General features: G+C 35.7%; 4 protein-coding genes across 4 annotated transcripts; 2 read left to right on the plus strand and 2 right to left on the minus strand.

Moving 5' to 3' along the window:
- Positions 1-1,943: 1,943 nt before the first annotated feature.
- On the minus strand, positions 1,944-27,984 carry LOC149781508 (uncharacterized). The gene is made up of 4 exons (XM_089935595.1): positions 27,161-27,984; positions 8,908-8,989; positions 4,133-4,206; positions 1,944-3,268 (listed from the first exon to the last, which is right to left on the minus strand). Exons 1-4 carry the CDS (start codon positions 27,245-27,247, stop codon positions 3,203-3,205), a joined length of 309 nt encoding a protein of 102 aa, XP_089791721.1. The 5' UTR covers positions 27,248-27,984; the 3' UTR covers positions 1,944-3,202.
- On the minus strand, positions 24,689-26,975 carry LOC149781509 (uncharacterized). The gene has a single exon (XM_089935593.1). It carries the CDS (start codon positions 26,644-26,646, stop codon positions 25,858-25,860), a length of 789 nt encoding a protein of 262 aa, XP_089791719.1. The 5' UTR covers positions 26,647-26,975; the 3' UTR covers positions 24,689-25,857.
- A 5,413-nt stretch (positions 27,985-33,397) lies between the features above and the next one.
- LOC149781510 (uncharacterized) lies at positions 33,398-34,903 on the plus strand. The gene is made up of 5 exons (XM_089934979.1): positions 33,398-33,485; positions 33,716-33,801; positions 34,083-34,231; positions 34,384-34,512; positions 34,741-34,903. Exons 3-5 carry the CDS (start codon positions 34,104-34,106, stop codon positions 34,901-34,903), a joined length of 420 nt encoding a protein of 139 aa, XP_089791105.1. The 5' UTR covers positions 33,398-33,485; positions 33,716-33,801; positions 34,083-34,103.
- Positions 34,904-35,479: 576 nt separating this feature from the next.
- Positions 35,480-37,775, plus strand: LOC149781511 (uncharacterized). Its single transcript, XM_089935592.1, has 4 exons — positions 35,480-35,763; positions 36,079-36,357; positions 36,616-36,792; positions 37,050-37,775. The coding sequence occupies exons 1-4, from the start codon at positions 35,704-35,706 to the stop codon at positions 37,560-37,562; spliced, it is 1,029 nt and encodes a 342-aa protein (XP_089791718.1). The 5' UTR covers positions 35,480-35,703; the 3' UTR covers positions 37,563-37,775.
- Positions 37,776-72,089: the final 34,314 nt, after the last annotated feature.

A 72,089-nucleotide genomic window follows, 5' to 3' on the forward strand; every position in this document is an offset into this window, starting at 1 on the left:
TAATAATGTTGAAAACTAATCTTTCGGCTTGTTTAATGTATTGATCAATATAATTAACAATATAAATTCATTTTTTAACTTTGACTTTGCATGGTTTTATGAGGCTTTGCGAAGCTTTGTCGGGCTTTGTCAGGCTTTATGTGGTTTTGTCCGGCTTAGAAGTATTTGGTAGACCCTGTAACCCGTCATGTTCGTCCTGATTTCCGGAAGAGTTCAATTTTCCACAGCACTGAGTCTTTTGGGAACCGTCGAGTGCCGGTATGACTAAAATACACGATACAAACATGGACCGCAAGGAAAATAAATAAGCAATGGAAATAAAGTTTTGTTTTTAATATTTAACTGATAAAAATCCAAAGAAGTTTTTAAGCATCAGATGTGTACATATCTGTTTCCACTGCGAATTTGAAAATAGAATTAATTTTCAAAATGGACGCTAATGATTGTAAGAAGCGTGTACGCTAAATAAGCGATCAGGTTGAAATACACCGGAACTGTGTGAAGTTACAAATTTATTCTCGAAATATTGATATCCCATTTAAGTATTAGTATTAAGAATATTATTATTATTAGTAAACACATATTCCATCCCTTAATCTCATAATTTTTTTTGGTTTACTCGATCTGGGCAATACCACCATGGTCGATCATCTCCTATATAACGATAACTAAAAATAATAAGAAGTGGGGAAATCACAATTCTCCATCACCACCTGCAAGTGGTGGAAATCACAGATCTCCACCACCTCCTGGCAGTGGGGGAAATCAAATAAAATATCTCCACCACCTCCTGACAGTGGGGAAATCATATATCTCCACCACCTCCTGACAGCGGGGGAAATCACAGATCTTCACCACCTCCTGCATGTGGGGGAAATCAAATATCTCCACCACCTCCAGACAGTGGTAGTCATCACAGGCACTAGGTCCAGGGGGAAACTAAATATAACACCCTCCGTGTTAATTGGAGAGGATGTTATTAACTGTTTCCTCTTGAATCAAATACATGTGGTGTCCAGGTCTACTTTATTTGTATATCATACATTCTATGTCACTGTTTTCTGATCATTAAAAGAAACAACTGCTTTTTCATTTTTTCTTCTTCTATTACTTTCAACTTCATGGACTCTTGTTTGTCCACATGCTTTTAAATTTGGACGATGTAATTGTTTTGGTCAAATACACGAAGCCACCTCATAATATACCTTTTTGAGTTTTCACCCTCATATAGACTCCCAACAAAATGTGAAAATATAGCATGCATGCCATGACTGACTTTCATTCGTGGCTTTTAAAAGGGTTGATTTAATGATTATGGATTTTTCAACTTGTTTATTACTCACTTTTGTGTTGTCACTTTTATGCGTTTAATTCTGTGTCCATCAGATTAATCGGCAAGTAAATATTGTACAATGTAGTGATGTCCTATAGGAAAATGATAAAATGATTTTCGAGATGGTGGTCATATTGGATAGCAGATCATAACCATGATTATTTTGGACCAAAGAGACATCATAAGAAGTCTTCTGCTGAAAAACAACAACATGTCAACCTCTCATTTCAGGATTACTTCAATCAGACTATCCAGATTGCTATTATATGCCAATATTGGATGTCAGAGTGGCACCATTTTCATTTAGGACAAACTAGATCATGTAATGAATGTGTGAAGTTCATGGCAACCCTCTTTGTAGTTTAGGAGTTGTAGCAAAACCAGGAAGTTGGATGGCAATGGCATACAAAGTGGCATGACTCAAGACGTTGGATGGTAATTGCATACAAAGTGGTATGACTCAAGAAGTTGGTTGGCAATGGTATACAAACTGGCATGACTCAAGAAGCTAACTGACTTAAAATATACAACTTGGCGGTGTGTTATGGACTGAAAGATGGAATAGAGTAACGTATGCAGCGACAAAATTTGTGACAGAAAAAAAATGAAAGAGGAGAAAATATGCCTTTATTGCATCTTGTTATTTGAATTTTTATTTTTTTCAACAAGTAACACAACATGAAACAGATAAATAAAAAAGATTTCTAACAGATTTTACTGGCATCAAATCTTAATGAGATCATTTAGATGAATATTCTAAATAGAAAAACTAAATATTGTCAAACATTTTAAGCACCGATTTATTATTATAATGATATCATTTAGATAAATAATTTAAATAAAAAACTAAATAATGTGGACATTTTTCAAGCACAGTACTTTTTACTAGATTCATTTGAAGCATATAGCTACAACTGTTGCAAATGGTTCACTTGAAAACATTATACATTTTTTGGTATAAATGTAAAGCCTTCTGTAATGTAATTGAATAAAAAATCACAATGATAGCTATTTGAGTAACATACGTACTAACTGAACTACGTCTTTATTACTGCAATATTACAGTTCAATTTATTGCACACTGAGCCTACAAATCAAATAAAACAAAGATGTACATATTACAGATGTACATACTGATATAATAAGGAAGGCTTAAGCTTTTTTAAATAATAATTCATAAGGCTTACGAATGAATTATTTGACATGAAAAATTCAGACCACCCCATATTCATGTAATGAACTCTGATTTTGTGTACATTATAATCAGGTCGATATGAGTATATTTCCAGTGACAGCTGATTTATAATTAGCCAATGACAATGTTCTACAAGCAGTCCATTATGAGAACAATGACAATGTTCGACAAGCAGTCCATTATGAGAACAATGACAATGTTCGACAAGCAGTCCATTATGAGAACAATGACAATGTTCGACAAGCAGTCCATTATGAGAACAATGAAGAGTTCTTATTTTTAAGTCAGCAGCCAATCCTAACTGTTTTATAGCTAAAGATTTATAACACAGTTTTCAAAAGTAAAGCACAAAACGTATTTTGGTTCATCAAAAATTAAGAATAATTTGAAAATTTGACTTGTACACAATGAAATTAAATCGTAGCTTGCGGTCAACAACCATGCCGTACTGCTTGTAATAAACTTATCAAGAAACCAGTTATAAAAACTGAAGCTTATGATGACATAAACTGTAAGCTGCCAAATCACACAGATTACTCAAAGACATTTGGGCATTAATTTATGTGTGATGTTGCAACTGATAGTTTATACCACAATAAACCCAGAAGAAAACAATATTAAACTTTTAAGTCTCTTAAATTAAATTTGATAATATACACAAATATATCTGCTCTTTAAGAATTGTTGGTTCCCATGCACTGGTAATGAATCCGGAAGTCTCCGCATTGATCTGAAACATTCTGAAAAGATATACAAATTCGGATAAATCACCAACTAACTCATATACATCAGGATTAATAATAATAAGTACACACATATTTGGAAACATTTTAAAGTCTTGTATTGTTTGAAAAACATCTGTGTTATAAACGAAATGGCAAATGTGAATTGGACACTATTTGAACATAAAAATTAAGTGATATCAATATTAGTTTATGGAGCTGACATATTCTCATTAAACATCATGAATTCATTAAGACACAGCTATATAAATTTGAAAATTACATTGTCAGTTACTATCGATTTAGGATGTTGATTCACGCTGAAGATTCCCATAAATACTCCAACTTAAAACTTAGATAAGAAGTCAATAAACCATTGCTGATTAGTTGATGCAGACTGTTGAAATTTGGTGAAATAAATCTTGATCTCATTCAGCCCTCATGTTCAGCAGTCGTGTTTGAAGCTTGAGTATTCATGCATAATGCAAAATCTTAAACTGACGGTATCAACAATGGAATGATCGTGCACGCATGATCAAAAGAATAGTATAAGATGCTATAATCAAAAGCTTATGTGAATCAATGCGTGTATTTGTCTTACAAAACATGAGCAAATAAACTAAATAAACGTTAATCTCATACACAAAATCATGAACTTGCGCGTCAAATTTTGCCAATATTTGAAACATAAGACTAAACATTTGAACATTCAATATAATGCTTGTTAGATGTTTGAATTTAATTATATGTAGTGTCAATTAATGCATTTATTAATATCAACAGAGAATCAACCAATTAGCTAATTAATTAATTAAAATAATTTTTGAAACATTAACCACCTCCACCCCATGCCAAATACATTAAACGCACATCCCAACTTACCCACTGGAACCTATTTTCTTTACCTGGAGGCATTTTACATCCACAGTGTATGCGCAATTCTTTAATGGTGCTGTCTAAAAGAAATAGAGAAAAAGTAAATTGTTCCACTTCTGCACTGTCTGTGACATAACTCACAAAATAAAAGTAACCATTTAACAAATTATAGAAAATAATTTCTTGTTTCACTGGTAGTAAACAAACCATTTCTCATGGCTGTTTGTTAAGGTAAAAGTTGTGTAATGTTCATTTAGTATCATTAAGTCACGTGATGGTCGGGTAAAATAGTATGAACCGTTCCGGTGGCCTAGTGGTAAGATGATTAGATTTTCAGGCTATTATAGCAGCGTTCCAGTTTCTATTACACGTTTTAAAAATATTTTGTTATTTGACTTTTCTCCACAATTCCTTGTTAGCATAGTGAAGCAAAATGTTCTTTAGGTAAGACCAATGAAATCGCATATATGTGTGAATGGATATGAATGTAAACGATCTTGGTAGATTTTCATGTCGTTGTAGCAATTAATGAAGTTGGCACAAAGAATTGCTGGTTTTTGTGATTTGAAATTTTGTTGTTCGCATTTTTGATGTGCTGCAAATATTCGTCTTTCAGTCGATTTTGGCAAGTGCAAGAAGAATGACTGTCCATAATCCGTTAAGGGAATTGGATGAATCACTTATAGGCCTTTATCCACCTGGAAGCAAGCTATTATATTACAGTTTATTTCTTACTTGAACAAACATATAACAATTAATACTTATATAAATTCCACCATGTATTACATACGTGATTGCTATTATACAAGTTAATGCATGGAAACTCAAACTGCTAAGCAATGGAAGACTTTAAGTGGTATTCCTGAATACCATATTATAATTTAGGAAAACAAGAATTTATGTTTAAATTTGCTTTGCAATTATGACGGCTGTAGAAGTGGCTGTTGAGTAATATTCCCTAAATAAAATATAGATATCTGTTGAAATAAAAATGTAGAGAAAATCTAATTAGTAAAGTTAAATAACACTACTCATTAGGGCCAAATTTGACACTGAGTGTATACACGAATATAATTTATTAAATGAAGTAATTAAATAGGGCAGCTGCCTGATATAAATACCTGGCAAATGGATGTGTTTAGGTTAGAATGGCTGATTGTTCAAAATTGTATTATTTTTCATTGCGGTTGAGGTATGATATTGCGTTTAAGGATTTTGAAATCCACTTGGAGGCCGTCATTGATGTTGAATGGATGCTGGTTGGAAAAACTATGTTAGCTTTATGATGTAACTACATAACCATTAACATTAATATCCAATTCAATATCGTTTTGTTGGATCATAAACGTTTTCTCTTTTTTATATAAAACCTCAGTTGTGTGTTTCGTTATTAACTCTGTGAAAATGATAAGAGATTTTATTAGTTTTTGTAATTTTGATTTTAGGTCCTTTTTGTTATTAGCCCCACTAATTCAAGTCTGACATATTTCTCGGCATTGCTGTTCGAATGTTAGTACTCTTTCATAAGGTATTTTGTTTATACGTTTTACATTTGTTTATAATTGTTCTCATTGCTCAGCCATGAATTAAAGGTTTATGGATAGGAGTTTGATAACCATAGCTGTACTATTTAGATTGCATTGGATGACAACACTGGAGGTGAAAACATCTATTTCAGATGCATCTCACTATTCCTCTTGCTTTAAGATCATACAGTTCTGATGTCAGAAAATGTCTCAAAATTGATCAAAGAAAATATTGGGGAAAGTATTTTAACCTGTCATTGACAATAAATATTGTGTTGTAATCACCCACAATTCTTGCTTAAAGAATGCTGGTTGCTATCAAATTTAAAGAATCCTGTTTGCTATCAAATTTAAAGACTGCTGGTTGCTATCACATTTAAAGGTTTACACAGATCAAGATACTTTGTCACATACTTATGGATTTCAATTTGTTGAATGCATATTCAAATTATATATTGATTGAATTTATATATTGTCCAGAATCGCACGGACATGTTGGAAAGTAATGCTGGGAATCAAGGTGTGTGCATTATTTAAGTTTTTTTTATTTACAGTTCTCTCTCAAAAATATGGTACTCTCTCTCTCTCTCTCTCTCTCTCGCCTGCCCCAAATTATTTGTTAATAGGTAACAGCTGCTAGTGCCATTTTTATAAGTCTTTGGTATTACCAGGCCCGGGTTCAAACCCGCGACCTCCCGCACACAAGGCGGACGCTCTAACCGCTAGACCACCGGAGCGGTAGGAGAAAATAAATAAACACATCAAAACTCAAAATTGTGTCCCTAATTATCGAATACATGTAGGCATCAATGATCTGAAATGAAATAATTATATTCATGTGAGAACATGAAGCTTAGATGTACATAAATGCACTCAGGTCTCTTATATACATACTTCTTGGAGAAATATCGAACCGCCAAAAGCAATCATCTACATTTGTATGTAACAAACGTCGTATCGGTTTTATTAAATTACCAATAATAGGAGCTCGAATTTCTTAAACATCTCTTGTACACCATGTGGACTGGTTTTCTGGTCTTAATGCTTCTTTTCCTCAAACAAGTAGGACAAAAAATATTGCCCTAATAAATTGCACAGATCATATAACATGAATTTTATTTGTAAGTACTCAATCAACATACACCTTCACTTGCATAAAAATCACAGTGATCAATTTATTAAAGGTGAAAACAGATACTCCTCTGTGTGTATGTGACGGATCCAGGGTTGATGCTTATCAATCTCTTTCTCCCCCAACAAAAAAGTATCAATCAGACTCATCAGCTAACGAGATGCACATTCATAATTAATAACGTCTGGGCTGCCTGACAACAAACAAGACTGCTTTGTTATAGACACCAAGATGATCAAGAGCACAAACAAGACACATATCTATATTTACACATATATATTCTTTGATGTCCACAATGATTTATTCCAGGATTTTGAAATCCATATCTTTACACTCGCCATAAATTCCATTCCACCTGAGCACTGTCGGTATTAGCAAAACCAGCATGTCCCAACTGTACATGGATGAATCAGCATAAGACAATGCAAGATGTTCCTCAGTGTGTCATGCAACATCTATGAACATATATCAAAAAGCTTGAAAAGTTTTGTAACAGTCAATTTACTCTGTATCTGTATGAACTCCTACTGACATGATAGGAACTATTAAACACTGTTACACCAGTTCAGCAGCAATCTTTGTACTGGGCTTTAGGTGGCAAAACCCAGCCAAAGACACATGTACCCGTCCCATATAAAAAAAACTGAAACTCTCAACCAACTTATTCCAGGATTAATTATATCTCTATGATGGATTAAACGTCAGTTATACCTAGTGCAGATCAATTAGGTTTCTGAAATGTTTATAAAGAGATCTAAATTACATCCAACATTTAAGATATCATTTTCTTGATTTTCTTATATCTTTAAGTATCTGTGCATGTTAATAAAACGTTGATGATAACTAACCATTTCGTTGACTGGACAAGAAACCTCTTTGAACTTATCCATCACGGTGGGATTATTAGAAAATGCAATCATGTGATCGCTTGCTAAAACAAAATTTATAATCGATTTTTTATTAAAGATTAATAAAATCTAGTCATATTTTGTTTTAAGTCCTTTTAGTATCTTTTAAGATAGAAAACATTGCCTGATATCTTGCATTTTAGACCAAAGCTTACCAAAAAAAACAAATTGTGAATAAAACAACTGTTTGACAATTTATTATAACAAATGGTCGAGACATGTGCCAACCTTAAAATAAAATGAATTGCCTGTATCACACCTTAAAATAAAATGAATTGTGTGTATCATTTATTAGGACCATTTTAAAACGATGATTTCATGACAATACAAAAAATACTGATATTTACTAAAGGACTCTTTGATGCTGCCATTCACATTCTTAAAGTCCACAACTGTATTTACCTCTAACGTTAAATTCATTAGTCTTTGCTAAGTATCACTAGAAACATTGAAGGTGTGATAATGTTTTCGTACAATTCTTTTTTGGAAGGTTTACTTTGTTTTACCTTTATCTCAGTTATGGTTGATTTACCTACCATCCTGTGCTATAGTCATGATATCTACTGTTATTGTTATTACTTTCATAATCTGAACGTAATACTGGAGTACAAAAAAGGTGTCATCAGTTGTTCCGTACCTATCCTTTTAATCTACATATGTAATTGGAAGCACTGCACGTTTTTTTTTTTTTAGTAAAAGCTAATCATAAACTGGAATTGATGTTCCCAAAATATGCTATATTATTCTTAGCCTACAAAACAAGAAATATTATGGGATATTTACTGGGTGTAGAGCAATTTCCAGATAATCCAATTTTGGATATATACGGTATTAGGGAAATTGGAAAATGGTCAGAACGTGTAATAAAGAAGAATGAATGGTGGATCGTGTTCATCGGCATAGAAACAGCAATTTATTATATGGAGATTTGAAAATAGCTTGATGCATGTTTCAAGGTAAAGAAACATTTCTTTCTGCCAGATTTTTCGCATTAAATGATTCAATTACAGTATTTGGTGTCTACTTCAAGTAGGGACACGTCCTGGCTAAAACACCAACTCAGTGGGCATGAAAGCAATTTCATTAAGATAAACCTAAGAAGTATAATTATAAGCAGTTCTATTGAATGAAGATGTTTATTATAAGTGAACGTTTTGACAAAACGGGCTTATGAAGGGGACTACCGTAACTACAAATACATACAAATAAAATCACCTTTCCATTCCACGCTATCTCCTCGTATAAACGTCACTGCAAAGGTTTGTGGCTGTTCACAGTCTTTAAGCCATGCATCACCCTAGGTAATTTAAAAATTAAAAATATTATATCTGATAGCAGCATTTTTTCCCTCAATTTTATTGGCATCATTCATTATTACCATTTATCTCCTGAAACACTTACAATGAAATATGTAAATTGACTTTCAAATGTCTCCAAAATGCTCTTGAGTCTCTATGCAACAAAAGCTTAACATAAATGGTCTAAAAGCGCTTCCTTGCTAACGTATTTACCGTATATCTTGGGACAAAACAAAATAAAGAATTGTTTCTGTCCCAGAACTTGTGGTGAATCCTTTATCGCCTAGGTCAAATGTCCCAAGGTTTAAAAAAAGAAATACATTTGTGTCAGCTTTGCGCCCCTCCCACCACTGCATGTTACAGTAAAACAGATAAACAAAATAATAATAAAATGAAAGAAACTAACTTTGTTTTGTTATCATTCATTCCTCTTTTTTCATCATGAGCAACTTAGTAAAGACAAAATATATCCACGAACTTCTTACTTGTAGTGTACGCATCCATAATATAATGTGTATTGCTTATGTCATATAAAACATGAGACATTGTTCATTTACTTAAATATAGAGCAACGAATAGTGTTTGTTCGTTAAAAGTGTGCCGGTTTATATATATATATATATATATATATATATATATATATATATATATATATATATATATATATATACATATATATATATATCACAATTTCGATGCCGTTTTACTGGTATTCATAGGAATTTTGAGAAAAAATTAAACAATTTAACAGTTTACAAATCGTCACAGTACAGAGCTATATATATTTAATATATGCATCGATGACCAATCGTCTCATACATGATTCTTTTGGAGAATATCAAATCGTTCGATGAATTTGTGAAGGCCCGAAGAGAAATATTTTTGCTGACAATATGATCATTAATATGGATGAAACTCCAGTGTACCTGATCTCATTCCTGAATGGATTGTCGATCATAAGGGGTGGGTGGGTAAAAGTGTAAGGATTCGCACGACTGGTGCAGAGTAAAAGAATCAAACTTTAGTACTTGCAGTTTCTGCAGAAGATGTGTTGCCACCATTATTTTTTAACAGCACGAGGATAGCTAAAACTATTCATGCACCAAAAGGATTGATCTTCCGTATGCGGGGAATGGGTTGGGTTGATGAGGTGATGCTGCAGTGGATTAAAGAGTTTAACCTAAAGTACACAGTGCACTATTTTTTTAAATAAAATTTAAGTTTGGCTGCAACTTACGGCTCGAAAAAAAAAAAAAAACAACAACAAAACAACAATGTGTCCCAGAACGTACAGTGCCAAATAAAATATGTGTGTTCCAGTCAGCCGACCATCCCTGTTTCTCTCTGCCGACTCGCGCACTTTTTCCCCAGATTTAAAAAAGAAATCACAAAATCACATTAAAATATATGTTTTGTTTGAAAACAATCCACTGCAACGGGAAACATATTTTCGCTGGCCTTATATTGCTACTAAAACTGTAACATTAACTAGCAGTAAACTAAACTGTTCTCATATGTAAATGGTGCAGCTTATTAAATAAGACAGTGAGGCTAGAATTTCGATGAAGTAAATACTTTGTATAGCAGATTAAATTTTAATTACAATAACTCTGATAGTAAAGTATCATATTAAGGTAAAGTTTGAATATGCTTCTTCCCAAATTGCAAAACCAAACACTAGTTTCATCAACTAAATTGTTAACTCAACTAATTTTCTGACCCAACAGCAGATGATACTGGGAAAAATGTAATCTGCTTTCTGTCTAATTGAAAGTAAAGTCTAACACAAATAATTACTTTTTCAACATAGTCTCAACATAGTCGGTGCTTGAAGATTTCAAATCCTATTAAATTATAAAGCTAATTTTATTGTACTTGTCTTGAAGTAACAGTCATGCAGGTTTTGTATGCGCTTTAATCATACTGACTTATGTATAAATTATTGCATTAAAATATCAAATCAATTCTGTTTAAACAAAGCTTATTTAATTCTGGTTATTGTATATTCTGCACTTTAACTGTCATAAAGAAACTTCCTAAGGAAAGGTATTGATCTCTGTGTACTTTTATGGTGGCCGGGTACTAAACTGGCTCAAGAAAAGAGCATGTCGAGTCTAATCGTCATGATATAAGGTTGTATGATTTTCTTGATCAACATCCATTGATTTCACTGTGACATCACAGAGTACGACATTCATTCCGGATTGTACTGGATTACACTTTTAGGTTGATCTCGTCCAAGCATTTTGACGTACTTAAACATTCATTTTGCTATATGAAGTTCTCGGGGTGTTAAATAATGACCGTCCAAAGGAATATGGTTGCAACAGGATCCAAAAATGTAAATAATTGTCATTTTAATGTACGTGTAATCAAACTCTGAAACAATTACACTAACTGCTGAAATGTTTGGTGTTGAAAGCCTACATGACCTGTATGACTTTTACTATAGCTGATTACAGAGTAATAAATGGTAGCGAAGGTGCAAATACAATTTAAATACCCCCTTTTACTAGCTGATCCCATTGTGTCTTCAATCGCTCCTTCTTACTTTCTTCTTTAATTTCCAGCAAAAGGTGCGATGCATCAAAACTAATGAAATGTGAAATTCACTGTCCAATAGTCCTACAAGAGGTAACACCAAAATATAAATAAACATATGATATGTTTGACACTGGCGTATCATATGTTTATTTATATTTTGGTGTTACGTCTTGCTTCACAAATGCTGCCGTGTAGCTTGTTCTGATGTTAACTGACATCGGAAAGAGTTGCCAAATTTTCAAGAATATCTCAAACACCTCAGAGAACATATTGTTACTTTTCTACAGATTAAGGTCGTCTTGATGAAGGCGGGCTTTACTTACTCTGATTTGTTTTTTGGCGAATAAATTCAAATTCTCACACAAATAAATGGACGTGTTTTCATGGTATCGTGACCTACACTTCAGTTGGTTGGAATGCGATGGAAGCCGAGAATGCCGAAATTGGTTAAAGGGATGATGAAAATCTTGAACGAAACAAAGCTATCTAAATACTTTCTTCAATATTAGTTTATTGTTATTCGTTTCGTCAAAGAAACATTCTTCAGCCTAATCTGATTTGGCATTCCTGGTTTCCATCGTACTCCAATCAGCTGAACGGAATATGAAAATACACCCATCTGCTACTGTCAGATTTTGATTCCGTCAGGATAAAGACAGCAAATCAAATATAATCAATTAGATTTAAATTGATGGAAGAGTATCGATATGAACTGCCAAGTGTGTGACATATTCCTGAAAATCTTCAATCTCGTTCTTCTGTCAATCAAGTTGGAAACATGCTATAAAAGATCGTTTAACGTAACACCAAACGAAAGTATCATGTGATACGTCTTACGTTGTAGGACTAATTGTGCAGCAGCTTGAAATGGCTTAACAAGTAACATTTTCCACCACTAGCAAAAAGTCTGACCATACAAGCGAGTAATGCAGATTTGGGTGCAATATTTTGAAAATGTCTACAGGTGTAACTAAACTGGATCTTTTTCTTCTGAAGATTTTGCCTCAATAGCACAATTATCAACGTCCGAATTGACCAGTCCGCTGTTTCTTACATTAACTCACTGTGGACTGCCCGACTTACGTGTTATTCCAAACATTCCAATTCACGTGAACGTATACTTAATTAAAAGCAATCAGTAGCAATGGAAACAATTTTTAAGTTTGATTAATGAACTATGTAACAATGGAAGCATATTTCTAAAATTTGATTAAAGAACTATAAACATTCGTACCTGCCTAGGAGCCGCATTGTTTGTTACAACTAGCAAATGCGCATGCTTATGTTTAAGCAGCAGATTTTACGTCACTGTTATGCATTCCGCTTCAAGATCTTTTTTAGTAATATACATGTTCTATGAAATCCTGTCAAGGTCAATTTCTACATCTCATCATCGTGCATTTTTCCACAGTGCGATGGAACGATCAAGCCATGCAATGGTGCGATAAAGCGATAGTAATTTCATCGTTCATTCTCATCGCTTTATCATGTCATCGCATCGCTTCATCGCTCCATAGCCCGGTCAAATACTACACCATGGAGAGATGAAATGATGCGATCGAGCAATGGTAATTTCATCGCTCCATCTTATCGCTTCATCGCTCCATCGCATCATCGCGTTTTGCACACGGAACAAGAATAAGCTACAAATCATTTTTCTTTTAACAAACTTACAAAACGGCGACTTTGATTAATGGGTAAGAAGCTACTTTAAGAGTGAAAATTTCCACACCGACATACTTCTGCTTTTAAAACTGGAAAGAAATGTCGGTATGAGGTAAATATACTTCTTCAATCATTTATAAACTTATAAGCCTTTGTTAGCGATTTAAAGGTTTACATGTTGGTTAAATAAGTTTCCGTGCGATTCTTTATCTTGCGGAGGACATTAATTAATTACTCACTTTTGATTGTCAGTAGAAATTGTCTTTCTCGCTAACATATGGCTAGTTTAAAATAATATATTTGATCATGTGTTCTGATTTAGTGGTTTGTATGTAATGGAAGTCGCATACAGTAGCAATTTCATGCATTACTCTGATATGAATTATGAGAATTAATTTACGTCCTAAAAGATGGATCATGTTTGATAAAAATTGATTTTTCTATGTCTGAAAATACATGTCGATGAATAGCAGACATGCCGGCACCTTAAAAGAATTCACAATGTAATTACATAAATGAATTAGTGAACTTCAGTCCTTGTTCTAGCTAAGTTACTTTACTAATTAGCAATTCATTGACGTAGACATAGTAAAATCTATTCATAACATATATGATATACATAATTTAAGACATATAATTAATTCTCACAATTTGTTTCAGATTAACGCATGAAATCTGTATGATACATGAATTATATTACATAAAAAAACAACTAAATCTGAACTCATTCATATAATACATGAGTCATTTAACATTTGAGGCAATGCATATAAACATATTCTTCTGAACTCAATGAAAAAAATTATACATGAATTTAAACTGAATAAATTCAACAAATAATAACAAAAGAACACCAATAAACATATATTGTATGCAATGGAGACTAATCCTGTCATTTATGAATGCCTCGCACCTTTCTATCAAATTGAAACTCTCTCCTTTCGTGTCCCTCATTTTCCGACACACGTCCATTATACAATTTAACGCAAACAGTACCTTTAACTAATTCTCGGAGCTAAATTCTAGCTTGCCTTAGAAACTTAGACTGATTTCACAAGGGAAATTTCTTAAAATCCTGAATTCCGTCTGGGCGCCAACACCCCATTGTTTAGATAAACCAGCCAGGATTGCTTTCTCCAACCACCAAAAACTGTATAAGTCAGAAGTATCCTCTCTATACCGCCTTAATAATAACTATTTTTGAAAATATCATTTAATGACACGTTTCAAACGGCCGAAGGTTTCCTAAACTTGTTTCTGGTTTGTCGAAATTCTTTTAATTTTCCGCTATTGACCTTGCAATAGCATTGGCCTCTTTCATGGGTGTGACCGTTATCGAACGAACTCTAATTGAAATCTCCATTCATGCCCCACCCAGAACAGATCTCACCCCTCGTAGTCAACGATTTATAGCGAGCCTATACGTCAATCTTATTGTTTACGTGTCACGCTGACCACGACAAAATCTACTACGACATCTCTAAATATTTTCCACTATTACATACTCTTTGAGATCAAATTCACAATAAAGGTTTTTTTAAATTTTCACTTTGTATTGTAGGGAAAAATTATTTATTAAATTCTATAAAACTCGATGGGTTTTGCACTTTTCTATTACTTAGTACAAGACCATAGAGTTGTAACAGAAGAAGAACAATGACGCGTGGTCACTTATGTGAACCAGCTTTTGTTTTAAATAACGGACCTTTTCAGGGTCACAATCATCAAAACAAAATATACCTATTCATCGTTCTTGCCAATGTATATTTGTGAATGTCTGAATTGTTGATAAGTAAAACGTACAACCGCTTTTACTCCTTCTCTTGCCAGATTATGTTTTTATGTACCGGTACAGTATTATGTTTACAAACACTTTCTTTCCTTGTGTGTGACAGTATATCTTTTTTATTTTATAGTGAGAGTAAGTAATTCATCTCTCTTTTTTTACATCGTACCCCTCTTATTGTGTTTTGTATGTAAATAAGCATAGAGTGTGTTTAAATAACAAACTCTTACCCATTCCGCTATTAGATAGTATATATGGTGATTTTTTTTTAGACAGTAGTCAAAAAAAGGGTGCTGAATTTGATAGTTTTGTGTTTGGATTATAGATAAACATTTTAACATCATCATTCCAGTATGACCATATAAGCAATGTTGACCCTATAATAACATCTCCATATTAAACTTATGGATCATTTTAACACAGGATTTCCTATAAGATCACACATCGTCTCCAGCTTGTTCATCTTCGTGCTAACGTTAATTTCAATATAACCCCAAAACACATCATATCATAACTTCGAAGAACTCTGCCGGAACCACCAGTCAAACCAGGATTAAATGAATTTCACAACAGCAATAACTACAAACAGTAACTGCTTAATTTTACTAGCAACTTACTTAAATACCACTTACCTAACATCATAGTAATATTATTAAAACAGTACATATTCAGATCATTGACAGATAATCGTAAATGGAAAAAAAGCAACAGTTATATGTGTAGCTATTCGGTGCAAGTAAGCCAATGTGCACTTATATTTTCCACTTATAACTATACACCTACTTTAAAGTGCATGGCTTTAAATGAGACACGTTTTAAATACTACTGTGGTAAACAGGTGTTCGACGCCAACTCGATGTTGAAAAAAGCAATACAATTTCCTCAGATTACCACCCCACCCCCATGACCGTTCTGAGATAGGACCCTGTCTATCATACTATAAAAGAGACTATTTCAGTCAATGACTGACAATTTTTAGAATTTGATTCTACATACCTTTCAAGTGGCAATTATTCACTTCATTTTGATTCTTATACATCCACATTCCTTTGGAATGCCATTATTTTATACGCACCTAGAAGCGCCTAAGGCAAATTCAGTGTTAAAGTACGTAAATATTTTTGTACGAAATGAACCTTACGGTGTGATCCAGTACAATCCGGATTGAATGTCGCACGCCGTGATGTACGATGAAAGCAATGTTAAAGTACGTATTCATTTTGGACGAAATGAACCTAAAGGTAGAATCCAATACAATCCTGATTGAATGTTGCATGCCGTGATGTCCCAAGGAAAGCTACGCATATTAATAAACAAATTCGTACTACCCTATACTGTAACGATTCGACTCGACGTGCTGTTTTCTTTGACCCAAGTTTAGTAGAAGGCAGCCATCGTAAAAGACCACAACAGAGATAGATAATTTCGTCTGGAAGTTTCTTGATAAAGTTAATGTGCAGAACATTCAATAATCAAGACTGAATAGACTCTGTTTAAAGAAAATTAGTGTTAAATCTTAAAAGAACAATTTATATTTAATTTAAAGTGAGTAAATGCGCATGGAAGACGCATGTGACTTTTATTATATAAAATGAACTAAATCAAATACATGACTACCCCAGTTGCACCTTGGACGTCATATGCGTTGCAGTTCTTAATCCAAAATACAGCAGGTACCATTTGAAGTGGTGATAACTGTTAAAACAAAAATATAGTTGATGCTCATTAACCACAGCGGACTCCACTCATTACAAAGAACACACAGCAATGGTTGCAGCATTAGCAAAGAAAAGAAACTCCTGTCATGTCGAATCACTACAGCTGTGCCCAAGTACACAAAAAATATCAACACGAGTTTGTGTTACTTATGGTGGAACCTATCCAACACGTTTCGTGAATGTACATTACTTAAAACTCAAGGTATCCTTGGAACGATCGGGAAAAAAGTCCATACTGTTCTGTTTGTGTCGGAAAAGTTTTCCAGAGCATCAGCGGGACATTGCTGTTTAGGCTAATTTTCTGTAGAACCAGCCAACGAAAATCCGAAGCAAAAATCCGGTGCTTTTTCTTGACATTTGTTTAATATCATACCTCGTACATCAGTTTGAATTATGTTTAAATCAGTCGTGCACAAAACGAATTCTGTAATTTGAACCACAGGGGCTCGTATCGTTCCTTACAATTGACCTGTCATACATGTCATACATGTCGCGCCCGCTTAGTATGCAAGTGAGATCCCGCTGAATGGAATACTGTCCTCTCATTGATTAAAAGAAAATTACGTCCTGTATTTATTTATAACTTTTTTCAATATGGGGAAGAACATCAATGTGTGCCAACAATTTGATTCACTTTGAAATTTCTGAAAGCCACATTTCCACTGGCAAATTCAAAGATCACAAGAACATAACCCTAAGTGGTCACTGTCAGATCTTCATGTAGGACAGTGGAGATCTGATTTTAATCAGATTGATGAATAAACATGATAAGTAACCGTCTCAGGTATGTCATAGTCACAGAAGGTATCAGTAAGCATTGCGGAGAACATCATAATGAAGAAGGTCGGGCCAGTAAACAGCCTTGCTTGACTCCACTGAAAACTATAATGGCTTATATGACTTACCGTCATCCATGACACAAGTGAGCATAGAACTGCCGAACCATCTCAATGCATTTTCTCTGGGCAACCAAATATTTACATGATCTTCCAAGGTCCTCCCATGACTGTGTCAGAGATTTTTTCAGATTAATGAATAACGCATACATGCTGTTTTATCTCTTCCTGACATTTATCCTGTAGTTGACGACCTGCAAACTCCATAAATGTGGTCCATGGTCCTTTCCTGAAGCCACATTGACTGTAGGACATGAGCCCTTGACAGATGTTATGCACAAGCGATTCAGCATAAGTTTTCGAACGGTTCTGAGAGCAAGGAGATGTCCCAGTGGTTGTCACATGATTGTCTATTGCATTTCTGCTTGTACAAGTGGACGATGTCTGCATTCCTGTACTCCTAGGGTATAGTTCCAAGAGTTCGCATTGAGTGGAAGTGTTCAGTCAGCTTCTGTGAATTGCGCGAGGCTCCAGCTTTGTAGACGTTCGATGTTATAGCATCTGCTTCATATGTTTTGCCATTTGACTTTAGGTGGATTGCTTTAACAGTTTCAGTCAGCTCTGACAAGATCAGCAAGTTATATGTTGATTTCCACATAGGGCAGTCGACCCATTGCATTTTCACTGCTAGATGAATATTGATTGAAGATGTTGTTAAAGTGTTCTGCCCACCTCTGAAGTATCTTTTATTTGTTAGTGTGGAGCGTGGTACTATCAACACTCTGTATTGGACATGTTCCGGATCACGGATGCCCTTCAATTGTGCCTAAAGTATCACATATATCCTTCATATCATTCCTGTCTGCATAGGACTAAATCTCATTTGCATTATTGCGCAGACATGTGTTTTGCAGCTCTATCAATTTGCATTGGACAGTCCTCTCGATGTTGAAGGCTGTCCCCTTAGATGATGAAGTGCTTCAACATAGTCCTTCTGTAGCCGATGTTTTCGTTTTATCAGAAGTCTCTGAATGGGTAGTGTCATTCTCCTCAAACCAAACTTGATGTGTACGTGTGGTGGGACCGATAATTTGGGAACAAGATGAGTACAGAGTCTCTAAAGGATGTCCAGGTTTCTTCGACATTCCATTTTGTATCGACCGGATGCAGTTGACTGCACAGTTCTTCAATAAATGCCTGTATCACATTATCCTGTTTCAATTTGGTGACATTAAGCTTTCTAGGTACTTTTTGCTTCGTCACATCTGATAGGCGGGATCCGGATATTGGGTTTGGAGACCAAACCTATGGTCAGTCCAACATACTGCACTTCTCATGGCGTTCGTCACCATCTCTCTCTTCTCATCATGATGACGTATTGAATAAGTTGCCAGTGTCTGACGAATGTCTGCATACAATACGTCCTGCTCCGGTTTTGCAGATGGAATAGTTTGTTTGTTTGTGATTAGGAGGTCATGTTCAGCGCGTTGTCGAGGAGAAGTCCGTTACTGTTGCATTAGCCAGGTCCATTTTTGCTCACGATACCTGGCCGTATCTGGAAATCTGTGCCAACTCTAGCACCAAAGTCACCAAGGATGATGAGTTTGCCTACCATTGGCACTTCTGAAATAAGTAACTCCAGGTCTTCATAAAATTTGTCCTCGATATCATCTGGGTTGGTCATGGTGGGTGCTCAACATTGATGATAGTTGCATGTCTTTTTCCAGACAGTGGTAGTCTCATTTGCATTAGTTTGTAATTCATACCCTTTGGAGGATTTGTGAACTTGCTAACCAGCCACAATTTGACAGCAAACCCAACATCAGCTTCATGTCACTCTTCGTTACTTCGGTGACTTTTATTTCCTCAGCTAGGCGAGTTTCACACGTGGCTGCTATATGTTGATGTACTTTCCAATAGTGTCTGTAAGTTCCAAGCACCGATGGTAAATTGTGTCACTTTTGTCTTATCTGGTTATCGACCGCTAAGATGGGATCCCCTCAACCGCGATGTGCTGACTATGGTTAAGGTGAAGAAAGCAATGGTTAGGGCACCTTTTCAAGCCCCTTCTTGAGATTTTCGGTGTAAAAAGTGTGATCCTAAATCGGGCAGCTCAGTCACCCAGGGACAACCGAGTTTCATTGCTGCTTCAGTCCACTAAAAAGTGACCTTTCAGGCTGAGCCGTCTTTGTGCAGGTCTGCATCTATAGCTCCCATTGTATATACACCTGCTGATTTGCCGCTCGCCCATTTCTACATGACATGAAAGTATCTTGTAGTGGAGGGAAATAGTGTCACAACTTGCGCATGAGTTGGATTTAAATGAGGGAAACTTCAGCAAAGTCGCCCTCACCCACTCGTCATACAGTTATGATGAAGAAAACTCTAAAGTCATGTGACCTCAATCCGATTCTGACACCACTCTGCTCGAGTGTTTAGATTGAAAATTGCCTTCAATAAACGATGTTATCTATTCTTCTCTCTCATCTGTCATTGTAAAGCCTCCGTTGAATGAACTGACACTAGACCCTTATGATTAAAAGAACTAATGCCCTGTTTCTATCCTCTCACTGATTAAAAGAAATCTATAGAAAAGTTTTTGTATCGGAAAAAATTGTATCATTTGAATGTAAATAGTCCTTTTAGCAATAAACAGTCTGCATATCGGCTTTGCCAATGTATTGAAACTTCCCTTCTGAGAGTAATTAACGACCTTCTCTCTGATTTGGAGAGAAGGTCGTAGAAGACATCTACAAATGGTGGAGGAAGAACCCGGGAAAACCCCGGAAAGAACCACCCACGCACGAGAAGCGTGATCCGTAACGGAGAGCGCTTTAAGACCACTCGGGCCCCGTATGCAAAAGAAACAGCAATTGTAATACGTAATTAATATCCAATGCACTGTCCCATGAATGAATGAATTAATGGAAAATATTGGCAAATTAAAACATATGCAAATGATTCCTCAAAGCAAAACAGAGACAGACAGAAAGACAGATAAAATTAGAGCGCAAAAGAATATTATATATGTCTGCGTTTTTTTGAGTCGTCAAATCCTCATTTTGACTAACTGTAATTATAATGGACTTAACTAATCAACAATGTTACAATCAAAATGGGTTGGGGTAATCTGAACCAAAATCTCACCTCAAAACTGGAAAGCAGTGTGTGTGTATATATATATATATATATATATATATATATATATATATATATATATATATATATATATATAATCATCTGATAGCATTGGTGCTTACTTAGTGGTGATAGTACAGAATACTGTGTTCGTCATCTCAAAAGTTACTGCTCAGTACATTGTGCCCTGAAAACTTGCAAACCCTCTTGTAATGCAGTGTCCAGCATGAATCCCACATTTTATAATTGGCTCTTGTATGTTGATTATGATGAAAATAGCAATGAATTTTTTTAAATTAAACCTTGATATATTGCTCATATCATCATCACAACTGCCTGGTAGTGCCCAAAAAGTTAGAATCAACATCATGAAATTCTCACGTTTTAATAAGAAAGTATATATTTTGTTAGGTTTTAATGGTAAAGTTTTTTCTCAACACACTGTAAATAATAATATATGGCAAAATATTATAATAAATCTAACAGGTGGCAATACTGAAAGAAATAAACACCAATTAAATGTCTTGTCAGGTAAAATTCAGGTTTTAATCTTATAAATTTGTTTCAAAATAAACATTTGAATTGTGGCACATTCTATGAAAATATGGAAAGATACAATTGACCATTGCATCAATACCTGTGAGCACTTTTGTGAGAAAGAACTTAAGTGCAGGCTGTCTTTTGTCTACAAACTGGGGATGTTAACAGTCAATAGAGATTAAATCAGTCTGCTGATAAAGTTCTTAGTGTGAGGACGAAAGCTACAGGTAAGCTTTCTCTGTATTGTTTGTGTACATGGTTGAAAAGTTAAAACCACTGTCAAACTTCTTGCTAAGCTAATTAATATATTGATCTGTCCATACTCTATCAAGATCAGTTATCCATCATTTTTTTTTTTTAATTATTCCTGGGAATGATTAGGTTAAATTAAAGAACTGCTTAGTACTTGATTGGAGGGCCCCGAGTGGCCAAATGGTCTAAAGCGCTCACCATTCCGGATCACTGCCATCTCAATCTCTGTCTGCGTGGGTTCGAGTCCAAGGCTCAGCTAGCGTGGGTACGTGGGAAAGCCTGCCAGTAGCTTGTCGTGGGTCAGTGGTTCTTCCCTGGGTTTTCCAGGGTTCTTCCTCCACCAGTTATAGTGGCCGCCATGTATGGTCTATCTTGTGCTGAAAAACGGCCTTAAACCCTAGAACAACAACAAGTACTTGATTGATGAACTGACCCTATCTGTAATTAAATGTATATAGAGTCTTCCTTATTTGAGTATATACTTGAATATATTTGCAATTAAAGTTGTCAACTGTCTTCAAACCCTGTCATCCCTCTCTCTTATTATCTTCCTCTCTCTTCCTCTCTATCTGTCTCTATGTTTTCCACTATCTTCATATTTGTCTTCCCCCTCTCTCTTTTTGTCGTTTGCTCACTTTTACTCTCTCTCACGTCCCCCCTCTCTCTCTCTCTCTCTCTCTCTCTCACATCCCCTCTCTTTCTCACTTTTACTCTCTCTCTCTCTCTCTCTCATGTCCCCTCTCTTTCTCACTTTCATCCTTGCTTTATCTCTCTATATTCCTTATGTTTTCTTCTCTTTCTTTTGTACTGTCTTCCTCTCTCCTCCTCTTGTCTCTCTTCCCTGTCTTCCTCTCTTTTGTCCTCAATCCCTTCCCATCTTCCTCTCTCTCTACCTCTCCATTTCTTCCTCTGCTTTATTTTCCTCTTTTCCTTCCTTCACCTATTCTTCCCTTTCTTCCTGTCTTATATCTTCCCCTCTCTCTCTCTTTCTCTTCTTAGTCTCTAACTATTCCTTTCACTCTCTTCCTCTCTTGCTCCCTCCATTTTCACCATCTATCTCTCCCCCTCAGTCACTCTTTTACCCTCTCTTCCTTTCTGCTTTCCTCTCTCACTTTTTCTCTCTTACTCTCTAATTTTTCCTCTCTCCCTCTCCATTTTCACCATCTGTCTCTCTAGAATTCTCATACATATTCCCTCTTCCAGCCTTTTTCTCTTCCTGTCACTATCTTCCTCTGTTTCTATTCCTCTCTCTTTTCAACTATCTCCTATCTCTCTAGGTCTTGCTCTTATTCTCTCTTTCTCTCTTACTCCTCACTTGCCCTCTCTCCTCTCTCTTTTTTGCTCCACCTATTTTCACCATCAGCCCCAACAGTGCTTTCATATATAATCCTGTCTTTCTCTCTGCTGTACACAGAACATATAATTATAAATTGTAAACAATCTATTCTTGTACTTATGAAGTAAAACTGAATTGTTAAATTTATATTGTAACAGGCAAATACGCTGATGGACATCTAGGCCATGACAAAACATTTGAGAAATGCCAAGAAAGATATTAATCGAAGGGGATGAAACAAGATGAAATAAAATATGTCAGTGACTGCAATAAATGCAGTAGATAGAGCCAATACCCATACCCATACCAGTGCCATCCCAGCTGATTCTTTCCCAGGGAAACTTTCTACAGGGGGGAAAGAATTGGCTGTTACACTGGGCATAGATAATGGCAAAAAGTGTGGATAATAACTCTGATTTCATGGTTACCCTAAATGACTTTGGATATTCTGGTGCTGACATGGAATTAACCAAAATCTGTTGCCAGACAAAATACATTCTGCAAAATCTGGTCATGCAATGTTAAGTGATATTTTTCTAGTGTGTCACAAACTGTAAATATTATCATGTTCTCATTTAAATTATTTTGTTTTCAAATTTTCAGATTCATGTTTGGTGATGAGTAACCATTGTGAATTTTTTGATACATTTTACTGTAACTAAATCTATCAATGGGTCAATCTAACTGCCCGGCAGTAAAGAAAGAATCAAAAAGTCCAACACAAGTTTGCTTTTTCTTGGCATGAATGTTAAGACTTTTTAAAAAGATCTTGTTTAATTTTGAACAAACAATAAAACTAGATTGTATCCAATTAAAAACAAAAAGCAGTGATGTAATACACAAAGTGTACTTATGGGCAAGACCCGTGAAGTCTACACTTTATGCTCGTGTACTTTACATGCCTTTTATTCATGGATCCTCTTTGAATCTCAGTGCTGTAATTAACTAAAATTTCAAGTCTAAATGTTCTCAAAATACAAGATACCACAGTTGAAACATCGAAATAAAATAGAACACAATTGCCATTCAAAGCCTGTTCAGTTAAACAGATGGGAAAACACCCATAAAGTCAATCTATATGCATCATGTATGCTAAATTTGCAGATCTGTCAACTTTTACGCCACCAGTTTCTCATTATCAATCCACATTCACCTGCATCTTTTATGAATCTTTTCAGATATTTTAAGGATAAAAAGCACATTTTCTTCAATTTATAGTAAACAAATAAGAAATATTAAAGGTTCGACAAGTTAGTGTTGCTTAAATATGACTTCTCCGCTGCTATAAAAATCAATCCAGGACCTCAGTCCATCACAGTTTTCAGGCTCTGTGATGTGTCCACAAATGCTTACTTAAATTAAACATCTTATGTCTATAGTCTTCACACTTAATTGATTTTAATATAGTGTTTTTCTCGTGTACACATAATCATCAACATACTGGGATTTCAAAACATTATGAAACTCAATTTGCCGAGATCAAGCTGACTGGAACAATGAATTTGCATTTTGGAAATATGCCCCAACCATATTATCCCAACATAAGCATACAAAATAAGAAACAAAATGTGATATTTTAAGAAAATCATGTACTATCACTTTTGTTTTCTTTTTATCTTTGTTTTCACCTTAAAACAATATGCCAATAATTATGTTTATATAACAATATGTATATAAATAATACATTTAGATAAATATGTAGATGAGAAAGAGTTAGACTGCAGATATAATTAGAAGTGTGAAAATAGACATGTACATGTATATTGATGGAGAAATGGATTAGTCAAAAAGGGATTGGAAAGATGTAGATTTTTACGAGTTAGAGAGAGAGAAATTTTGGTTAAAAATTGAGAACAGACAAACTAAACAACCAACAACAAAACTGAGCTAATTTAATTTTAATCATGGTTTAATACCTAAATTCTTTTTAATCTACCTTTCCACGTAAGATCAAATGGTCATGCAGGTTTAAGTATCCATCTAGAAAACAAAACAAGGTAAAAATGCATCCATCACCAAAGTATTCCATAAATATAAATGATTTCACTCTGCTTTTTCTCCAGGGTGTGTTGTGTCCACTCGTGTCTGCTTCTGCTTCCACATTAGACATATGCCTCATACTCAAATGGTTTTTAATTAAGCATGAGTCCTCACTTCACAATTAAATGTTTTTAATCCAGTATAGGTCGTCACTTCATACTGAAATAATTTTTAATGGTTTTTCTCCAGTAAGGGTCCTCACTTCATACTGAAATGATTTTTAATGGTTTTTCTCCAGTATGGGTCCTCACTTCATACTTCAATGGTTTTCCTCCATGATGGGTCCTTATGAGCCTCTTGGATATTCACTGCGATTGCAGACCTTCCATCACATACTTGACATTTAAATAGTCCTTCTCTAATATGCAAAAGTGTGCACCTTGTGAGATCTATTACTAGGCAACATGATTTCATTGCAAACTCCATACTTCAATAATGTTTCCAGCATGCATCCTTATGTGCTTCTTCAGATATCCACTCTCAATGAACCTTCCATAAAAAATAAAATGATTTTTTCAAGTATGCATCTTTGTGTGCTTTCTTTAGATTTCGCCTGTGAGTAAATAATTGATTAATACTTCACACTCAAATGGTACTTCTCCACTAGGAATCCTCATACTTCACACTCAAATGGTATATTTTTCCAGTGGGAATCCTCACTTTCCACTCAAATGGTATATCTCCACTATAAATCCTCACTTCACACTCAAATGGTATTTCTCCATCCTCATGTGTTCTTTTAAAGAACTAATCTGAATAAACATTACATCACCAACTTCACATTTATGTTTTTTTCTCCATTGTGTATCATAATGTGTAGTTTTAAATTTCTACCCTGACAAAACACTATCACACTTCATACTTAAATGGTTTTTGTCAAGTATGCGTCATCATGCGCAGTTTCATACTTCCACTCCAACTGAACATTTGCTCACATACTTATTTCACACTTTAATGGTTTTCCTCCAATATGTATCCTTTCATATGCAACATTTTATCCACCACTTCACACTTAACAGGTTTTTTCTCCAATATGCATCCTCATGTGCTTACTTAGATTTCCAATCTGACTAAACATTTTGTCACACACTTCACACTTAAAAGGTTTTTCTCCAGTATGTATCCTCATGTGCTGTTTTAAATGTCCATTCATACTAAACATTTTATCACATACTTCACACTTAAATGGTTTCTCTCCTGAATGTATCCTCATGTGCTTACTTAGGTTTCCACTCTGATTAAACATTTTATCACACACTTTACACTTAAATGGTTTTTCTCCAGTATGCATCCTCATATGCCGATTTAGACTTTCACTCTCATTAAATATTTTATCACATGCCTCACACTTAAATGGGTTTTCTCCAGTATGCATCCTCATGTGCCTATTTAGACTTCCACTGACACTAAATATTTTATCACATACTTCACACTTAAATGGTTTTTCTCCAGTATGCATTCTTGTGTGCTGTTTTAAACGTCCAATCATACTAAACATTTTATCACACACTTCACACTTAAATGGTTTTTCTCCAGTATGAATTCTCAAGTGCTTATTTAGGCCTCCTCTCTCAGTAAACATTTTATCACACGCTTGACACTTAAATGGTTTTTCTCCAGTATGCATCCTCATGTGCCTATTTAGATTTTCACTGCGACTAAACATGTTATCACACACTTCACACTTGTATGGTTTTTCTCCATTATGTATCTTTATGTGTCGGTTGAAGTTTCCGCTATGACAAAACCTTTTATCACATATTTCACACTTAAATTCTTTTTCTTTGGTATGCATTCTCATATGCAGCTTCAGATTTCCACTATGACGAAAGATCACACTTCGCACTTGTATGGTTCTTCTCCAGTATGCACCCTTATGCGCAGTTTTAAATCACTCTCTACTTCACACTTATATGGTTTTTCTCCACTATGCTTCGCCGTGTACACATTTAAATATCCACTATGAATAGGCCATTTTATCACAGCGAAGTTTTCTCCAGCATGGATCTTCACGTGCAGTCTATGACTACCACTTTAAATAAATGTTTTATTACATACTTCACACTCAAATGATTTTTTTACTGCATGTATCCTCATGGCGGTATGCTGAATAATAAATATTCTCAAGACAGAACGCATTGGGTCCTACTAAATACTACTAAGCCTGCCAAAGCTTGACAAAGCCAGACAAAGACACACAAAGCCTCACAAAGCCACACAAAGCTAGGCTAAGTCAATTTAATAAACTATATTTATATTGTTAATTATATTGATGAATAAATTTACCAAGCCGAACGACTAGTTTTCAACGGTACCTGGACGTTTCGCCCCACTTCAATGGACATTTCGCCCCACTTCAATGGACATTTCGCCCCACATGGTACATGGACGTTTCGGCCCATGGACGTTTCGGCCCATGGACGTTTCGCCCCACATTAAATAAGGTATGAACCCTCACTCGAGTACAGCCTGTCTCAGTATAATGGTAATGCGAGAAACGACACACATCATCAATCATACAAAACAATATGGTTTATTTGTCGTTTAAATATAATACACTATTTATTCACCCAAATTCTAAACTAAATTTAAAATAAAAACCGGACTAGGATTAACAACCCTATATATTACACTAGGGCAATACATAAATACCCCGACAAAATTTTGAATTTTTTTGTTCAGAAATCTTTTATAAAGCAAACAAATCTCATACCTTTGGGGAAAACATACACATATAAAACAACTTTATTTTTTTTTATAAGTAGGGGTGTATCTGTCTGGTGCCATAAAGAAAACAAATGTTCTGGCGTTCACTATTGCTCCCAGCAAGTGTTAATATGACTTAATTACATCCAGGTAACTTCTTTGATCTTCATATTTAAATAATCTAATAAATGTGGTATCAAGGTAATTAAGCTGCAGCCAGAGTTTTGAGTAAGTCGTGTAAGCTTTTATGAAAAGGAAATTACTATTTAGCACATATGGTATGACGTTCACTAATAACAAAAAATAAACAACGTTTGATCTTAGTATATCAAGTGCATTGTCCGACAGATCATTTGGTATAGAAGCTCGTGCACGTGCTTGCATTGAAATTTATCAGTGGCTCTATAAATTGCAGTCTTTCCTTTTCTTGGTACTAGTTGTTTTAATATCACGTAAATCAATAGATCGAACAATGTTTTGGGATAGTGGCAACGATAGAAGATGCCCCCCCCCCCCCTTCACAAGACAAATAGAACAACGTGCAGTAGAAGTACACGCAATGGGACTCCCCATGGAAATAGAAACCAAGGAGATAAGTAACAAAATCGCCAGAAAATTCAAGGCAAATGTTAAAGCACACAAGATGGCTACTATCTGGGGATTTGGACCCATAAAATCGGGCACTAGAATCCTAGTGATGGAAAGAGAAGAGGCAAAGAAGATACCACCATTTTTCTACGTCATGGGTTTCAGGATAAAAACGTGGTATAGAGGGAGTGAGATGGACAGGGTATGCCCCATGTGCAAGCAAGTGGGACATGCACCCAAAAACTGCATAAATGGAAACATAAGACCGGACAACACTGGCACATATGCAAGCAAAGTGGCCACAAATAAAATAATAACACCATTACCGACAGAAATAGAACAAATGATAGAAAAGGCAAGAGAGAATACGGAGGGACTACAAACAGAAAAAGAAAATGTCCAGAAACCGGAAACAGCGCAAATAGAAGTGACAAACCGCCAGTGGGACAAATTTTTAAGCCCCTATAAAACTGGACCAGCCATAATACCAACTAAGGAGGGGATAACTCTCAGCAATAAATATGGTGCTCTACAAGGAATAGAAGAGGGAGAAGAAGAAATAACAAGTGGGGAGGAAGAAGATACAAATATCTCTGGAATGACCCCCTTGGATTGCTCGACACCACTGACACACAAAAGAATTCACAAAAGGAAGGCAAGGACGCCCACACCGCCCTCACAAGAAGAGGGAACATTTATAGACACATCACCAGAAAAAACAGTGAAAAAAAAGAGGGACCAAATGGAACGAGGAAATGAGGAGGAGAGCGATATCGGAGGGGATAATGAAGACGAGGAGACAGAGACCGGGGACTCGACAAAGGACACGAACACAGAGACAAATACGGATACATGGATATACCAGAACACGACGGAAAGCATGGAAACGGAAACGGAAAACACGACAGATGGGACAGAATTTACGGAAAAGTCACAAACAATAATTGAGAATAGTTCAGGGGGTACCCAGTTTCCCCCACAATACATTACTCTAACTTAAAGAATTAATATAACTATTAATATTATCAATATTAAACGAACATACCTTGAATATTATTAAAAATTACAACCAGCGGCAACCTGGGGAAACAAAAATGGAGGAAAAGAACTTCCGGATTCTGTCTATTAATACAAATGGGATTAACAAGGAAAAAATTACTAAATTAAGTACAATAACAAATTATGATATCTTGTTTATACAAGAAACACACAATGGGTTCACTAAAGAATTAACCAAATTATGTGAAGAACAAATGGATGGGATTTTAATTTTAAATAACTATGTAGAAAATGATATTAGAGGAGGAGTGGCAGTAATTATAAAAAATAAAAGGGGGATACAATGGGAAAGGAAGGAGGAAGGGAATTTTTTTAAAGGCAGATTACTACATATTATGATTGGAGAATTACAACTAATAAACGTATATGCACCAGCAAATAAATATAAGAAACAAGATTTTTGAATAATCTTAATAAATATATTGAAAAATATAACATGGAAAAACTTATAATAGGAGGGGATTTTAACTGGGTTGGAGATGTAATAGATAGAAAGAGTGGAATTCTAACAACTAATGATTTAAGATTCAAACCAGAAATAGAAACCTTCGTTAATAAACATAAATTGGTAGATATTTATAGACATTTAAATATTTTAAAAACTGAATATACATATGAATACAAAATAAGTGAAGGCAGTAGGATAGATAAATTTTATGGAATAAATTTTAATAAAAACATGTACAAAGAAACAGGAATTGAGGATTTTAAAATATCAGATCACAAATTAATATATTTAGAAATAAGAATAAAAAATTCATCCAGATGGGGCACAGGAACATGGAAACTAAATTGTAAAATCCTGGACTCACAAGACCTAACAAAAGAAATTCAGGAAGAAATACTTATTTTAAATACAAGGGGAACAATGACATAATCAAGGAATGGGAAGAACTAAAAAAAAACTTTAAAAATATATCGATAAGACATTCACAAATAAGGGCATACAGGAATAAAAAGGAAAAGGAAGCCATTTTATATACACTTAAAGATAAACATAAAAACAATATCACGAAAGAAACAGAAGAAACTCTAACAAAAAAACTAAACAAAATAAAGGAAGAAGAAATTAAAGGGAGAGAAATACGGGCGGGTAAATATACAAATATATATAAAAAGCGGAAGGACTATTCAAAAGAGAGGAAATCGGGGGGGGGGGGGAGAAAATTTTAGACAGAATTAAAAAGGGAATAAAATAACTACCGATAAAAACGAAATATTAAATCACATACATAATTATTATAGCGATCTATACAACTCACAAGCAATAGAAGGGAAAATCATTGATGACTATTTGGAAGGAGTAAAATGCGAAACGATAACGCCACATCATAAAATCTTATGTGACGATTTCATTTCACTAAATGAAATTAAGACAGCAATACAAAATCTATCACTAGGGAAAGCACCAGGGAGAGATGGACTCACTGCAGAATTCTATCAGAAATTCAGTAGTGAGTTGTCGCCAATTTTAGAATGGTTGTATAACAATATACTATTAAGAAATGACAAAATGACTGAAAGTATGAGGGAGGGCACGATTACATTAATTTATAAGGGAAAGGGAGAAAAGGAAGATATCAAAAACTGGAGGCCCATCTCCCTCCTTAACACAGACTATAAAATTCTTAGTAGGATACTAGCCGAGCGGGTAAAACAAGATATGGGGAAAATAATAAATAAAAATCAAACATGCGGAACCAAAGGACGAGACATACAAAATAATATTCTAAATATCAGAACTATCATTGATTATATAAATACTTCGGGTCAGAGGGGTGCTATTGTACTACTCGACCAGGAGAAAGCCTTCGACAGATTAGAACAAAACTATATACAGAAAGTTTTAAAGAAATTTGGATTTGGGAAAAACTTCCGAAATTGGACTAAAATCCTGTATAATGGAATTACTTCAACAGTACAGGTTAATGGAGCCAGCACAGATAAAATTGACATAAAAAGATCGGTGAGGCAAGGATGCCCCCTGTCGATGCTATTATACGTGATAGCGATTGAAATACTAAGTATAAAAATACGTGAGAACGACCAAATTAAAGGAATTCAAGTCCCGAACATAAAAGAAGAAATTAAAATGCTTCAGCACGCAGATGATTGCACTAACTTTATAAGGGATGCCAATTCATTCAAGTACCTTATGAGTGAATATGATAAATTCGGTAAAGCATCAGGTTCCCAAATCAACCACGGAAAGACCGAAATTTTAAAAATAGGCAACTGGAGGGGAGATCACTTTGGGATAACCCCCAATCTAATAAAAGGTACGGTCAAAGCATTAGGAATATACTTTGGCAATAATGAAGATAAAGAAAATTATAACCTTATTAAGAACAAAATAACCAAAAGTGTGAACATCTGGGCTCTAACGCCATTATGTCTCATGGAACGGGCACAAGTAGCAAAGACATATATGTATTCAAATATCAACTATATAACTAAATCAATTGACTTTAAAAATGATAGGCTAAAAATAATAGATAACCAAATTATTGACTATACCTGGGATTTTAAAACTCACTATATTAAAAAAGAAATACTTTACAAAGCAAGGGAAAAGGGGGGTTCAGCACTTACTAGTCCAACTATACTAAAACAGTCAAATATAATAAATAGGTTTAAAGATTTAAAACCCATACCAGATAAGGCATGGGAAGGACTTTACATATATTGGTTTGGTTTTTTAATGAGGCATAGGAAAGACATATACAATAATAATAAACTAAGCAGACTACTGGAAACACCCAAAAAGTTCAGGGAAATTAGAGAAATACTTATGAAATATAGAGACAGTACAGAACAGTGGGAATTAGAAAAAGACAAGACATACAATTGGATTAGGGAAGATATAACCGGGAAAACTAAGAGTAAAGTAGAGTTAGAAAATATATATGTAAACTGGGATAAAGCATGGGGAAACTGGGTGAAATTAGGGTCCTTAAAAATGCAAAGCCTCTGTTTCAAATACATGCATAATGCATGGTTGACCGGAGAACTCGCAGTGAGGCGGCACATGATCAGAGTATCGCCGAAATGCCCACTGTGCAAAAAATACAATTTTACTAAAACACATACTATAATACAATGTGAAACAAGACAGACTCTAAGACAAAAGATAATTGATGAAATTAAAGAGAAGACTACATACAAGACGCAGAATCTACTATATCTCGACGGTAATTTTGACAAGAAAACCTTGTACACAGTGACAAATTACATAGTAGACACGATGATGAAATGTGGACAAATTATAAAAATTGGAAGAGACTGACGGACAACCCTCTGCAAATCGCAAACCTCCCATTTAGGGGAAGTAGGGGGAGGGACAGGGCCCTTTATGGAACAAGTACTATCAATGAACCACAGGGCTATATCACAAGGCGCCACGCGAAGTGAGCAGGTCTGTGGAAGAGAATGGAAAAAGCCCATAAAGGGAATTACAATAATACAACATAACACAAAAGCTGACTCTTAACATTCAGTCTTACTTCTTTTTCCTTGCCTACTATATTCTCACTCTTCTATTTCTATACAAAATTTAGAACAAAAATAAACTTTAGAAATTTTGGAAATAAATAACTAGAAGACAACCTGCTCAAGAGGGGAGAAGTACAATAAATAAATAAAATACTGAACCCACCTCGAGCACAGTTGTCTTAATTGAAAAATACGAGAGCGACACCATATAGCAAACATAAACCACTAGGGTTTTAATTTCACAACAACGCAACGCTATCTCGTCCAAAATCAAAATTATATAGCCTCCGAGAGAGGTGATAGGACAACTGGGCTGAGATTTGAACACCGCTGAAGTCCCTACATAGAAATAATATATAGCAAACACAACACATAGCACCAACATATAACACACACGGGACGTAAGAGACCACTAGCAAGGTCACCAAAAGAACAAAGGGAAGCAAAACCGAAATTAGGTGATGGAAATCTATTTCGGAAAACAACCCTTTATACACACTAGGGTCATTTGGAATACCCCGACAAAATTCTAAATAAAACTTGCTTTGTAAAATTCTTTTAATAAAAACAACAGATACAACAAATCATTGGGGGAAACATAAACACATAAAACTACTTTCTCTTTGACTAAGTAGGGGTGGAGGGGCATCTGTCTGGTGCCTCCCCCCCCCCAAAAAAAAAAAAAAAGAACAACGTTTTCGTGCATTTACTGCAGAAAACCAGTTACCCGTCGTCAGCAAGCCATAGACTGCGATAGTTGCGGCCTATGGCAACACAGAGCATGTGGAAATACTGGTAAGTTTATTTATTTATTTATTTATTTCTACATCATATTACGATCATTCCGTAACTGAACGGGCATAACAAAATAAATACATTTTTATAATAATTTTATGTATCTAGTGACCCTTTCTCGCATGTTATTGTTCTTGTTTCAGTATATCAAATGTCTTTCAAAATAAATGTTATCATAAGACGTAGATAGAATTAACTAAACGATACTAAGAAATGGTTTCTATTTACAGGTTTATCAAGCTACAAGTATGGTCTCCTTAGACGTAAAAAGATATCTTTTCAGTTTGTGTGTGACCTGTGCAGTTCTAAACCTGAGGTAAGATTTCATTACAAACAAAATATTTTAAGAATAAAGACATGCTACAGTAGCTGGTTCCCATTCGCATTCGATGTACTTAAGCTACGGTTAAATACAAATTGCGAACAAAACGTGGATCGCTGCCTACATTCTCCCTATCACAAATGCTGGAAGATTAGTAAAAATAATTTTTCTTGTATCAAATATTTCGTTGTTTTTCTTGGGCTACACGACGTTCCATTCTAGTAAGCGTTCTTATGTGTACTATTATAATTTTTAAATATTAATACTGTTTACAGGCAGATGGCTACGATGTCGAAATGGACTTAAGCGGCATACCAAATACATCTGACAGATTTGAAATGTATGCCGGTACAGCACGGGGGCAGATGGAGAGCACGAGAAATTCGACGTCGATTTCTATCAATAAAGAGGATATTTCGACAAGGTGAATGTTATTTTATTTATTAGAATCGTACGGGTGCTTGCAAACGTCTTTATGTTTAAATACCATATTCGGTATAGTTAAACTTGGTTTTCTCTATATTTGCTTGTATGTTTTCAATATTTTCTGACAAGTTCAGACATTTCTAATTACAGGCTGGATAGAATTCAACAAGTGAACGAGTTTATGGGCAACAATGATGCTGCATCAACACTTGCAGCCGATATGTCTTCATTTGACGTTGAGCGCCCACACAGATCATTGACACCAGAAGAAGAAGAAGCGTAAGTTAAAAATCGAAGCGGACAAGAAAGCACAGAAAATAGCAACAATTTATTCAAGTAATATTGATGTACATAAATCCTTATAGAGTGTATCTTCTAATCAAAGATTGATCATCTTTTACTGAATCTTGTTAGGTATCTTGTAAACATGTTATTTTACTGATGCATATTTTTTGTTCATGTAAAATAATAGTTTGTGGATAATCACGATTTTTCTCCTTTCTTTAGGTCATTTAGGAATGTAACTGTTTATGGAGAAGTGCCAGTGGATTCGGAGGATCGTATAACATTTGAGGTATTAGCCACAGGATCCACTCGAGGAAAAAGGAAATTAATATCTAGTGCTGGATATAGTTTTTTTGTTAAGCTCGGAGGATCGTATAACGTTTGAGGTATTAGCCACAGGATCCACTCGAGGAAAAAGGAAATTAATATCTAGTGCTGGATATAGTTTTGTTGTTAAGCGTGAGCTGAAGAATGGAACCATCGAATGGGGTTGTAGCGTGCGTGGGAAGAATACGCAATGCCCTGCAACCGTGCGACAGACAGAATCAGACTTTTTGCCAAGTCATCAGAGCCATGACCATACTGCCACTCCTGGGTTGTTAACAGCCGTCAAATTCAAAACCAAGGTATTTGGCATGAACATGATTAATCTGTCTAAATACTGGGTGTATTCTATCAATATATTATCAACAGTATATAATGGTTAAATTGTAATCAATATACTTATAATTAATGTATGATAATTCCAGAAATATCGCTTTATTATATACAGTAAAGATCGTCTTCCAAGCTTCTGCTATATTAAATAAGCATTTTTGATAAATTATACGCCGCTGCCAATAATGAACGACATTTCGTCATCCATCCATCCATCCATACAATGATCCGTCCTTACATACATACATACATACATACATACACAACATACATACATACACAACATATATACATACACAACATACATGAATACATACATACAAACACAACATACATACAAACACAACATACATTAATACATTGATCCGTACATATACTATATAAGGTTTTGTTTTCGTTTAGGCCAAGGCATTAGGGCAAGAGAATTTGTTTGAAACAGCCCATGCACTGGTTAATGAGGTTATAGACGTTCATGCAGAACCATTACAACCTGAGGCATCCAGGGTAGCGGAGACGAACCTAATCAGAATGGTCAACCGGACCAGGTCCGCAACCAGACCAGAAGATCCCAGAGATCTTACGTTTACTGTAAGTGAATGTTTTTTTCTGTATATAATATGTGGTTGCATTGTATTTTTCCATATATATATATATATATATATATATATATATATATATATATATATATGTTAATTCGAACTCTACGTGTTATTTATTTATATTTATAAAATTCTGCCAAGTATTATCAAACATTCTCTTGAAGAAGCCAGTGATAGCTCTTGCCGTTCTGTTTCTTGTATCGTTATCTCTCTCTCTCTCTCTCTCTCTCTCTCTCTCTATATATATATATATATATATATATATATATATATATATATATATATATATATATATATATTCCAGCTCGACGACGGATTTCTTAACTCGACCATCAGTGAACCGTTCTTTCGATTTGATCTCGTCGTTGACAGGAAGCGTCACCTGATCTTTGCCACTAACAAACAGCTGGAGCTTCTCGGAATGGCCAAAACCTGGTATATTGATGGCACATTCAAGTTAGTAAAGAAGCTATTTTATCAACTGCTATCTATACATGGATTTGTGAGATCCGGTGATGACTTAAAACAGATACCGCTGTGTTTTTGCATCATGTCAGGAAAGAAGAAGAGACATTACAAAAAGGTGTGTGTGTGTGTACTGAGGATGAGAGAAGATTATGATAATTACTTTAATATCATAATGTGTAAAATAATGAACAGTATTTTATCACAGAAAATATATTTTCAATTTATTTATCCTAAATATACACGTCCAGATCAAAAAGTGATTTAGAAAATCAGTAATCAAATTAATTATTGTACGAGCAAATAAAAGACACTACACGATACTGAATAATCAGTATATCCATGAATAGTTTTACTTTTTCTCTTCCATTTTCAGGTTTTTCAGTCAATCAAGAACCTATTGCCTGAAACGAACGTCCAGTCATTTGTTGTTGACTTCGAAAAGGGTCTTTGGCAAGGGATCAGAGCAGCTTTTGGAACCCCGCAAAGACATGGTTACGCATTTCATTTTGGACAGGCCCTTTGGAGAAAGGTTCAGGAATTGGGATTACAGGTAAACACATTTCAGTCCACTCCATTGAGCTGCGATGTTAATATTCATTAGTCTAGTTACGATGTCTTTAGACTTTGGATAGCTAGTTCAAAACAATTTTCGAAATATTGAAAATCACTTATAACTCAACAATGTTTTGGGAAATTCAATATCTTGAGAAGTCAAAATCTAAATTATTTACAAAAATGTATAAATCTGTTCATCCCAACTCTTTTTTTTTAATTAAAAAACAATTGTATTTTCGTTTCCAATTCTAGCGGGTCTATCAGGAACACGACAGTATGTACAAACTTCTGCGAAAGGTTTTCGCGCTCCCCCTATTACCAGCAGACGACATACCACCGTCATTTGCAGAATTACAACGAAGAGTTGATCCAGAGGCAGTGAATGTGCAGTCATTCCTACGATATGTGGAAGACACCTGGATTCACAATGACATATGGACTGTTGACTCCTGGTCAGTTTATGGCAGAAGCATCCGAACCAATAATGATGTGGAAGGGTGGCATAATCGTATGAACAGGAGAGCAAGAAAGGGAAATTTGCCTTTCTATCTCCTCATAACTTTACTTTATAAGGAAGCCAGAGAAGTTGGATCTGTAGTTCGTCTGTTACAAGAGGGGAAGATAAGACGACATCAAAAGAAACAGACAACAAAAGTTCAGGGTCGCCTTATCAAGTTATGGGAGAAGTATGGAAACCACCAAATCAGCACGAACACCTTGCTTAAATGCTGTGCCAGATTGTATGGTCCGACAAAGCAACAGTAAAGCTGGACGGAGTATTGCTTTCCAAAACTGGACATATTTTATATACACGTGCCTTGTGCGTTGTCCATATGTTGAAAACATTATACTTCAGTACAGATAATATGTATATTTGTTTTTCAGTTTCGTATAGCAGTAGCTGATGTTTTACTTGCATGCATTAAGAAAGAAATCATAGATAGTTGCTGTTTAGAAGTATACTTTTGCACATCATAATTTGACACCTATACCTTGTCATGGGATGTAATTTTGATTAGTGATGTGTTTTGATTTAAAAATGTAAATACATGCTTCATATTTCAAAAATATAAATCTCTGAAACCATTTTTATATCTCTTTATTGTTAATTGCAATTAACATTCCTCGCCCCGCCTCCTGTCCTTTCATTACTCGCGATATGTCGGGCTATTCTGTGCACAACTTTGAAAAGATGTAATGTATAACGATCGGGATATAGAAATGAAATACATTAATTTGGACTGTTTCTGTCAGCAATTCAGTCGAGTAATTAGGACCCGATTTATAGCTAGTTTTACAAAATTCAAAGTAACAATGCCAATAAATGGCAGGAGATAAAAAGTCAATTAACCCGAGCTTGAAAAAAAATGAGTAAAGTTCAACATTTAAAAAAAAAGTTTAACGATAGATCTTATTACATAAATGAAGAAAAAAAAGGAAAATATTGTCTGATATAACGGCACGCTGAATGTAATTGAAATGGATGAGAGTGATGAGATTATGTTTCTTATTGTATAAACAGTTCATTTGACTAATTATCGAAACATAGTTTGACAAACTCATCAAAACTTCCGATGTTTTAATAACAAAGGCATACAAAGTGATAATTATGTGTAATATTGTTGTATGGTGTTTTGCCGCAGAAATTACAAAAGAAAAATATTGGATTTACTACGCAAAAAAAAATAATTAATGAATGGTAATTGGGAGACAAATTCCAAATTCACTGCATCTCCAAAAAGGCATACAGAACCTGAAAAAGTCTTAACTGGAATGTTTATTATTTTAAAATGCCTGTATATGATAAACTATCGACAGAAATATTTATTTTTCACACAGGCAGACAATGTCATAAAATGGCATAATATAAATGTGTTGAGTATAGGATTAATGACCATGGTTGGGTATTTATCGATGTGTAAATTTTACCTCAACACTCACTTACCTAATCACTCACAAAGTTAACTCTGTGAGTGATTATGGAAAATTTACACATCGATAAGTACCCAACCATGATCATTTAATCCTTATAATTCCAATTTCGTCCTTTCTTCGTCAAATCAACTTATTCCATCAACAACGCATTCCAGTTTAAGTAGCGCGTACTTTCCTTTCATTCGCCGTTTCGCATAGCTTAATAATACATAACCTGTACAGAATCACACGAACAGATTGACTACTGTCACATTTATGTTTATTCAGAAATGTCATACTTCACGTTTTAGGCAATGGCTATCGATGGTTTCAACGCATTTAGTTCATTTACAACATTCTTGACCGCTCCGGTGGCCTAGTGGTTAGAGCGTCCGCCTCAGAAGCGGGAGGTCGTGGGTTCGAACCCCGGCCGAGTCATGTCAAATACTTACATAAATGGTACTAACAGCTGCCTCGGTTAGTGTTAGGACTGGTTGACCTGGTGTCAGGATAATGTGTCTGGGTGGGACATCATGCTACGTGTCTGTGGCATGATGCCCCAGTGCTAGACATCACTATAAACTGCCACACTGCAGACATCGTAGCGATATGACTGAAAAATTGTTAAAAGCTACGTTAAAAATCCTAATCACACACACACACAAACAACATTCTTGTTCAGTTTTAGTCAGTCCCATCTGCTACGTCAGATGACGATGCCCTTACATAATAACAGCTGATACGGAATGTACTAGTGTGATAGATTAAATTTCCAATCAAACCTTAAATCATAATAGATTTTATCAATGAACAACATGGAAATATGAACAAGATTTATAGGTTACTGCATTTGTATGAGAAAATATGAACAAGTTTTTTGAATGGAAATACTGTACGACGTTAGGAGTGCGGTATATCCATTCGACAAAACGAGTTCATATTTTCCTATACAAATGCAGTAACCTTTTTATTATATGCTCATTTTTTTAAAATTCTACCAAATGCTTAATTATATTAACAAAATACACAAAAGAAGCAAAGTAACTGAATGTATGCCGTATTCCAAACTAAATACACAAGCGCAGCTTCATCATTACACAACAAAGACATTATTACTGCGCAAATAACTCCGCGCAGATAAATTTGTACTTAGTCGCACGCTCGACATAACTTTCAAAAGAAAATGGCGTGTTTAGTTAAAACTGAAATTTGGAGTCATATTGTGAAGGAATGCGCATTGCAGCAACTTTTCCATTTGATCTGGGATGAATAGATTTTGGTATTTTTTTTCTTCTCGATTTTACGAAATTTCGTGATTATGGACTGGATTTATATATGACAATTCCACATCACAAATACAGCCATTCATGTACCTATGTTATTATTAATATCATTCATTAATATCATTCGAGAAATTAAACATCCACATTTTTGTAGCTCTTTGATGTTTTCATTAATCAAGAGTTTGTTTTGATTTTTGTTTCGTTAGGAGGTGGGGTTGGGTTGGCATGAGCGGTTTATAAAGTTAATGAAACTTACTTTACTTCGTTTTTATTAAGGTGTTTTCAGTGTCGAATTACTATGTCAGTAAATGGGACTTTCGCCAAAACTTAGGTTTTAAAAACAGAACACAAAAAATTGGATGAAACCTGGGAACAGTATGGAAAAATTGAGCTAGGACAAGATCCACAGCCGTGCAGGCTCTTATTTATAAATACTAGCATGATGTGTGGATCACAGGGGAAGAAGCCTTTAGCCACCTTCGCTAGACAAGGTCCGATAACCCTATATACACCTTGGCCGATGGAGCAGCTATACCGGTGCTTTGTCCTAGTGACATCTATAGAATTTCATGTGTTGCCTCCCTTAGTATGTAATTCCAACAAACCAATAGCGTGGTGCATTGTACATCGGTCGAAAACGGTGGTGGCAATTGACCTATAAAGGTATATTTGTAATTTTAACATCGAAAGTATGACTATGTACTAGAGGGAAGAATTACAGGTCCAGCTGAGTGAAAAGTATTTGTGCAAACACGGTCCGACACTGGAAAAATGCTTATTTATCAGTCCATTCGAGTTGTGTGCTCACCTTGTCTCAATCACGTAGGAACGGTGTTCAAATCTGAACAAATTAATTTTTGATTGGATGCGGTGGCTTGCCACTGCATCCAATGAAATTCACGGACCCGAAGCACAGAAATATCTGCTCGATATGCCAAGGTGTAAATAGGGTTATCAGAACCTTGGCTATCGAAGATGGCCCTTAGAAGGCATATTCTAACCTGAATACCAATATGTCCCTTATAAAAACGAGGAGTTTACTCCAAGAAACATGTGTGCATTCATTGTAAATGCACAAAAAAACTGAAAGAGACACGTTATAAAGAAAATTACGGATAAAAAAGGAACGTTCAGTAACAAGATATTATTACATACAAACCATATACAAGATAAAAATTTATATGGCGAAACCATAAAATATATTGTAAACTGCATGGTCAGAGACTGAATTCTGGGAGTATATATGGCTACCATCACCACGGCACGAGGAAGAGAACTACTAATATAATATTAACTTACTAAAACGAACAAAGGCACCACGCAGACACTAACATTGCCTAAAATAAACCAAACACCAAACAATAAACAAATACACATTGGACGGGTTAGACCCTTCGAGATATGGTATAATGAAGGTGGGATGCCAGTGCTACTCGCTAGTGCGAGGTAGTATGGGCCAGCTTGAAAGATATGGGATTGGATTAAAAGTATCCTGCAGAACAACTCCAAAACTGAACACCCAAATACAATACCCATACTAACACATGCGAGTGTACCAAATAAAACACACAACATGCAGACGTACACTACAAATGAACTTTTATATTTTTCTTTCCTTTTATATATTGCTTCTTTGGAACGGGGGTAAAGGCCACTGTGAGGGAAGCGGTAGGGATCGTCAGTCAACTTGGGGCTGGTGTGCCCTTCTGCCACCCTAAACAAGCCAAGCTATTTCCACTCTAAATGGAACACATGGTCTTTCACCATAAAGACACTCGGCTACTTATTCATGGTTAAGTATTTTGTCTTCCAAAACCAATAAAACTACAGGAGAAAACTCAAAAACATGATTTAAAACTAGTCCGATACATCAGCACTGTGGGTTAATAACATGAAATACAGCAAGGCAACATAACCAGTACCCATACACAAAAGGTCAATCACTGAGCTCTGGCAAAAATCACAGATAGTATAAAGGTGAGGAAACCAGCCGAAAGGTGTAATGTCTAAGGATGGAATTTTGAATCCCATTACCTTTGGACATTGACAGTTGACATTTTAAAAAAAAATATTTAAACATTGCTTGCCAGTGAGTATTAGCAAATAGAGTATGCATTTTGATGATTCGTTACCAGTTTTATCCATTCATTTTAAGACGAACTATATTTTATTCCTTGAGAGCAAATCTAGTCTCATTTTTTTTAAAATAAATATTTTGTTATAAATGCACACTCTTCTTGCTTAAGTATTTATACATAAACAATAAATTGCTAGTTTTCATTATATGATATTTATGAAAATGACAATTAAGAGCAAATTAAGTATCCATCAGTACAATTTGTCCTATAATGAATGAATTAACACATGAATTATTTAATCTACCGGTGTTCGCTTGGTAGATTTAGAGTACCTATGAATATCCTCTAAGATAATTAAGAGATCATCCACTTCTAGAGATTTAAAGCATTTTTGTCTGTGCCCATCCAGCTTTTCAGCTGGCAACTGAACAGGTGCTGTTTAATTCACAATGCTTGGCAACTGTGGTATTTCTTTCACTTCAAAAGCCTCATCAATTATGATGAGTACAAGTTTTCAATGTCTTTATGCAGGAAATCGATTGGATATTGCAGAATAAGAGAGAATTCTCTAAAGTCTGACATTTTGGATACAGTACTTGGATAGCAAATATCGGCGATCTAGAGCACATTTTTAACAAGATTTTTCACTAAGTCAAACAAAGAATGACTCTGTACACAAAACATTAGAAAAATTTGTTGGTTTTTTTTTGTTTTTGTTTTGGTCTTTCACATTTAATCTATTACTTTTTCAACTAATATTTTTCATTTGGTATTAAGCATATGTTATGTCTGCCTTCATTTGGAGCTGGACTTTATTTATAGAAGTGTGTTCTTAGAAAAGTAGTTCTCACAGTTTATAGAAAAATAATTTTCATCTCAACCTAATCACGTGGTAACATTCTGACCAATTGAAATATTAGTTACTTTTATCAGTTAAAGCCTTGACAATAATTACCAAATAACTTTCGCAACAAAAACAGTGAAGCAACCAAATTCATGATGTGCTCCAATTTTTTAAACTTAGTTTCGTCAGAAGTTTATTACAAGCAGTAAAGCATTGTTGTTGACCACAAACTAAGATTTAATTTCACAATGATTTTTAATAGAAAGTAGATGAGCCAAATCCAAAATGTGCTTTACTTTTGGAAACGTTTTTGCGATAAATGATTTAGCTGTAAAAAAAGGAAAGCATGGTTGTTAACTTCAAACAAAGAAGTATTTATGGTTCTCATAATTTATTGCTCGTCCAGTTTTGGCATTGGTTAGTTGCAAACCAACTGACACTGGAATGATGCAAATATTGGCCCTATTATAATGTACACAATATCAGATTTCATAACATGGAAATGGGTTGGTCTAAAAGTTTTATATCAAATAATTTATTTTTCAGCTTGAACAAATTTAAGTCTTCTTTATAAATCAAAATGGAATATGTTTGTGAGTATTTTTATTGATTTGTAGGCTCAGTGTGTTATACATTTAAACTGTATTATTATGTTAATGAAAATTTAGCCCTGGTAGTACAGCTGTTTCAGTAATATATTGTTACAAGACAGGGTTATTTGCTTGACCGAGCGGTGCCAAACCCTGGCGCGATTCCCGCTAGAAGTCATAATTTTACCCCGAATTTCCAAAGACTTCCACACAACTTCGGTTGTAAATTAGAAAGCCCGACGTGTCCGTTCTATACATAAATTTTACTCTAATCAATGCAAGACCACTGATCTCACAGCCTGCCAAATATCTATCAACCGCACATCTGCATAGTTTCTCTTCGTTAGGTTTCCGTACCGCCAGCAGTTCACGCCCTAGAAACTATACAACTAACCCCAAACACAGGGAACTATTTTAACTACGCCACCTTAGGCCAATAAATTTATGACTTCCAGGCACATTTCGACAGTACATCTGCATCACATTTGCCACCATGGCGAAATAAATGGTATCTGCAGAGTCCCTTGTTCATTCCTTTGTGTAATTTACCGCTCTCCTGCCGTAAATAATGCCACGTCAGTCACACCACCAATGTACACTACTAGGTTTTAATAGGGACTATAGTACTCCAGGGACAGACACTCATGAGCTTTCAGCCTGAATTCACTAAAAGTCAACCATGGCATCATGGAAACTCACTGCAACTTCACTCCGTGACCTTTGCTCCTAGTAATTGGCTAATAATTTCGGGCGAAGGAATATTTCCATTGCACCAAATTCCAATGATCAGACAAGTAATCACAAAAATCTAAGAATTCCTTAAAACGGGGCGCTATAACCAATGCACATACTCCAAATTTATTACAATATAAACATTTTGATTTGTCATTCAGATATATTACAGAAGGCTTTACATTTATACCGACGAAATGTAGAATATTTTTTTTTATTAAAGTTGTCATTTGCATCAAATGTACTGTAGTATTTAAAAAAATGTACAGTGCTTGAAAATGTTATAATTTAGTTTTTCTCTTTAGATTACTTTTCTAAATGATCACATCAAGACTTGATGCCAAAACAATAGTTAGAATTCTGTTTTTTCTGTGTCTTTTGCATGTTGTAGTACTTGTTGAAGAAAATTAAAATCATATAATTCAGTAAAGACATATTTTTCCTGTTTGTTTTTTTCTGCCACAAATGTGAAAGGTGCATACATTACTCTATTTCATCTGTCAGTCCATCACACACTGGTATGGTGTACATTATAGGTCAATTTCTCAGAAATGGTTAGCCTCCTGAGTCGTCTCACTTTGTGCTATTATACCAAACAACATGGACAAAATATATTTGTTTACATATGGAAATCTGCTTTCTTCAATATAATGTTATTCTTTGGCATCTTTACTCCCAGCGTCAGTATCTAATATTCAGATGCAAACGCCAGCAAACAATTTTGTCACTTGGGCTTGTTTCCAAGCAATATTTGATATTCCTTTCATTATAACCACTTTACAAACTAAAGAAGTAGCTAAATTAACACCTTTTTGTTCGTAAGTAAACAAATTTTGCATCTACTATAGATTCACTTCGCATTGATACCGAACAATAAAGTACACATCTCACTCCAGACTTGGTTTGGTTGATCTGCTTAACCATACAACCAACGATGTGTCACAAGTACAGGGTACCAATGACCCTATTAAAATCGTCTTATCGCTGAAGAATATCAGAGATGGTTTCAACACTGGTCAGTCAGAAGAAATTAATGGCCTTATCTTGAATTACTGAAAACATTTGGCAGCCAGTAAAGGGCTAGTCACTTCGCTGGAGTCCAAAATTTTATTTGCACAGTATGATCAAATATTATAGAACCTGTAACCACGTTTTGTTATATGGGTGGGTGATTGTGATGTATGGATTTTACACATTCCATCCTTGCCACATGTAGGATAATTCCATTGTTGCAATAGCTGTTCAAACTAACAGGAGGACATGTTGTCAGTCTGTCTGTTAGCACTAGTCTGTTATCGTGACTTGTCTACTATTTAGCTGATTACCTTGAAACCTCTCAAGGTCAAGTTGGTCATAAATGCAAATAGTGCTGCTTGAGATTGCTTTTCGTCTGAGGTCCATTGGGACAAGTTTGTTATTGTTGCTACTCCAAAGCTACTCTGGAGATCGCCATGAAATTTTACACATAATGAAAATAGTGCCCATCAGACATTCACTATGATAAGCATTGTGGCTATTTTTAAAATCTTGTTACCGCTACCCCGTCTGAAGAAATGTATATATCAACACGATTCGATAAGACTAGTTTGATCCTAAACAATAAACCTCCAATATCACCGTTGTGACAGCCATTTTTAAAATCGTATTATTGCTGCTCCTCATGGATGAATGATCATATGGGCATGGGGTGTACCAAAGACTTTTAATGATGCCTGTTTAGTCGCAAAACAAACACGGTGCCAGTCTGTCATCAAATATGGCCGCCATGGAAGCCATTTAGAGCAAATATTGTTATGACACTCCTAAATATAAGGTTTTCTCGACATTGTGTTCTCACCGGAAGACTTCTTATGGCTAGTCGGTTCTAAAAGAGAATGGTCCTAAATCGTGACATGTCTATGCGCAAAGCACTTTACCTACTTCTATATAACCATCGTCGTGTTGCTCTCCCACAAAGATACCCTTTCGTTCCAGAATAGAATGTGTTTCCATTTATTCATGGCAATACCTACTGAGTGTGTGTGTGTGTGTGTGTGTTATATAAAACCTTCCAATCAAATACTCACAAAATAAAATAATACAGCACATCCCAAATGGGAAATATAGGTCCTCAGTTTGTTTTATGACCTTTATATAACATAGACGTTTTACCAAGTGGAAGTTCGAACTGCTGCCAGCCAAAGCCAGTCTCCGACTTTGTATCGGATCAAGCATCTGCAGGCAGGATTGGCAAGTTGATATATACGCAACAGAGCCATATTCAAGCTTTTTATCTTTATATATATATATATACCGCTCCGGTGGCCGAGTGAGACACGACAGTAAGATTACGTTAAAACCTGCAAATAGTCTAACATACATGGTCTAATAAGGATTTTACAAAAAAAAAAGCACATGCACGTGTTTCTATACTGGATTTTGTTTTCTCGGTATGGCTTAGGGCCATTTAAAAACAATTGGCTGCACTCAGGCTGTTGTTACATTTCGGTTTTATTTGAATCACTGGAGTGTGAATTGACATTTGGAGCACAAGTTCTTCGTTGTAATAAATTACAGTACACTGAAATTAATGGACACAACAATCGGTTGACTAAAACACAATTCACTTGGGTTCTGTGCTTTCTGCCTTTCTGTTTGTAAAGGTTAAACCACTAACACTACTGTTAATAGGCTTCATTCAAAATAAGTTAATTGTAAATCTGGAATTTAGGATAAACAAATAACACTGTTCCTTCTTATTTAGAGTTTATACGAATGGCATAAACATGCACGAAAACAACCGCATCGCTTAGACAGATATCATATATTTTGTAAGAAACCATTTAAATATCACAGGAAATAAGAGATATATAGGATGCAGCAAAATGAGAAGCTGAAAAATCTGCCATTATTGGGGTAAGCAATCGAATCTGAACCATGCTGTAACCGCAAAAAGGTTTTAACAAATTTGGCAGTCATTTTTTCCAAGTATGAAATAGTTAAATGTCCAGTGAGTGAATCATATAATTTCCTGGATAAACAGACTTGATGGTACTGATGAAAAACTTTCTACTTAAGACTTGAGCCTGTCGATGAGAAAACGTGTATCACAAGGTCTAGCTCGAGATGATACCCAAACATATGGAATGTCCCCATTACTTGGTAAGGACATACACAAAACTCATAGTTCCGAGCATAAGTGGTGATGTGCACTTCTTGACCTAAAACAATAGCGTTTGATGCTCTAAGATACAGTATACATAGTCGCATGTTCCACACTCTAAGAAGCAGTATGAATAGTCACATGTTCCACACTCTAAGAAGCAGTATGAATAGTCACATGTTCCACACTCTAAGAAGCAGTATGAATAGTCACATGTTCCACCATCTAAGAAGCAGTATGAATAGTCACATGTTCCACACTCTAAGAAGCAGTATGAATAGTCACATGTTCCACACTCTAAGAAGCAGTATGAATAGTCACATGTTCCACACTCTAAGAAGCAGTATGAATAGTCACATGTTCCACACTCTAAGAAGCAGTATGAATAGTCACATGTTCCACACTCTAAGAAGCAGTATGAATAGTCCCATGTTCCACACTCTAAGAAGCAGTATGAATAGTCCCATGTTCCACACTCTAAGAAGCAGTATGAATAGTCACATGTTCCACACTCTAAGAAGCAGTATGAATAGTCACATGTTCCACACTCTAAGAAGCAGTATGAATAGTCACATGTTCCACACTCTAAGAAGCAGTATGAATAGTCCCATGTTCCACCCTCTTAGAAACAGTATGAATAGTCCCATGTTCCACACTCTAAGAAGCAGTATGAATAGTCACATGTTCCACACTCTAAGAAGCAGTACGAATAGTCATATGTCCCACACTCTAAGAAGCAGTATGAATAACCCCATGTTCCACACACTAATAGACAGTATGAATAGTCACATGTTCCACACTCTAAGAAGCAGTATGAATAGTCACATGTCCCACACTCTAAGAAGCAGTATGAATAGCCCCATGTTCCACACTCTAATAAACAGTATGAATAGTCACATGTTCTACACTCTAAGAAGCAGTATGAATAGTCAGTCACATATTCCATACTCTAAGAAGCAGTATGAATAGTCAGTCACATATTCCATACTCTAAGAAGCAGTATGAATAGTCACATGTCCCACACTCTAAGAAGCAGTATGAATAGCCCCATGTTCCACACTCTAAGAAGCAGTATGAATAGTCAGTCACATATTAAATACTCTAAGAAGCAGTATGAATAGTCCCATGTTCCACACTCTAAGAAGCAGTATGAATAGTCACCTGTTCCAAACTCTAAGAAGCAGTATGAATATCAGTCACATATTCCATACTCTAAGAAGCAGTATGAATAGTCACGTTCCACACTCTAAGAAGCAGTATGAATAGTCACATGTTCCACACTCTAAGAACAGTATGAATAGTCACATGTTCCACACTCTAAGAACAGTCTGAATAGTCAGTCACATATTCCACACTCTAAGAAGCAGTATGACTAGTGTGTCATATATTCCACACTCTAAGAACAGTATGAATAGTCACATGTTCCACCCTCTAAGAAGCAGTATGAATAGTCAGTCACATATTCCATACTCTAAGAAGCAGCATGAATAGTCACATGTTCCACATTCTAAGAAGCAGTATGAATAGTCACATGTTCCACACTCTAAGAAGCAGTATGAACAGTCACACGTTCCACACTGTAAGAAGCAGTTGAGAAGTCACGTATGCAAGTGAAATATTATGTCATTTATACACAGTTTGTTTGTAAATAAACTTTTGATCCACAAAAGGCAAATTCTCCATACTTCAAGAAGAACAAAATGCCAATGAATAAACACCCTTCAGTATCTAAAAGTTAATGTCAAGATAAAATACAGTATACATGCTCTACTTGAGTTGCAGGTAACAGGAAATAATGCAAAAAAGCATGGAAAATGAACATAAATTTATACAATGCTCCGAACTCATTTTGCGTCTGCTTTTTTATATGATGATATTATTTTAATTAACCAAATAAAAATAAAACCACGGACAGCAACATAAGTGGCATTCTATTTTCCAATGAGGGACGTTAATATTAAACATTCAGAACATAAACTGCATTTTTTTAAAAAAATGTACATTCACTGCTATGTTTCTCTTGGTGGAAAGTATGGAGTGTGATGTCACAGCAACAACGCATTGAAAACAACTAGCATAGTACCAAGTGAACAATCTTTTTCACCAAGAAAACAATGCATGTCTTTCTGATGGCACAGAATATGCTGTTGTTTAGCATAGGCACCAGTTTGGAACAGGGGTACAACACAATATGATTTAAGGGCACTGTGACACATATTTGAAATATAGCACAAATACAGCTCAGACATATATCTTCTCGTTACGCTATTTAATTGACACATGGTCAAACCACGTCTGTTGTAAGCGCACAATTTTCGGACTGTGTTATTTATCTAAAGTTCGAGCCCCAGTACAGCTTAACAATGAACTTGATTCAGATGAGACTAATGTGGTACAATCCATGTAGTTGGAGGATTCAAATTAGATCCTATTGGTGTGATGGATGACCATGTGGTAGTGCTACCTTAAAAGCTGAAGACAAAATTCCACAATGAACAAAATGACAGATTTAGAGGTGTATATCTCTATAAAGGTCTGAAATACTGAAAATCTTAGATCAGATTCAAATTTACAGTCACAAATATGTAGCATAGTACATTTAAGCCAAATATCTATATAACAAAATTTACAGTTCAAAGTCCTCCATTGTAAGGCGATTACTTTGCCAGTGAAAACAGAATCCTACCCATCGCCACTTCAATAAGCCATAACTTCACAAGAACTACGAATTTCTGTACAGATACTTTGCAAGCAGATATAATTTACATATAAGTAGACCTGGAGCGAATTTCATGGAAATAAGAGATGGTCACCCGGAAATCTTTCTGTGATTTGGTAAGGAATAACCATCTTGTATGATATCCTTCAACTCGTAACTTGAATTATATGCTATAAGCACTGAAAAGATAAAGCATACAATTAAGTTAACCCCAGATTATAAAATATGGAAGAGACCCTAAAATTAAGATTACAGTATTTGTCCTGTGTTTTCAGGTGAAAAAAATAAAACTTGGGAGTAAAGATATTAATTCTGAACATAATTGCCAGAAAACTGAAAGTAGATTGCAATTAAAAAATTGAAACAATAGCAGTCCTTCTTCAAAATTGGATGGATATCACAGAAAATTGCAGAGGAATGAAATAACAAACTTTCCTATAAATACATGTATCTGTATGATTTCTGAAATGTAAACTGTCCACTCGGAATGATGTGTCCATGACAAGGCTGTAAACACGAGAGAGCAGGCAATTATCATATACTTTATCAGTTTCGAAGCTAAAAGCAATCACACATATACTATTTCTGAATGATGGTTACAAAAATGATAATTGTTAATTAGCGTAAAAGATATATGAAATTGCCAGAGTTGTTTTGCTTCTTCACTTAACTATGAATGGTACAGCAAAAAGCTGAATATTATAACTAATTAAACAACATTGATTTTGACCAAAGTGATTGTTTATACAACTGATAAAGGGTGGAAAACCGTTAATTAATTCATGACTGCAATAATGAATAATTAGCATTTCATTGTATCTGATTATAACAAAGATTCCAAAAATAAAAAAATGAAAATCCCTGAGTCACTTGAAGTGATTACCACTCTACTGGCTGAACCGGAAATTGAAATCCACAATAAGCCTATGTCTTTGGTGCTTGTATTCTCTTTAATTGTTGATTATTGAAACCATGTCAGATCTTCTTGAAAAATTCAAACATAACTTTCAAAACAATATATTATTCTTGTATTTTTCACTTACCATATTCACAGCTTTAATTTACATAACGTTGACACTGATCCAGATTACATGGCATAAAAGATCAACGACGCCGTCATTATATTTTCAAACATGCTAAATTTGGTTCAATCAATAAGTAATATTTCTTTAAGAAAGAAAACATGTGGATTGTTCAAGATATTATTAAGTTATATCCATTAGCATAATATTGATTAAACAAAAACAATTATATCATTTCGTATGCTCAAAGAAGAAATGAAACATCTGAGTTTGTAAATGGCCGATCATCAAACTAACCTTCTCTAAATCTGAACGTCAGGAGGGTGAGTGGCACATATGGTGATTCATGTACTTTCTTAATCCGGAACAAATTCCTATAAATTAAAGAATGCAATTTAATATATTTTTCATATGATCATGATAAAAGCAACAAAATAACCATAAAACCTGCTAATATTAGTGATTCACGCTTTAAAATATTCTTGTTAATATAATACCCGATTTGAAGACATTTAACATAAAATCAGTTAATGATAATATCGAACTCTGATAGATAATTTTTCACGTAAGAGATTTACAATTCAATCAGTACTGACTGTTCTATGAAAGATTGTGTCCATGGAACATATTAAGTTATTTCGTGAATATGGGACTACTCTATGAAGTCAAATTTTGTTCATAACACAGATCTACAATTCACTACCTCAGTATATAAAACTAATCTATTTTTCACTGAGCAGGACTGTTTATGTGTTATGTATATTTAATTAAATTGTTTGCCTGTTAGTTTTTTTATATATAAAAAAATGATTTCATTATGTGCTGTTTTAATGTAACATTGTTTATTGGACTTGACCTTGTCCAAAACTGAGTTCATTACTGCTTGACCTGACTGACTTTGTTTAGTTTATTTTTTTATTTTATTTATGTAAACAACTAATAATAGTTTCATTATTCACTATGTGTATGAGCTTATTAACCAAATTATTATTCAGGTAAACAAGAAATGGTAAATAGTTGATCATGGTCTGGGTTTTTGAAGATTCCCATGCAAATTGTATAGGCTATTGTGTTGTAAGTAAACAAGGCTCATTAGGTCACTCTATAAGGTCATTTTCAATTAGGTAATATTTGTTTTTAGAAAATACTAATGTAACTTGAGGTCAAGCAGAGAACTATATTATCTTGTGACTGTCAGGATTTTACCAGTCGTGCTTTACCATCTGGCACTTTAAGTTGCATTATGGTGTGACCAGTTTGGGCTGAATTTCATTTTCTTCAAATTATTGAATTCAAGTGATTATTTTCCCTGAAAATACAAAAGTGCTCGGACAAAATTCTTGGATAAAGATATTTAATGTAATTTAAACTGTATTCAATCCTGGAATAATATTTCTTGATTCAACAAGACTGTTGACACATCAGTACCTTGTAGGCTATAACAGACACGTCATCACCTTCAATTTTGGATCTCTTCGGGACTTGAACTGAGTTTCATTCAGGACTGTTTGTTACTAGGATTTGTTCTTTAATTCTTGGATTATTTTTGGATTTAATTCGCAATACCGTAAGTTCTTTTTATCTAATTTTTCACTTTGTATTCTAGAGAAATAAATTATTTGTTAAATTTTGTTGTCTTCACTCTTTTCTGTTACTTATTTTAAAAAACATAGACTCGTAAGATATGAAGACAAATTTTGTCAATAGCATTGCTAACACCATTCACTAAACTAGGATGATTCCATGAAAACAAATTGTGTCCCTAAAAAAAGACTCATATGTTACTGAGACGGAATGTTCTGTGAAGACAGATTTCGTCCACAGAATAGGTGAGGTTATTTCGTGAATACGGGGCTATTCTATGACGACACATTTTGTCCATAAAACAGACCTACGAGTCACTAACTCCGGATTGTTCAGTTAAGACATATTTTGTTCATCAAAAAAGATACTTAAACTAATTCAGGATTGTTCTTTGATGACAAATTTTGTCAGTAGAAAAGATGAACAATTCACTAACTCTGGACTTTTCTATGAAGACAAACTTTTTCATAAAACATATCTAAATTTCATTGAGCAGGGCTGTTCTTGGAAAATAAATTCTGTCACTAGATACACAATTCGCTAAGCTGGGCTGTTCTGTGAAGACTAGTTTGTCCATAAAATAGACCTAAGACCTACATTTCATTGAGCCCGGCTGTTCTACGAAGACAAATTTTGCCCATGAATAGATTTACAAAACACGAAGCAGTGACTGTTTTATGAAGACAGATTTTGTCCACTTAACATGTGAAATTACTTCGTGAATATGGGACATAAGGAGACAATTTTTGTCCATAACAAAGAGCTACAATTCACTAACTAGGTCTATAAAACAGATCAACATTTCTCAGATCCGGGCTGTTCCATGATTAAAAATTTTGTCATTATAAACAATACACAATTCACTAAGCCGGGACTGTTCATGAAGACAGATTTTGTCCACATAACAGGTGAAGTTGTTTTGTGAATATGGGATTATTACATGCAGACAAACTGTGGCCATAAAAGTATCTGCAGGTCTAGGTCTATAAAACATGATCTATTTTTCACTGAGTATGGCTGTTTTGTAAATACAATTTTTGTCAATCGAACAGATTCATAGTTCACTAAGTCAGGACCCAGGACTGTTATGTTTAGTCCGTAAAACAGATACATGTATATATTTCACCAAGTCGCGTCAGGCTGTTATATGAAGACACATTATGTCCTCAGAACAGGTAAAATTAATTCTTGAATAATGATAATGAACTATTCTATGAAGACAAATTTTGTCCATACAACAGATCTACAAAGCATTAAGTTGGGACTGCTGAATTAAGACACATTTTGCTTATAATTTATAAAACAGATATACAATTCATCAGCTCCTGGCTGTTCTATTAAGAAAACGTTTGTTCATAAAGGGAATACTTAAATAATTAATGAGTGAAGAAAAATTTTGTCAGTAGAACGGATGCAAAATTCTCGATGCCTTGGCACTTCTATGAAGACAACTTATGGCCACAAAATAGATATACATTTCACTTAGCAGGGCTGTTCTATGTACACAAACTTTTTCCATAAAAACAGATTTACAAATCGCTAAGCAGCGACTGTGCTATGAAGACATATTTTGTCCACAAACAGGCGAAGTTATTTAGTGAATATGGGACTATTCATAACGACAAGGTTTGTCCATAAACAAGATCTTCTGTTCACTAAAGAAAAAGATGGATGTAGTGTTCTAGAAATAGTGTTATATGGTTAATATAGACTTTCCCACTGCTGAATCATCGACCTAGAGGCCAGATATAAGTCTGATATATAGCGTGCTAGATTTAGGTCTGACAAGCTAGTTAGTTATGGTTTGTATGCTACGGAATAAACATGTGTTTGTAGCAACAGGTCTTTTCCTCTCCCATTACAAAAACTCAAACATTACAATGACCTTACCCCAAACATAATATCCCAATATAAGCATACAAAGCATGACCCAATATGTGATATTTTAAGGACGTCGTGTAAATATCACTTTTGTTTTCCTTTTTAACTTTGGTTTCACCTTAAAATACTACTCCAATAACTATGTTGAAACAAATAAATACATGTAGATAAATATGTAGATGAGAAAGAGATTGCAGATGAAGTCAGAAGTGCAAAAGAAAGACGTGCATGTATATTAAAAGAATTAGTAGAAAAGGGTTTGCGAAGTGATACAATTTTAAGTCATGGAGAGATTCTGGTACAAGACTAGGAATTGACAAATTAAATAACCAACAACAAAACTGTGCTAATTTAATTTTAATCATGGTTTAATACCTAACATCTTTCTTTATATACCTTTCCATTTAAAATCAGATGGTCAAGCAGATTTAAGTATCCATCTAGAAAACAGAACAAGGTAAAAATTCATCCGTCACCACAATATTCCATAAATATCAAAGATTTCACTCTGCTTTTTCTCCAGGGTGTGTTGTGTCCACTCGTGTATACTTACAATTCCACATTAATAAATACAGGAAGGATCCAGTCATCTTCAAATCGGCAAAGTGCATCAAATTATTTGACAAGACTTTTGAGAATGCTTTGAGAACACTTACTTTTAGCTATTTCATTCTTTGCCAAGCTGTAGGTGTTGTAGCTGTATAGGGTAGGTGGCAACAGCTACATTGGAGAATTTGCTGGTAGAGCAAACAAACAAACATCTAGGCTACATATTTATTTAACTCAAATTCAAAATCTCTCTCTCTCTCTCTCTCTCTCTCTCTCTCTCTCTCTCTCTCTAACCATCATCATATTTAAATTATAGACGTAATCGCCCATACGGGAATGCACGTCTGTTTAATATCCGAAACGGACTTTTTAATTGGTCATCGGGAGCGGAATGGTGCCACATTCCCAGGTCATTAGTGTGCATAGAAGGCACAATTTAACTGAGCCCTCAGGCCTTGGGTCAATATGACTGGCTTCATAGACCCTAGTGACCTGGGTGTAAGGCTAGACTCGAGTGGGGATAGTCCCTTCATTCGAGTTAAAGGTGGTAATTCAGTTTGCATTTACTGCCCCTGGTGTCGACCAAACAGTATGTGACGTCAGTAGCGATTGGTCGCCACTATGACATCACATCAGGATACCTAGAATTTTTAGTTCTTTGGTGTGTTCAGGATCTTTAGTTTTGACTCCCTTGCCAAAAGGTTACTGAATTGTTGTCTTGACGGAATTTTGAGATATATTGAAGAAATATTCTGTGCTGATTTAATTAGGGATAGTACTGCACCAGTGACCGCTTATCTAAGTGTTCTAATTGGTTTTTAAAAAATTGTGCCTGAAGGTGAGGCTATGATTCGTGCTATGGCGTTGATTGTACTACAGATAATCTCCGGTCATCTAGCGGTATGAAAAGATGTTAGTGTCCTTCATTTTACTGATTGGTATTTATTTGTTATTTTGTTTAAATCCCACCATTTTTCCCAATGTCGTTATTTAGGATTGTTCTTTAAGGAATTCAGGGTAGGTCGGTGGGGACCCTTTTTTTTGTTGTTTAGTCCTGAACCTAATTATTTGAGTTCTATACTTATGGCAGGTGTTGAATACATGATCTAAGTCTTCTTGGTGTGAGCAGTGTGGGCATTTGCCATTTGAGTTTGTGGTAGTTGTCGAATATTTCCCATAGCTCGTGGTTAATTTGGTTTTGCCTATTATTATCCTATTGATACGTTTCTGGTCCTGACTTCTAACGAGTTGTGGTGGTTTGTTATATCTTGTGACCTTATTTAATATGGAGTATAGCTTGCGTCTTTTCTTGCTGCTATTACACAGTTGTTGCCATTTGCTGTCAATTTTAATTCTGATAATACTGTACAATTCTTGTACGCTGTAGTATGATGCTACTGAGTTAGGTTAATGTATATGTTGTTTAGCTACTTGGTCTGATTTATCGTTACCTGTTAGTCCGACGTGGGAGGGCACCCACATGAACTCTGTTTTTCGTTTGCTATGTAGTAGTTGTTTAATTAAGGCGAGTTGATGACGCTAAGAGAGTCGCTAATGATAACTGATTTTTTAATGTTTGTTAGTTGGAGCCATTTTAGGACTTCCATAATGGCCCAGAATTCGGCTGTTTAAATGGAGCATGTGTCAGGTAATCTTGCTCCGAATTCTGTTTGTTTCATGGATTACTATTCCTGCTGCAGTTTTGTTCGGATTTGTTATCTTTGAGCCATCGGTGAATATCTTGGTGTACCTTATGTATTAATCTTCAAGTTCGGCTAATATTTTGATGCTTATATCATGTGTCTGGTCTAGTTTGTTGCCATAAGTAAGGGCTGTTGTATTACAGTTTGGGTTAACTCCGATCCAAGGTGTTGGGTCGGGTAAATTACATTGCTCAGATTGCAGTGTGGGTAGGATAAGATCTTTGGTTAGCTCATGTATTTTGTTTACACCGGGTGGTTGTGGTACTAGTTTCATACTGAAAGGGTTCTGACTATGTTGGGTAATTTTCCTGGTGGGGTGGCTAGTTTTGTGAATTGAAACTCGTGCGGCATATCTTAATATGTTTTCATTTCTTCTTAGTATCAGTGGTAGTTCTCCTGTGAGAATTTGGAACTCCTCTAGGGAGGTTTAGTTTAGTGCTCCAGTGCAGATGGTTAGTGCCTTATATTGTATGGAATCTAGTTTGTTAAGTGTTGTTTGTTTGGTTGATGCATAAACTTGGCATCCGTAATCTATTTTGGATCTTATAAGTGACTTATATAATGTTATAAGGGTTTCTTGATTGGCCCCCACGTAGTTCCCTTGAGGTTTCTTAGTAGGTTTAGATCAGTTTTACATTTGCGAGTGAGCTCTTTAATGTGGTGTTTCCATGTAAGGTTTTCATTAAGGTACATTCCTAGGAATTCAGTTACCTTGGTGAATATTAATAAGTTCCCTTGTAGTCATAGCTTTGGGTAGTCTATGTTAGTTCGATTATGTGGGGAGAACATCATTCTGTTTAGTGTTTGAGATTTTAAAACCTCATTTATCAGCCGACCGACCTATCAAGTTTAGACTATCTTGAATGTGCTCTATGACTTTTAGGCTGAATGGACTTCCTGCTTTCCATATCCTGATGTCATCAGCGAATTGGGATAGGTCTATTGTATTTTGGTTGATTACTTTATCTAGATCGTTAATCATAATATTAAAAAGTGTGGGGATAAGCGCGCTACCTTGTGGTGTTCCATTTTCTAAGTTGTGCGTGTCTGAATATGGATCCCCTACTTTAATTTTTATTTTACGATCTGTCAGGAAATCCGATGTCCAACTGTGAATGCAGCCAGTGATTCCGTATAGGTTTAGTTTCGCAATTAGACCCTTTGTCTATACTAGATCAAATGCTTTTTCCAAGTCTAGAAATACTGCGATTAAATGTCGGTCGCACTTGCGCATAGCATTGAATGCTTGTTTGATACTAGCTTCAAGTCTAAATAATTGATCTAAGGTGGACCTGTTGTTGCGAAAGCCGCTTTGATTTTCAGATATACGGTTATTGTTTTCCAGGTGGTATTTGAGTCTATTGTTAATCATTGTTTCCATTATCTTGCAGATGTTATCGGTTAGTGATATGGGCCTATATGCATTGATGTCAGTTGAATCTTTGTCCGGCTTAGGTATAGGGATGATGATAACAGTTTTCCAGTTTCTGAGGATTTTCCCTTTTTGCCAGATAGTGTTGAGGAGGTCTAGTATTATTTTGGTCATATTTTCGGGGACGTGTTTATGAATTTCATAGCCGAGTTGATCTTCCCCAGGAGATTTTGGGTTTTATTTTGGCTAGGGCAGCTGTCCACTCGGCTAGTGTAAAGTTTTCATTTAATGGTGACTATTTGGGGCCAAGATTACTAAATAGACAAGGGTGTTTTTGTTTTTCTGTTTGTCGGTGATCTTGAAACTTTTTGTTTGGTTGTTGTTACTACTCATATTTGTAAAATGTGTTGCAAGACAGTTGGTTTTTTCATTGTTAGTGATTTTACCAATCAATTTGGGTGTTTGGTGTTTTGGTTTACCATGAATGGCTCTAATTTTTATCTCATACCTGTTTTGCGTTTGTTATTTGAGCAGTATTTTTGCCAAGAGTTTTCTTTTGCATTTCTAACAATAGTCTTCATTTCCTTTTCCTTATTATTAAATATTTTAAAGTCATTTGAGTTTCCTGAGTGCTTGAATTTATTTAGTGCCTTTTTTAAAAGGGCTAGCTTACATTCATTAGTCCACCATGGGACAGTGGGCTTGAGTTCTTGTCTTCCTGTCCTGGGGATACTTTGCTTTGCTGCTGAGATTAAGGTATTAACTATATTAGGTTAAATTGGTCTATGTCCTCATTTTAGAGGTCTTCTATGTTCATTGTTGAGAGGATGGTTCTAACCTGTTGCCAATCTGCTTTATCACATCTCCATTTTGGTATGTTGTTTGATGGTTGACATTGAAGCATTATATTTAGAGTGAGTATAATGGGGAAGTGATCGCTTCCAAGAGTGCTGTCTTGATCAACTTCCCAAGTTGCTTTTTGGGCCAGTTTAGGGGTGACGATGGTAAGGTCAATAGCGTAGAGCGAGCCGGAGGTTGGGTCCAGTCTTGTTCCAGGGCCATTGTTGATGAAGACCAAATTGTTTGCGGCAGCCCATTTTTCCAGTAGTTTGCCTCTTATGTTATTTAATTTGCCTCCCCACCGTGTATTGTCCGCATTGAAGTCCCCACATATAATAGTGTGTTCAGTAATGTCAGTAATCATATTTTTGTAGCTATCTATTGTGGTGTGGTTGTCCCCCCCCCCCCGGTCGTAAACATTCAGGAGCTTAATGGATTGTGGACCAGTGTGGACCAAAATGGTGTGTGTTTCAGTGTGGCTAGGTGGGTCAGAGTTTTGGTTAGTGATAACCTCGGTGGTATTGGGTAGTGAGTCTGTAATGTATGTTGCCAAACCCCCTTTTTGTTTGCCATTGGATCTGCTTTAATAGTATACAGTTGAATACCCTGGTAGTTTTGGGGTATTCTTTGTGTTCTTCTTCAGGTGAGTTTCCTGTAGACGTATTATATCAGGTTTTTGTTGTATTTACTCAATTTTATGTATTAGTTCGGGCATATTGTTAATGATCTCGCGGCAGTTCCACTGCCACAGTACCAGGCATTTACGTAGTTTGGGATGCATAATGGTATCTTTTGTTTAACACTTAGTTTTTAATTTTGCTACTTGAGTGTTTTTTGGGGGTACCTGAGTATCTGGAAAGAATTTGGGGGTATGTTTGCATAGTAGCTGGTGCATAAAGTTTGTTGGTATTTGTCCATTTTTGATATTTTGGAGGTTTGCCCTATGGGGTGTGTGAAGTTTATCCTTATTTGATTTATCTATGTCAGAGTTATTTCCCTTTTTAGTCTTTACTAGTTTAGTGGCGTTATTTGGGTTTATGTTAATTTGAGGGAGTGTTTTATTGGTTTGATTTTTAGTTTGTTAAGGTACAGTGGTGATTTTTTAGGAGGGAGTGGGGTTTTTCACTTGGAGATTTTTTTTTGCCTGGCTTCTTTATAGGATATCTGTTCTTGGTCCATGAGTTGAACAGTTTCAAATTCCATTATGGTGAAGTTGATATTCATGAGACTTAGGATGGCGTGGCCCTGTGCAGTATGAGCACTTAAGTTCACTTCTTTTGCACCGCTCCCCGTGGGCATCCTAACAGTGGTTACACTTTGCTGAGTGCCTACAAGATGTGGTGAAGTGACCCCGCCCTTTACAGTCTCCGCAAAAGCTGGGTTTGTTTTGATATTCCTCTAGACGATAGCGAGTTCCATAGGGCCCTAGTCTTACGTTTGATTGAGGTGTTATATTGAATTCTATAATTGTGGTTAATGTGTCCGTTTTCTAGGAGTTCCTAAGCTTATATACCCTGTTTATGTTGTGGCATTAGTATTTTAGTTCAGTTTCCAATTGTTCGTTTGTTTTATGCTGTTGGCTTTTGGGGAGTTTCAGGACTTTTCTGGTAACTATTTTGGAGTTGTTTTTTGGTGGTCTGGCTACAATGTCATTTCCTATAGTTACCCTATTTTGGTTTTCGGTAGTTGTGGGGGTTGTGGTATTCCTATTTCCATTATTTCCTTTTAGAGCAAAATGCCTTGAGACTGTGACTTTTGTTGAGGCTATTGATTCGAGTTCCACGTACATGGCTACCTGTTTGGTTGATGACATAGTTTGTATTAGGCCTTACTATTGTGATTCCCCCCACCCAGTGGGCCTTAGTGAGTTCACTTGCTATGGTTATACGTGCAAGATTGAGGAATTTAGAGCTTGTGCTTGTTATGTAAATAGTTAGATCAATGTAGTGGAATTTTAGCCAAAGCCTTGAGTTAAGTTTTGGTTGTTGAGGGTTTTGTTTTGTTTTTGTTGTGACTTTTGTTTAATCCCTTCTTCAGTTAAATGATGTTAGTTGGCATGTTTGATTTGAGTTGGGGATTATCCTGTTTTGGTTGTTACATTGTTTTTTTTAAAGGTTTTCTTTAGGTGCTTGTTTTTGTGGGGGTTTTCATGAGTTGTTTTCCTTTGCCTATATAATATTTTTGGTTGCCTGCTTGATTTTTGGGTTTTGAGTGTAGAAGGGGTTGCTAAGGCTATCTATAAGGTCCTGTATATCGTTTAGTTCATCGATGTCTGGGTTTGTAGCTTCCTTAGATGGGCCTGGTGTTTGGCTACTGTGAATTGTTTCTTTTCTGGTTGATCTGGTTTTAATGTCAATTTGTTTTGTTCTAGCCTGTTCAATAGTTTTGGTTTTCGTGCAGAGTTGTGTGGTTTTATCCTTGAGTTTTTGTACTGAGTCTGAGGTTGGATTTTTATGGGGGTGGTTTCTGAGGGCCTAATTGTATCTTCTTTACATATTTGGTTAGATGTCGCAGGTGTTTTAGGGTTAGTTATTCCATTTATTTCCAGGGCATTGCTATGGTTGTTATTTGGGCCTTGCGTAATGATAGTATTGTGAATTTTAGTGTTTTCGCTTTGAGGTTTCCATTGGAACTGTGTCATTTTGGTTAATAATTTCTCCCCCGGTCCTGGTTGTAATTTGGAGAAGGTGACCAGTGAGGCGGTTGGCAATGCAGGATAATTTTGATTGATCGCTTTGGGCTGTAGGTTGGCTGGGGTCCCTGTCCAAGTTCCTGTGCTACTTACGAGGGGGGATGATGTAACTGGGGTGGGGTGGTTGGCGTGAACTGGAGGAGTTGGTGTGTCAACATGGGTGAGGATGGAATTACTGATGTGACCTCTTAATGCTGGTCGTACTGGTACGGCTGTTACTAAAACCAAAAATGATCGCATCGGGTTTCGTGGTTGGTGTATTACTTGGGTTGTTTTCCTTATGAGTTTGGATGGTTTTGGGGTTCTGGGACATTTTCTTTTGTAGTGAATTGTGTTTTCTATTGCTGTAACGAAAGTTCTTGATATTGTTGTTATTTGTTTGATTTAGTTAAGACATGTACAAAGCTTTGAGCTGTTAAGATTATTTAAACGGTTTTCAATTGATAATTGAGTATATTACAGTGGGATTTATGGCTCTATATCACTTGGCGGAAAGTCTAACAGTGGTCAATAGGGCTTATTGACATGAAAGGATTCTACCCACGCGGTTGCTAGTATGATTCCTAGCGCCTGTTGTGTTTGTTAGAATCAATTGGTCCAACAGTTCGGCTCAGTTATGTTTACCTAGGTCTTTCTTTGTTTGATAGCCTAAAGCCATTTTCACTCAGCGTTCAGCTACCCATCAAACACGTCCCAACAGAACTAGCCTGGTTTAGATTTAGTAATTTTAATACCGACCGAGAAAAAAAATTTAAACAAGTTTTTCCATCTGCTAATATCAATTACTTTAATTGTTGAAATGTAACAGTTATGCAATAGAATATGGGAGATCAGATATTAAAGTTATTGTAAAACATGATTTAACGATTTGAATCATCTTTAAATAAGCAAACCGATTTCACTAGATACAATTATTTGGTTTATGAAATAAACCATTTTATTCCTACGTGAACATTAGTTAAATGAATTAGTAGATGTTGAATTAAATGAGAAAACAGCACAGAATATTGGTACCCGTAGGTTTAGTACAGACTTACTAATTTAGTACAGAATATTGGTACCCGTAGGTTTAGTTCAGACTTACTAATTTAGTACAGAATATTGGTACCCGTAGGTCTAGTACAGACTTACTAATTTTTCCCCTTTAAGAACAAAAATGGCGGGTAGCTTATTTTCTTTGTTCCTTTGTTCTGCTGGGCAGGCTAATGGGCTGCGGGGTTGGCTGTGTACTCTGCTGGGCTGCTGGTGGCTGTAGTGGTTAAAAGATTTGCTAACAAACTCTTCACTGGTATTCTGTTTTTCTTTAATCACAGCCTGCTATTTGGTATCAGGGTCCACTTCCGTAGAGTAACGAGTTGTCTATTACAGCTTCTGGAAGACGTAATGTTTGTAATATCATCCCAAGGTCCGAATTTGTCATGTCTCCATCAGTTAATCAAGAGATAATCCGTTTAGGTAAAGGAAGCAGTGCTGATGATGTTCGAGTGGCCTCCTCGACCACCTTCTTTTGTACCTGCTTGCTTCGTTGGATTAACGTGGTTTACGCTCATACTTTTTTTTTGGGGGGGGGGGCACCAGACAGATGCCCCCCCCCCCCCCCATTTCCAAAAAAAAAGAAAAGGTTGTTATGCGTTCCTGTCTCCCCAGAAGGTGTGCATGTTTGTATTATTTATAGTAGAATTTTGATCAAAAATGTTCTTGAATTTTTGATGGGGTATTTAATCCCTAGTGTTATCTAAAGGGTTGTTCATCCGACACTGGGTTGTATCCCCGATGTCGAAATTCCTTCCGTTATGTGTTTGGTGATCTTTGCCAGAGATCCCTAAGTCCCGTGTATGCTATATGTATATGCTATGTGTATGTGTACTATATGTTTATATGTTGGTACGGCCTTTATTGTCGAATTTCCCCAGTTGTCCTCTCTTGCATTCATAGGATATTTATTTCATTAAATATTTAGACTGAGATTTCGAAATTTGGTAGAGAAAACGGTATGATATTTGTTTTTATAAAAGAAACTCATTGTTTTGAGTGAGTGGTCATATGTGTCGCTTTCTCTCTACTTTTATTGAATGAGAGGCTTGTCCGATAAAGGTTCCGCATTTTCCTTTATTTTCTGAATGTTTCGCCTTTAGAGGAGTGTAGCTCTCTCCTTTATTGAAAGTGTAATTGAGAGTTCCAAAAGTTATAAACTTGCATTTATGTGTTAGTTAAGTTAGTATTGTTAGACTTGTTCTTCTTTAAACGTTACTATTTCCCCATGTTTCTGTTATGTTTGTCCATATCCTCTGCGTGGGTTTTTCTGTCACTATTTCGCAGGCCTGTCCACTTCGCGTTGAAGGTCTTTTTAAGTTGGGGTTGAAAGTATGTTTTATCTGCAGGGAAATATTAGTCGCGCGGTGGGGCAGGGTTCGACTCGCATCTGCATTACCGCTATCGGTACTACCGAAACCCTCCCTCGCCTCCCCCGTCGAGATCGTAGATATGGTGTTTATTTTCTATTTGATTTTCTTTTTTAAAAACTTAATCACTTGTCCGCAGGATATCATAGTTGTTATTATGTAGTCTATTGTTTTTAAAACAGTTTTGTTATCATAATCCACATCTAAATATAAAATTTCCATAGTTCCGTTTTATCCCTGAACTTTAAAAGTATTTCTTTAACATATTTGAATTTTCGTGGTACTTCTAATTTTTTGCTTAATTTATTATTTTTATATATTTCTGGTCGGATTATCAGAGTGAAGCCGAACCAGTAAATGTATAGTGCTTCCCATGCTGTAGCTGGGTCTGGCTGTATTTTTATTAAAAATCTATTACTTATATTTGTTAGTTTTAGTAGTAGAGGGCTTGTCAAACCCAAGCCCCCTCTACTTTTGTCTCCATATAACGTTTCTTTTTTTATGTAATGCATTTTAAAATTCCAGACATAGTCTATTATCTCTGTGTCTATCTTATTTAAAATTTTGTTATCTGCGTCTATGGATTTAATTATATAGTTTATATTTGAATATAAATGTCTTTGCCACTTGGGCTCTCTCCATAATGCATAGTAGCGCATTATTATTATTATATATATATATATATATATATATATATATATATATATATATATATATATATATATATATATATATATATATATATATACTGAGCATATACCACGAGTTACTACTGCACGCACAGCGTTCATGTTAATTACTCCTGGGGGAAGAAAAAAGAGCCACATCCCCCAGGCTTTTATGTGTTCAAAGAACACTTATTATTATAATTCTAGCCTCAGACTGTAGGACTATTAGAGCCCTTAACAATCTGAATAAAAGGCTTTTGCATGAGGGGGAATAGACCCACGCCGTTCTTTTTAGTTCTTGGGATTTGGATCCATCTGTATTGATTTTGAGATGTTTAGAGTATGTTTAATCGATGGTCTTGTGTATTTCTGATAATATTCCTGTAGGGTTTTGTAGTTTGGATCCAAATGTTTGGGCAATAAGATTGATTTTGGGGGTGTTGTCTTCCCTTGGGGTGGGTTCGCATATTTTGTATTGTTCTGCTTGAATGGCTGGGAGTTCCATTTCTTTGCAGAAGGTATGTACTTTTTGGCCTGCAGCTGGGCGGGGTACAAGTTTTTTTGCTGAATGGGGTATTACATCTTTAGATCGTAAATTCGGTTGGATTGGAGTTATTATGAACTGAGTTTCTAGTGGCATATCTTAATATGTGTTCCTCTCGTCTAAAATGTAATGGTAGGTCCCCTGTTAATATTTGGAGTTCTTCGGTTTAGGGATTAGGTAGAGCTCCAGTACAAAGTCTAAGCGCTTTGTATTGTATGCTGTTTAGTTTTTGGAGCAAGGTGTTGTTGGCTGACGCATATACTTGACAGGCATAGTCAAGTTTAGCTCCAATTAATGATCTGTAAAGCATGAGCATTATTGTTCGGTCTGCTCCCCATTTTGTCCCCTTAATATTTTTAGGAGGTTGAGGTCCTGTATGGATCTTTTGGTTAGTGCTGTGATGCGTTTCTCCCAGGTGAGGGTCCCATCAATTAACATTCCCAAGAAATGGTTTCTTTGACAAATTGTATTGGTGTATTTTGCAGATGGAGTTTGGGATATGTTGTTTGTTTATTTTTTGTTGGTGAGAACAACATTCCAACAGTTTTGGTGTCTGATATTTTAAATCCCCAGTTGTCAGCCCATTTGTCGATTTCATCTAGGCTTTGTTGTATTTGGTTGATGTTGGTTTTTTTTTTTTTTTTTGGGGGGGGGGGGGGTTGCCTGTCTTCCAGATTCCACTGTCATCAGCAAATTGAGATAGTTCGATTAGTTGATTGGTAATATTGCCGTGGAGATTGTTGACCATTAGGTTAAAGAGCGTGGGGCTTATTTCACTTCCTTGGGGAGTGCCGTTGTCCAGAATGTATGTGTCAGATAGAGCATCACCTACTCTGGTTTTAATTTGTCTCCCTGTAAGGAATTTTGTGATCCATCTTCTTTTGTACCTGCTTGCTTCGTTGGATTAACGTGGTTTGCGCTCATACTGAGCATGTTCCACGAGTTACTGCACGCACAGCGTTCTTGTTAATTACTCCTGAGGGAAGGAAAGACAGCCACATCCCCCCAGGCTTTTTTGTGTTCAAAGAACACATTAATTCTAGCCTCAGACTGTAGGACTATTAGAGTCCTTAACAATCCGAATGAAAGGCTTTTACATGAGGGGGAATGGACCCACGCATACTTATGTATATAAAGTTGGAATTTCAGCCTGCGATTGAACGCACCAGGTGTCAACCAAAGCAGTGTGTAACGTCCGCTAAGATAGCTCGGCAGCGATGACGTCACATTGGGACACCGGGTTTATTTATGGGTGGAAATGGTCCCAAATTCCGTCAATGGTACGATGTCCGAGCTAGTCAAGGTAGAAAGGTGCTCAGAAAGCCAGCCATGTATGTTGTCTACTCCCAGAAACGCCAGCCCGTACTTATTTCAACTCTTGTCCAGTTTTTTTAAGGGACAATAAAAGATACCAATAATGTGTTAGCCACCTGTGTAATTAGATCAAATCCAGCAAGTCTGAAAATGTTCCTACTTCCTAATTAATCTATCTAATACTAGTACATAGTGTACGTATGAATGCCATAAGAATTCCTATATAACTGATATGTCTAAGCGACATTTACAAAGTGTGGTCACTGTTAGGTCATAAAGTTTTTAAGTTTGTTGTGGTAATCCAATGGATCAAGTTTGTGTGAATATAGTTTAATCAAGGAGGGATACCAAGCCAAAATGGTTCCCTATATAAACGAGGCAACTTGTAGCCCTGATGGCTTTTTAGGCGACACTATTTTGGTGGAGGACCCACTGTCGTAAACTCAACAGGTGGAACATACGTCCTCCGTTGTTGCTCTTTAAGCGGACCAGGCTCGATCAGATCCATCAGTATCCAATTGTTAAAACCTGCGGGATAGCTTACTGCCGGTCCGGTAAGCTGATGGTGATTTTTAAAAAGCTCGCAATCATGACGGACAGGTTTACTGGGCATTCTAGAATCATTTATCCCTTCTTCTTGAGGTTTGCTATTGGTTTTTTTGAGCCTTAATTTGCTAGGTATGATGCGATCCTCTGGTGGTTTAGTCCATTTACTGTTTATGAGGGTGCTCAAGTCGTCCAGATGGGTTTGTGCGGCTGCTGGTTCGCTCCACAAATTTTCCAAACCGTAGTCTTGAGAATGTCCCCATGCGATGTGCTTGTTTGTCTGATACAAGTCACTTTGGAGCACCCTTGGATCTGTTGGCTTAGGTGGAGATGTTGCTAAAGTCCCAGGTTGGTCAGAATGGAATATTGGGGGATGTAATCTTGAAGTAATTGGTATTGGTGGTGATGGTGTTAATGCTACCTTCCTTTTAGCAATGAGTTCCTGTTGTTTGGTTAGAGCGTCCGCTTTTCCTGTGTAGCTTTGTGCTAGATGTTAAAGTCGTAGACGTTGGCAACTGCTGGGCGGTTGATGTATTTGCAATGGCGGCTCTAGTTGCAGTGCTAGTAGTCTGTTCTTTAGGCTGCTGCATATTTCTTCTATCTTTCCATACTCCATTGCTCCTTCTTGGTTTTTCTCATATCAGGAGTAAAGTTGTTATTTTGTCCTGGGCTCTCAAGCTCCTACCTGATGCTACACAAAGACATAGACCTTTCAATGCATTCATGGCCTGAGTGGGAATCATTTCCATCGCTAGCGTCATTAATGCTGGTAGGTGCTGCTTGTTGCTCTGTTCGCTGTTGACCTTCTTTTGTACGAATCAAATCGAATATAAATTATAGACGCTTTTGTAAACTATGTACTTTTGCGTCTTGTTAATGCCTGATGTCCGGGCTATTTAACTGGTCGGGTTCATAGGAATAGAGCCACTACATCCCCGTGTTTATGTGCGATGGCCGCACTATTTAATTATAATGTCCGAGCGTGGTAGAGGAGGGAAGTCATATATCCAGGAGGCGCCCGACGTCACAGGTCCATGTTGTTAGAAACGCCAAAGCCTATTTGATCAAATTTTAGTCAAGGTGTACTAGTGGACGTTGAATATATGCCAATGTTGTGTAAGCCACATGTGTAATTAGCCTAATCTTAGGAGTTATTATATTTTTATTTACTTTGTACTTGCAGTAGTTTGTTTTTTTCTTTTTGTTTTGTGTACAGAGTGTACTTTCGTATACATATATATAAAAAAATTAAAAATGTAAAGAAAATGAGACCAATCTGTTAGGTGTTTGTCACCCGGTAAGTTTTGTTCTTGTATTTGAATCTGAGTTATGAATTTTGATGGCGGTGTCCAAAAATGATCATATTGAATTAGGGCCACAGAAAGTGGTGTATCTAAAGAGTTCTCCAATAGCCAAAGTGAGAATTCCTATTTGAGGCAATTTGTAGATGTCTGTTGTTTTTCCTCCCCTCATTGTTGTGGGTTGCTGGTGTTTCCTGTTGGGGTCCTCTTCTTCTGTGTTGTTAACTAACATATATATATATATATATATATATATATATATATATATATATATATATATATATATATATATATATATATATATATATATATATATATATATATTAAAATAAGAATAAAGACATCAGCAATTGGTCTGAAGTAAGCGCTGTGTTCCCTGTGTGGTGTGTTGTTAATTTATAGTTTTGTTGTATCTATATTTTTGTTTTGCCTTGTGTGGAGGGACCTGATGACTGGGCTTATGTCACCATATATTTATAATTTTAGTGGATTAAGTAGTGTTCTGTTCTTGTTGTCTGACCTTGGTTGTTACTGGTTAGTATATTTCAACATGCATCAGGTATCTTGAGAAAGATGAGAGGGTAGGAAAAAGGAGGGAGAATAGCGTATTTAGAAGTGAGATGTTTTCCTTAATTTTGTCTTTGTTGCGTGATTTTATTATTTTTATAGTGGCTTTGTTATTGGTTAATAGGCGCAGGCCCCTTTGCTGAATATTTAGATCTGGGGGGACTTATCAATGGTGTCTGTCCTCTTTAGTTAAATCCTATTACCTATCTTTTATGAGGGAAATTATCTTTTCTTGAGGTGAACTCTTTTACCTAATTTTTGTCTTTATTTTGTGATTCTTATATATTTTATTTTTGGGTTCTTTTGTTGTTTTTTAAAAAAAAAAAATTGTAGCTTTGTGGTTGTTAATAGGTTCAGGCTCCTTTGCTGAGTATTCAGATCCGGGTGGACTTATCAAAGGAGCCTGTCCTCTTTAATTAATTCCTATTGCCTATTTTTTAGTTGTTCGTTCCCCATTTGCTGCTTGTTTGTTTGTTGCTGTTTATTGTTTAAGTGTATTTATTGAGTATGCAGGTACCTTTGCTGAATATTCAGGTCCTGGGGATTTATCAAAGGTGCATGTTCTCTTTATTTGGTGCCTATTTAGTAACCTTCGCTTTGTTTGTTTTTGATTGCTTTTTGTTTTGTTTCAGACCTTGAGTTTGCCCTTCGGCCAGCAATAGTTGCTCTTTAACTCCTTGGGTCAAAGTTTGTCATACCTGTTTATTTGTTTTAGGTATGATATTATGTTTTTATATGTATTGTTGTAGGGGGACCAGATTTTTGTGTGTTGTTTTTGGAGTTCCATTCTGTATGAATGGTATCGGGGGCAATGATTGAAGACGTGTTCCAGAGTCTCTATATTGGTGCAGTGAGGACATTGGGTGTGGCTATCTAGTCCTTTGTTAAGATGTCTTCCGAAACTTCCCTTAAGCAGGGTTTTGCCAGTTCTTATTCTATTTATAATTCTGATGTCTGAGTTTTGTAATGTCTTGGGTACTGTAATATGTATAGCAACCTTTTTTTAGCCTTTTATATAGGTGCCTGCCCTTGGGGTTGTTGTCCCATATTTGTTGCCATTTGTTGTTGATTTTTTGGGTTATTTGGCTGTATATTTCTGTCACGCTGTATTGCATGGCCACTGTTGTGTTTTTTGTGAGGCTGGATTTTGCGCTTAGATCTGCTTTGTCATTTCCTGGTAGGTTAATGTGTGAAGGTACCCACAGGAATGTCAGTTTTTGTTGTTTAGCTTCAATTTCCCTAATTGTTTGTAGTGCTGTTTCCATTAGTTTTCCTCTACTTTTGGATAAGCCAGAATCAATTGATTTAAGTACACTTAGGGAGTCGGTGATGATTACATGTTGTATTGTGGTTGTATTTGCAATCCATTTTAGTGCCTCATTTATTGCCAAGAATTCAGCCGTATAGATTGAGCATTCGTTTGGGAGTCTTTCTGCTATTTCAGTTTCGTGCTCTGGTATGACCACGGCTGCTCATGTTCTCTTTAGCTCTTTTGAGTTGGAACCGTCTGTGTAAATGTTTACATGAGTTGTATATTCTTCCGATATAATCTTTTGTAATTCCGTTAGGATTCTTATTGGGTTATGATTTTTAGACCCAAGATTTTGTACTGTTAGGTTGATGTTTGGGGTGCTGTTTTTCCATGGTGTAGTGTCGATTAGTTGGTGTTGTTCAGGTTGTATTCCCCATTGACCTAATTCGGTACAGAGTGTGTGTACCTTGGTAGCTGTGGGTGGATTCGGGACAAGTTTTGGCCTAAATGGTTTTAGGTACCTGTCAGTTGTAATTTTAGTAGGGTTATTATCCGTGTGTATGGAATTTCTAGTAGCGTACCTGAGGATCTGCTCCTCTCTTCTTAGGTGTAGGGGTAGGTCCTTAGTGCTTTGTACTGGATGTTGTCAAGTTTTTGAAGTACGTTTGTGTTTGCAGATGAATGTACCTGGCAACCATAATCTAATTTGGCTCTAATTAGTGACCTATATAGCATTAACATGGTTTATTGGTCTCCTACCCATGTTGTTCCCTTTATGTTTTCAAGCAGGTTTAGGTCTTTGTTGCATTTTTGAATGATGTTGGTAATATGTGGCTGCCAGGTAAGTTGTTCATCCAGCAACATTCCTAGGAAGTACGTGTTTTTAACAAACTTTATTGGGGTGTTTTGTAAGTATAGTTTGGGGTATGTTATTTTGCGTTTATTTGATGGTGAGAAAAGCATTCCTACAGTTTTGGTTTTGGATATTTTAAAGTCCCAGTTGTCGGCCCATGTTCCTATCTTATTTAGGTTATGTTGTATTTGATTAATAGTTTCCTGGCATTTTGGGTTACCCGCTTTCCAGATTCCACTGTCGTCCTCAAATTGTGATAGTTCTATTTGTTTGGTGTTAATACATTTGCTGAGTTCGTTGACCATGATGTTAAATAGTGTGGGGCTAATCGCACTTCCTTGTGGTGTTCCATTATCTAATGTACATGTTTCTGAGTTTGTATCCCCTATTCTGGTTTTAATTTGTCTTCCAGTTAGAAAATTCGAGATCATGCAATGCATGCGACCTGCAATACCATATTGGTTGGGTTTGGATACAAGTCCTTTGGTTCACACCATGTCAAAGGCTTTTTCAAGGTCTAAGAAGATCGCAATGAGGTGTCTGTCTTTTTTTCCTTTTTGCATTGAAGGCGAGTTCGATGTTGGCTTCTAGTCTAATGAGTTGGTCTACAGTAGATCGTCTGTGCCTAAATCCGCTTTGATTCTCGGATAATAGTTTGTTTTGTTCTAAATGGTGTTTTAATCGATTATTTATCATAGTTTCCATGAGTTTACATAAGGTGTTAGTCAGGGAGATTGGTCGATATGAATTGATGTTTGTGTGATCTTTTCCAGGTTTGGGTATGGCAATGACTATTGCTTGTTTCCAGGTTGTTGGAATGTTCCGGTTTGCCATATTTGGTTAATTAGTTCCAGTATTATGTTTTCCATGTTGGCGGGTATGTGTTTATAAAATTCATAA

The sequence above is a fragment of the Sinohyriopsis cumingii genome, chromosome 15 (genome assembly GCF_028554795.1).
Source record: "Sinohyriopsis cumingii isolate HCF-2022 chromosome 15, ASM2855479v2, whole genome shotgun sequence".
NCBI lineage: Eukaryota > Metazoa > Mollusca > Bivalvia > Unionida > Unionidae > Sinohyriopsis > Sinohyriopsis cumingii.

Coding starts and splice junctions, on each gene's coding strand:
- LOC149781509 (XM_089935593.1), bottom strand. CDS start 26,646: ATGAGAATGCATACCAAAGAAAAAGAATTTAAGTGTGAAATATGTGAT.
- LOC149781508 (XM_089935595.1), bottom strand. CDS start 27,247: ATGGGCCGAAACGTCCATGTACCATGTGGGGCGAAATGTCCATTGAAG. Junction 8,990..27,160: donor AAGTGGGGCGAAACGTCCAG/GTACCGTTGAAA, acceptor TAAATTACCTAG/GGTGATGCATGGCTTAAAGA. Junction 3,269..4,132: donor AAGAAAATAGGTTCCAGTGG/GTAAGTTGGGAT, acceptor ATATCTTTTCAG/AATGTTTCAGATCAATGCGG.
- LOC149781510 (XM_089934979.1), top strand. CDS start 34,104: ATGGACTTAAGCGGCATACCAAATACATCTGACAGATTTGAAATGTAT. Junction 34,232..34,383: donor AAAGAGGATATTTCGACAAG/GTGAATGTTATT, acceptor TTCTAATTACAG/GCTGGATAGAATTCAACAAG. Junction 34,513..34,740: donor ACACCAGAAGAAGAAGAAGC/GTAAGTTAAAAA, acceptor TCCTTTCTTTAG/GTCATTTAGGAATGTAACTG.
- LOC149781511 (XM_089935592.1), top strand. CDS start 35,704: ATGGTCAACCGGACCAGGTCCGCAACCAGACCAGAAGATCCCAGAGAT. Junction 36,358..36,615: donor AGAAGAGACATTACAAAAAG/GTGTGTGTGTGT, acceptor TTCCATTTTCAG/GTTTTTCAGTCAATCAAGAA. Junction 36,793..37,049: donor TTCAGGAATTGGGATTACAG/GTAAACACATTT, acceptor TTCCAATTCTAG/CGGGTCTATCAGGAACACGA.